The sequence below is a fragment of the Rhododendron vialii genome, chromosome 6a (assembly GCF_030253575.1).
Source record: "Rhododendron vialii isolate Sample 1 chromosome 6a, ASM3025357v1".
Classification (NCBI taxonomy): Eukaryota; Viridiplantae; Streptophyta; class Magnoliopsida; order Ericales; family Ericaceae; genus Rhododendron; species Rhododendron vialii.
Window position 1 is genome coordinate 30,938,766 of NC_080562.1, and position 60,948 is coordinate 30,999,713.

Below are 60,948 nucleotides of genomic sequence, written 5' to 3' on the forward strand. Positions count from 1 at the left end.
GTGCGAAAAAAGAAAGAAAATGCATTGAATTAAAAGAGAAGGTAAAAAAACTAGTAGTAATTAATTGGCACAGTTCTTCCACCTCTAGATAGGATAGGAATGATACTAACTGAAAAAACAAAAGCCATAAGAGCCTTGAACTAAATTCTTAGATATTATAGCTGCTGTAAGCTTTTGGTGCGTGCGTCAATAAGTTGAGTTTTGTTCACATTCCACTTAGAAATGTAAATATTATCTTCCTTCTTATTGGATGAAATTGTGTGGATCCACCACCAAGTGATGTCATGCTTACCAAAAAGTGTATATACAGGTGAGAATTACACCATTCAACCAAGAAGAAAGAAGGTAATGTTCACCCTCTTTTAAGGAGGGTGAACAAAATTGCACTCGTGCATGAACCCGTTCCAAAATCAACTAAATCTTGTATTTATTGACACCATTCACCTCGGAGTGGCCGTGGAGAAATTGGATCCCGTGATGCACATCTCCTGCCCACTTTCTCCTAAGTTGCCATGTGTCATTTTTGTAAGAAATATTTTAAAGGGCCCACTTGGTCATATTGTGATTAATGAAAGTGCTCACTTACATTATAGATATAGTGGTGGTTTAAAGAAGCTTTTGGCTTTCCCACTTTCATTATTGTACTTGTTTATTAGTTTCTTTGATGGAAGGAAACTTGAAGGTCTTAAGGAGATATAGGATCTCTAACCTAGCATCTATATAAGCCTATGATCTCCATCAAATCTAGGCGCTCAAGTCATGCATATGTTAGAAGACACCTAAATCTAGAGTGTGTGTTACACTTGAACAACAATGGCTAGAGGTTAGTACGATCCTAGTTTCCGCTACGTATACCGATGTGTGTGTAATTTATCTTACAATTTTAACCAAGTCCACCCTATTTATTTGCTAAAACAAATTGAATAACAGTACGATCACCACATGAGGTGTGGTGGACAGTCCCCCGCACGGGGGCCCCACCTTTAAAAAAAAAAAATAGAAAACATGCCAACAAAAAACCCCAAACCCCAAACGCGTTGTTCTGGTTTCAAGAGAGGTGATGGAATCGTGATGACCACCACCAATGCCGAAGACCCATCACCACCTCCAACCACCACGTTAGTGGCTCCACCTCCGGCGAACACCCCCATCACCTCGCGAGAATCGGGAAAACCTGCCTATTTGCCCTAGATTCAAATTATAGGCTGCTGTGTCGCACTCCAATGTAACTTCCCCAAGTGCTCCAACATGTTAAAAAAGGTGAGTCCACTATAAAACTGCAACATCACAACCGCTTAAGACAACCGCTTTTCTTAAGCCCCTTAATTATCTAAAATGGAAAATTCTAAAATCAGTCTAATGAACTGACAATAGTAAGTGTGTGAATGTATATTTAAAGGTGTATAAAATACACAGAAATATGTGTTTTTCTTGCTTTTTAGTGTGTTTATCGTCAGCCTAGTGGACTGACAATAGCAAGACCAAACTAAAATCACGTCTTCTCTCTTCTTTTTCCTGCTAATTGATTCATAGTCAAAACAAATCCACGCAGAAACAGAACTACCTTAGGGCATACAGGGCCAAAGCCCTCGTGTCGTTTTTTTATTTTATTTTTAATTTCAATATTATTATAAAGTAACTGTTTTTGATTTATCAAGAGCACTTAGATGTTGTGTTTTATATTAGGTGTTATTTAGACATTTAAATACTTTAAGAATGTATTTGTTTTAGGTCCAAAAACCCAACCCGCGTCTCTGCGCTTGGTTTCCCAAAAGTTTTCCCTGTAATTAATAATTTCTTTTCTTTTTCTATCTCTCCATCTATTACCCAAAAAACTTTTCTCAAAATCTAAACCAAACAAGTTATAAAGATTTCATAATCTTGAATTTCTACATGTTGTTCACAGTTCGGCCCCCACATTTACAAAATTCTGATTCCGTCCCTAAATCCACCCTCATCTTTCGAGGGCTGCTATTCCCCCCCCCCCCCCCCCCCCCCAACACACACCCCCCGGCCCCACCTTTGTTTTCCCGAACTTCCCCCCCCCCTCTCTCTCCCTTTTCTTTCTTTCTTTCCTTACAGTTTCTTTTTTTTTTTCCCTTTTCTTTTCAGTTTGGTTTTTTTTTTTTCATTTTATTTCCTTTTCTTTCTTTCCGGTTTGATTTTTCTCTCTCTTTAATAATAGGTTCAAGTTTAATTCTAGGTTTTGTAAAGTAATTAAGAGAAAAAAGTGTTTCAATTGATCATGTTTATACGACTGTTTTATTTTTCTTTTTTTTGTCCTTTATAGATTAAAAAATATAATTACGAAAATAAGTGTTTCAATTTTCAATCCGTTTGAACCAGTGCAAAGATGTTATTTTTCTGATTATTTCATCCTAAATGGTCGTAATAAATTTTTGGCTCCAAGGCCTTTCAATGAACACCCTAACCCTAAGAGAGTCCTGAAACTAAATAATGAGTCTTAGGGTGCTCGTTGAAAGGCTGTGAAGCAAAAAATTCATTAAGATTACAATTAGTATTCGGGAACTAATTACGAAATGTATTTTGCAAACGACGTACTAATCCAGAATACAAATGTTATATTTAGGATTACTTTTTTTAAACTATAGTACAATTTAATAAATTTGTTAACCATTATTTAGCATAGATCCTCTTAACTGATTCTGTAGTATGTTGCTTCAAATCACGTTTCTACTCTATAGGATTGCAAATGGCTGGTTTCTATTTTTTTAAAAACTAAAACGGAAACGTTTCAGGGGTTTCGTAGGAGCTACTGTGTCAATGGGAACAGCAGAGCCCTCGGGTCCCCCCTAATTTTTAATTTATTTTTTATTTAATTACTTATATCTTATTCATTTAATTTCTATAAATACACCCTTTGTATATTTAAAAATATAATTCAAGAATTAAGTGCTTTAATTTTCAATTCAGTTAAATCAGAGCAAAGATCGGTTTTTTTATTATTTTATTTTAAATGGTCATAATAAATTTTTTGGTTTAAGGCATTTCAACAAACACCCTAAGACTCATTATTTAGTTTCAAGACTCTCTTAGGGTGTCCATTGAAAGGTCTTGAAGCCAAAAATTTATTACAACTATTTAGGATGAAATGATCAGAAAAATAACATCTTTACACTGGTTCAAACGAATTGAAAATTGAAACACTTATTTTCGTAACTATATTTTTTAATCTATAAATGACAAAAAAAGAAAAATAAAACAGTCGTATAAACATGATCAATTGAAACACTTTTTTTCTCGTAATTACTTTACAAAGCCTAGAATTAGACTTGAACCTATTATTAAAGAGAAAAAAAATCAAACCGGAAAGAAAGAAAAGGAAATAAAATGAAAAAAAAATCAAACTGAAAAGAAAAGGGCAAAAAAAAAAAGAAACTGTAAGGAAAGAAAGAAAAAAAAGGGGGAGAGAGAGAGAGAAGGGGGGGAGGGTAGTTCGGGAAAACAGGTGGGGCCGGGAGGGGGGGGGGGGGGGGAGTAGCAATTTTCTCATCTTTCTCTCCCCGCTTGTCTGCCAGTGCCAGGTACTTGTGTGCTAAGTTGTGCAGTAAATTTCATCGGAAAAAAATTGGGACGCTTTGATCTCAAAATCCATATAACAAGGGAGGGATTTTTCCAATATAATATTGAGTACTGCTATATACACCGACCATTTTGGACCGAAACCGTACCGACGGCCGCGCGCGGCCGTCTCCGGCCACCGGACGGCCGATCCGAGCCGTCCAAAAATTTAAAAAAAAAAAACCGAGGGGCCCAACGCGGGAATCAACGTCATCCGATGTGTGTAGGGTGCTTGATCTAAACACCCTATTTTTCGTGTATATATTGATTCCCGCGTTGGGCCCCTCGGTTTTTTTTTTAAAAATTTTTGGACGGCTCGGATCGGCCGTCCGGTGGCCGGAGACGGCTCGGTACGGTTTCGGTCCAAAAATGGTCGGTACACATAGGATTTTCCTATAATATTTGCTCCCCAAACAAATTTCAACCCTCCATTCTTAAAAATCCAATGGTCTAATTTTATCCCTCTCACAAACTAACTTTTGGATGGCATTTTCGTAAATAGTGTGTCATACTGGGGCTAAGAACAAAGATGGCATTTCAGTAAATATCAATTTGATTTAGGGCAATTCTATAAAAGTGGCAAATGGCATTTTGGTAAAAACTCTGATTTTGTTTTCAAAATTTGAAAAACACGTAAATGTTCCTAAAATTGCTTTTACTTTCCCCTTTCTACCTTATCTCTCTCTCTCTCACCGAGGAACAACGTTCATGTAGAAGGTCTCCGGTCTGAACGAACGAACGAGGAGCTCACCGTGGTGGAGCGCAACCTCCTCTCCGTCGCCGACAAGAATATCATGGGCGCCCGCCGCGCCTCCTGGCGCATCATTTCCTCCATTGACCAGAAGGAGGAGTTCTGCGGCAACGCCGTCCATGTTGCCACCTCTAGCTCTCCTTGATCTATGAACTGCTCGATTCCAAGCTCATCCCGTTCGCCACCTCCGGAGACTCCGGAAATCACTCTTGGTAAGTTCTACGAAATTATTTTCTCAAGTTTTGTGATTTTTATTGTTACTCAGGCTTTGGAGCAGTGTAGTTTGTGGTTGTGCTAAAGTGCATGGTTGAAATTTTTGGCTTCGGAGCTGTGTAGTTCGTGGTTGTGCTAAAGTGCATGGTCGAAATTTTTATTGTTACTTGCTCACCACATGTTCGGTAAAAGTCCACAATGGAAGCAATTCCTGAAATTGACCACATGGTGGTTATATTTTCTTTCACTCGAAATTTTTGAAATCGAAGGCAATCTGGATTGTGGCTTTCAGTCAAGGGCCAATTTGAACCCATACATATACTCTTAGAAAACTACCGATTAAATAAAAAGTTCCTTAGAAAATCCATAACTGTACCAATACTCTCATGTAGGCACAAGCAGGGTAGAATGTTACTTGGAGCCTAAGTAGGACTGGCTGTGAGAAGCTATAGTCATTCTATTTTGCTTTCTACAATTTACTGTGATTAGTAAGCTGTAAACTAGAGTATTGTCCTTGAGTATTAATATTAGTTCGTTGGCTACAAGTTTCTTCGTTTGTGTATTTTGGTTAGGTTATTCTAACCAGTTTGTGCACACAGTTTTCTTCTCTTAGCAAGGACAATGGGAATTTGAATCCTCACGCTTTAGGAAATGGAGAAAGAAATGGTGTGGACACCATTGAATAGGTAAGTCAGTTGGTTCATTTGTTTGAGAGATTTTAGATGTGAAGTTCACTTTTAATTTTTCTTAGTTTGCTTTGGTTTCTTTTATCATTGGCCTTATTACTCAAAAGTACAGATTGACACCATTGAATGTAATTCCCGAAGCTGTGGATGGAAAATCGAGTGCCACATTGACTTTCATATACAATCAATCATTACTTCAATTTTTTTTATACTTTGAGTGCAGAGTGCATCTGGTCCATTTCCCCTTCTCCTTTGTCTCCCATCGGCATGGGAGCGAGGTCAAGGAAGGACTAGCAGAACACTCTTCTATCTCCTCTTTTTCTCCATATCTACTTCTTCTCCTAATCTTTTACGGACACCACCATACCTACACTGCCCAAACTGCAACATTGACTGTTGAGTTCGTTTTACAGATTTTGGGATTTGGAATTAATTGGATGTATGAATTGGGTGTATGGAAAATTTTCTTTTGTGTTGTATCGTGTCTGTCTTGGCTCTGCGTTTGTTTGCCAAATTCACATGATTTTCTCTTTTTCATGTTCATCATTATATATTTTTTTCCCGGTTAAACGGAAATTCATGTTCATCATTATATGCACGTTAGATGTCTGATATAATATCCTCATGTATGACTTTCGCTTCGTGCTTTGTATTTCTATTCCAACACACTGGTATGAAGGGTAAACAATTGAAAACCCCCGTCACTATTTGATCTATTGGACCCGATTTCATGTTTATTCATAATAAATTAACACGTTTTTCAACATTAGCAATGGAATTCAGTTATAGGTTGCAAAATATGTTACAAGCAACTCTTTTTTTCATCTATTCCTCCTCCATCTTTCCTTCGCACACACACGGTGAAGAAATTGTATTTATTACATGAAACGAGACTTTAGGAGGATTACAAAAGACTTTATATCTCTCTGCATATCAATATCATTGGGTTTTTTTATATAGGAGAATTAAATGAGGCGTCCGCGTTTAGCGGGGAAGATGAGATGCTGATGTTCCGATCTTTGCAACTTCAGGTAGTATTTTTGGGCTTCTTTTCCACATTTACTTATTCGTATCATTTCTCTGTTCATCTTTTATATCTCTTGATCATGCATAAAATGGTTTTTGCTTAGTCAATTGTGATACTTTATTTAGTTTGTTAAAAAGAAAGGATGCTATTTTTCTCCATTGGTGTTGACATGTTGCTTACATGAGATTGGGTGACCCTTTTGTGTTTGGATGTTATCATCTGTGAAATAAAGAACAAGGATTAAACACACACAAAAAAAAAAAGTGAATTGCGATCTCTACTTTTAAGAGAGATCGCCCCTCGCTCTTCTATTTCAATTTCGAGTAAGTTTCTCCTCTATTTTCTCAAGTTCCAACAGCGAGAATACAACCCATGGCCATTTTTGTAGGGTCTTGGTATTTGTGAAATTTTATTTGGTAAAAAGAAATGAGTCGAAATCCCTTGGGCAAATATGAATTTTGTTAGTACTTTTGTTGGCTATTTTTTCATTTCTTTTTCAGATCTTTTTGTCCCCTCCAAGAGTTGATTCTTTTGTGCATTTGTGGCCTTCTTGAAGTTGCATTAGACATAAACAGTTCTAAGGGAGAGAATGCGTAGTATATATCCAAAAGAAAATTCCTTTTCTTTCAATCTTGACTCTCCAATTCTACACATCCAAGGGTCCAAAATGTCCCTCTCACAAATTAACTTTTGAATGGCAGTTTGGTAAATAATCTGTATTTTTTAAATGTCAAAAGAAGGAAGTGGTTAAGGGCTGAGATTGAAACCAGGAGGCTTCATGGTTGAGGTTTCGAAGCCCTAGCTATAGTTTTTGTGAGGTTTGAATTCTTCTCCTTATTTTTTCTGTCTCTTTTTTCAGTTAAAGGAGTTTTATCATTCACATCCAGCATGGCATGATCTTTTTTTTTATCAGAAATTGGTGGTTAACAGGGTGTTTGGTGAACCATCAATCCCGCCAAAAGTCGACCACTTCTGTTGCTCTCAGAGGAAATCGTTGGGTGGCCAAACCCATGCATTTCAGGAGAATCTAACAGGTATAACTTTCCTATTAATCAGATGATTTTGTTTTACATCTAATGGCTCATTTGCTATTCCATTATTGTAGACTTTACATTGCTACTTTTGAATCATTGGGTATCAGCTTGATTTCCTTGCCATGGCCCGTTAATGTACAGAAACACTTTCGCAATTTTTGTATAGTGATTTGTGCTATACTTTGTAGCAATTTTCATGTTCGGATTTGAAAATAAAAAATCATCATTGGGTACACGTTAGACAATGCAGACCAGAATGGTGGTTATGCACTGCACATTCTTCTAAACAAAATTCATCAAGTTTCTTTAAAATGTTGATAATAGCGGCCATTATACGAGCTAATTTTTGTTTGTCCCTATGAAATGTACTGCATAAGACCTTAAGCAAAGAGGAAGAAACGGCTTAAGAAAGACACAACTTCAAAGATAAAGTCATTGGTCGAGGAGGTAAAGTGAGGTTGCACTGGCCTTTATGTCCATGTTCTTCTGGTCTGTTCTTTTGCTATGGGAATATTGACCTAGCAGATCTTTGCCACATATTGTATATTGTTAGTCTTACCTCTTAAGAAAGGTTTCCTCTCTTGAGCAATTTTGTGACTTTGTGGAGGTTTTTTATGTGGGAGGAAGTGCATAGGTGGGGTTTTTCTTTGTGTTCTTTCTCTCCTTTAGATGGCAGTCTACAGCTATCGCAATTATCTAAGATTCTGAATTGTTAGAGTGCCTATTTGTTCTGTCTATTAGCACTAGCATAGATTACTATGGTTTCGGTTTTTAATACAAAAGTTTTTTATTTGGACATGTATGTAGTCGCTCTTGAAACAAGATTTCTAAATAGTTAACCATCCATTGTTATTCATTTATAGCACGTCTAAGCTCCACCAAGTAATACTTCACAAAACTTCAACCTTTTGTATGTTCGAAGTGCCTGACAAAATGTAGAGCATTCTATGCTTTAGTTGTAGTGGATTCAAAAGGGGGTGTTGTATGATCTCTTTAGTCCATTCAGGGAGGGCCGACGAGAAATCCAACACTGTGGTCCTTTTTAATAAAAAATTCAACATTCTTTTAAATTTAATGGGCACGCCCATATGTGTCGTCAACATGGTGCACGTCTCCGTAGTGTCCAACACGTGACATTTGTTAGTTTAGCATTTTTTTTGTTAACATGGAAAGCATACCTATGCTAAGACTTGATCATCCGGACCGCTACAGATTGTATGATTTTTCTGTAAAACACACGAGCATTAGCCTCAAAAGTATAATGGCCCCATTGGCTTTCTATAATACACATCAAATACACAAGATTGATTTGCATTCTTTGACTTTGGCAATTCTTCGATGAAGTAAAGTATAAAAAAAAATCATATTTTGCCTCGCATCTTAAGCTGGTAACCCTTCTTACTGACATAAGTATGATTTTTATTTTATTTTTTCAGTTGTTAATGATTTTGGAGATGGAGCTATTAGGTCCTTTGTTAGACAGATGAGGTCAATAGTAAAATAGAGTAGTTGGTTTAGATTAGTACGAGGCATAGCACATACAATTGTACAGTTTATTTGATTTGTATTCCCTAACTTAAAAAAAAATTTGCTTGATTGAATTGGAATTCAATGCACTAAATTTTGATGATCCTATGTAGAATTTTTGAGAATTGAATGAGCCAGGGTTGTTGGTCGATGCATTTGAATTAGTGTCTTCAGGCATAGGCCCATTTGCTATTAGAATTATATCTTAGTTAGCATTCTCTGGAGAGGTTTGATGAATGTGCAAGTTTTTTGTATCTAACTTAATTGATGAAATGTTCGAACTGCTCTATGCATATTTCGCGGAGATTAGGGAGGTTGAAAGAACAGATCGTTATGCAGTGATTTAATTTGGTTAGGTTATGATCATTTTTTTTTTTTTTGTGAAACTTAGACAGCTCTTTTTTTGTTGTTGACATCTTTGAAATTCACTTATTTGAAATTGATTAGATGTACTCTGTTTGAAACATATTTAAAAAAATAATTCTTGAAAAAGACAGGTTCGTTATTGAGTTGGTTAGAAGCATATAATGGTAATTCAATTTAATTGTTTTCAAAACGTGTTGCGCCGTGCCTTCAGGCACGGGCTCATCCACTAGTATTTGACTGTTGCGTCATATTGAGTTCGACACATAGATAAAAAAGTCTTGAAGTGAGAGAACACTTCAGACTTGTGACGCATAAAATATACCCATGTATAACGAGTACAATCATCAATAAACAAGACAAAATATCTATACCCTAGTCTAGACAGAACGGGAGAGGGACCCCATACATCACTATGAATCAAATCAAAGGGTGAAGTTTTAACATCAGAATGCACAGGAAAAGGCAAATGGACACTTTTACTTAAAGAGCAACTAATGCAAGATTTATTAATACTGCCCAATGAGGAAAGATTATATTTCAAAAAACCGGAACTAAACAAATTATCTAGCTTTTTGGCATTAGGATGCCATAGCCTACGGTGCCACATATGCCAAATTTTATTGGAAACAGAAACATCAGAATCAAAATGAGTAAATAAGCAAGTGCCACTGATTGGCCTCTCAAACTCCAAAGCAAACGGGCGACCAATCCTACGACCCTTCCCTTTCACTGTCCCAGTGCGACGGTTCTGTATAAGACATCCATCACGAGAAAAAGAAACAATGTGATCATCATCAACAAGTTGGCCCACAGAAACAAGATTAGTTGTAAGCTTAGGAACTAGAAAAACATTGGGTAAACAAAAAGAGGATTTAGGTGTAATAGACAAAGATAGGTTGTTTATTCCTACGATTTCCAACTTGTCACAATTTGCTGTAAGGATCTGGTTATGTCCTGAATAAGGTTTGGCGGACGTGTGACTCACATGTCTTCCAGTCATGTGATTGGATGCACCCGAGTCAATTATCCAAAGAGGATTGATTACCGGAGATAGATGAGAATTTTTACCAGACAAGCCAATAGCGGAGAAAGCCGAGGAAATAGCCGAGGATACAGAGCTTTGTACCAACTGTCGAATATCATCAGAAATCGGTGTTGGTTGACATCCCACTGTGTCGGAGCTACTAGAAGAGGATGCAGTTAACTTTGCATCATTACCCGACCCATCCAATGAAACGCTCGCGGCATGGTAAACACGATGATTTGATTTCTTTCGGTTGAAATTTTTGCTCCCTTTTTGTTGAAGATCTGGACAATCAGTCACAATGTGGCCAGTCTCTTTGCAATAGACACAAGTGTTCTTCTTTTTACAGTGTGATACGACATGCCCAAACTCCTTGCATTCGAAACATTGTGTCTTTGAAAAATCCTTTGGAAGAGGTTTTCCATAGCCCTGTTTGGCAATGAAAACTGACTCTACAGTCCTTTTCCCTTCCAGAGTAGCTTGTGTTGCAATCCTTGTCTCTTCACGAAGGACATCTCCCAAAACCATATCCATTGTTGGAAGCGTCCCACGATTTAAAATGTTCCCCCGAATATTCTCGTAATCAGATCGCAGTTTCATCAAAAACTGCATCACTTTCCTCTCATCGTACACGTTCTTGAGGCTTTGTATACAACAAGCATTGGTCATATTTGCCAGGTTCACAAACTCATATTCAGCCCATAAATCCATAAAACCAGCATAATATTCCTGGATACTTTTCTCACCATGGTCATAGTAAAAAATATCATTCTCAATCTGGAATTTTCGTGCGAGGTTGGATTGTTGGTACACCTTCTCAAGGTAATCCCACATCTCTTTCGCTGTACGAAGTCCTCTCATGGGAAGTCCAATGTTTGTATCCACCGACCCCAAAATCCATGAAACAACTTTAGCATTATTCACCTTCCATTCATTTGTCTTTTTAACATCAGTTGCATTAGGTATTGCTTCAGTTCCGTCAACATAACCCCACAACCCTTTTCCCTCAACAAAGAACTGAAAGTGGAATCGCCAGATTGAATAATTTTTCCCATCTAACTTTACAGCCAAGGTTTCCCCTCTATCAGAAGCCATTCGAAAATACTGAAAAAATCTGAGATCGAAACTCGAACAAAGAAAACCTAAACCTTTGAAGAGGTTCTGGAAACAGATCAAGACTACGACAAGAAACTAGAATACTCCTACCTGAGATCGAAACTCGAACAAAACTTAATCCTTTGAAGAGGTTTGGATCGGAGTATGCTCTGATACCATGTAAATGCCAGTATACAGCAGCAGCAGCAGCGAGAAGAAGTTTGCAGAAAATATGTTCAATTATCATTAGCCACCAAATAACGTCAAACTTATATCTAGGGTACAAGAGTTCTATATTTACATAAGAGCCCCTAAACTATTACAAGAAATACAATAAGAGTACACTAGTTTCCACACAAAAAAGGTTGTTAATTAAACCGTTATTGAAAACTGTTTCGTGAAATGTTTGTGGAACATGCATGCTCTAGCTAGGAAGCACTTGCCATTCCGCTTTCTTTTTAAACCTTCTTTTTCAAAAAGAAGGTAATTTCAAGCTCAAATATAATGAAAATGAAAAATAATTTTCTATCAAACAAGATCCATATTGGTAGGAAATTATTTGCGTAAACACATGATTTTTGAACTTGAAATTATCTTCCTTTGCTAAAAGTTCCTTTTTAAAGAAACTAGAATGGGGTTAAAGGATGTTTTCTGGAATTTTAATACTTATTGGATAGTAATCTCTCATCTAATCATATGTTTTTTTTTCCAAATTCTTTCTAGAGCAATTTTTTAAAGGGCAGTAATCCATGAACTAGATAAACTCAGAACGAGATAAACAATGTTTGATGCCTTTTAAGTTGGTGGGTGAGGTGTCACAACCAACCTCACTTTCCTGCCTACTCATGTCGACTTATTATTTTTAGCACTGAAAGTGACATGTTCAATTTATACCAATAGTGCCTTGAGTTATATAAATAATTGATATCTTGGTCCTAGATTCCATTTATCTTTCTTGAGTTTTGTTCAATGGCTGCCGTAAGATCCCTAGAAGCCTCTTCTTCAACTTCACCTTGTATCTATGATGTCTTCTTGAACTTCCGAGGGGAAGACACTCGAAAGTCTTTCACTGATCACCTCTACACAGCATTGGACTATGCCGGATTTCGCACCTTCAGAGATGATGATGGAATTGAAAGGGGAGAAAAGATCAAGTCTGAACTGCAAAAAGCAATTAGAGAGTCGAGGATGTCAATAGTTATCTTGTCAAAGAACTATGCATCTTCAAGTTGGTGCCTTGATGAGCTTGTGATGATCCTCAAATGCAAGAGTACCTCTGGACATGAAGTTCTTCCTCTTTTCTATGACGTGGATCCATCCCTAGTGAGGAAGCAAATGGGAAGTTTCGAAGAAGCATTTGCACGACATGAAGGGAAAATTGAAGCAGAAAGTGCTGGAAGGAGAAAGGAATGGATGAGCAAGGTGGAAGAATGGAGGGCAGCGCTAAGAGAAGTTGCTGATTTTGCTGGGATGGACTTACAAAATAGAGCTGATGGGTAATTTCCTTCCAAGTCCTTTTTCCTAATTACTAGTCTAGCATATGTTTTGTGAGTTTCGGATGATATTGACTCATGCCTGAACCTTTTTTTTTAATTGTAGTTCTCGTTTTCTGAGATGGAGATTTCATAAGCAAATGATATCCAAGAGATTTTCTGGATGAAATTGTTTCATGCCAGGGCCTCTTGGATGTATTTGTATCATACCCAGGACCTTCTGGATAGAAGTTTACCGTTTTTGAGATGGAGGTTTTATAAGCAAATTATATTCCTACACAACCTTTTTTGTCCTTTTGATGTGAAACTATCTGTACATTATATAATTATATAATTTATGCTACGCAATTCGTAGTTTCAAAGCTACGATTAACTCAGCTAGAAAGTCTGTTAAAGGTTTTCCCATCTCTCTTAACAAACTGGACTGCGTTGGAAAAATTGTGAAAGCTCGAGTGTTGTGGGGGTCATGTTGGAATCTGAGAGCTAAGTTGGAGAAGCTATCGTTTCGTTTATGTTTAAGATTCTCTGTTTGAAGCTATTTGAAATTGTTATGCCTAGTAAATTCATTTCCAATCACAGTAGTCTTACCAGAAACTTGGTCTTTGTTGACAAATAGCAAGAGTAGGAAAGCAGATTAATAGGAAAAAGAATTCTGCTTTTTGAACAAATCATTGTCAAAACACATTTATTCGAATATGTTGAACTCATTTGGTTTTCAACAATGACAATAACAGAATAGTTTTATTTCGTACTGCTTGAGAATTTGCAATTTACTTCAAGTCTGAGTTATCATTTATTGTGCTAATTTTTTCATCTTGATCGCAATCATTAGGCATGAATCGAGGTTTATAAAGAAAATTATCAAAGTAGTTGGAGACAAACTAAGTCGCACAATCATGGACATTGGCCCCTATGCGATTGGAATATGTTCTCGTGCAAGAGAAATTCAGTTTTGGTTAGAAGATGAATCAGCTGATGTTGGTGTAGCTGCAATTTGTGGGATGGGTGGAATAGGGAAGACTACCATTGCCAAGTTCCTATATAATTTAAACTTCTCAAGATTTGAAAGTAGCAGTTTCTTGGCAAATGTTAGAGAAATTTCAAAACAACAGGATGGTTTACTTTGTTTACAAAGACAGCTTGTTTCAGATATTTTAAAGGGAAGGAAGGAGAAGATATCCAACGTTGATGAAGGTATTGTCAAGATTAAAGAAGCCTTGCGTTTCAAAAGGGTTCTTGTGATTCTTGACGATGTTGATGAACCAGACGAGTTGTATGCAGTGCTTGGAATGTGTGATTGGCTATTTTTAGGGAGTAAAATCATCATAACCACTCGGCATGAGCGCTTGCTTAGACCTCATGAAGTCTGCAAGGTGTACAGGATTGAAAAATTGGATTATGACGAGTCCCTTGAGCTTTTCAGTTTGCATGCCTTTGGACAAAGCCATCCTGTTGATGATTTTGCGGACACCTCAAAGTTGGTGGTTGAACATTGTGAAGGGCTTCCGTTGGCAATTAAAGTTTTGGGATCTTCTCTATCTGGACAAAGCATTGGAGTATGGAGAAGTCAGTTAGAAAAATTGAAAGCAATCCCTGATAGGAAAATCCTTGCAAAACTCAAAATAAGTTATGATTCTTTACAAGACGAGCACGATAGAAGTTTATTCCTCCATCTTGCTTGTTTCTTTGTTGGGAGCGATAAGGACTTTACAATTACAATCATGGATGAATGTGAATTTTATACAGTGGTTGGGATTCAAAATCTCATTGACAGATGTCTGGTAACAGTTGATGGATACAACAAGCTGGTGATTCATCATTTGCTTCAAGAAATGGGAAGAGAAATAGTCCGTCAAGAATCACCCAATGAGCCAGGAGAACGTAGCAGATTGTGTAATCATAAAGATTCCTTTAATGTTCTAAGACATAATACTGTAAGAATTTTTCTCCTCATGTACATATAGGAGTTGCTATGCTATTTACTTATCAATGTTCTCAACCCCCTCGCCCCCTTTTTTTGCCAGGGCACGAGAAAAATTGAAGGCCTCATTCTTGATACGAGTTTATTGAAGGCAAATATGTCTGCCAGGACAGTGTTTGGTGTCAATAGAAAATGCAGTTTGGAAGAATTCTTGGACAACTCATTATTGTCAAATATGTGGAATTCGCTTAAGAGATATCGTTTGGGCGTCTTCTCCCAGAACTCACTTGGCAATCCTCTGGCAGATTCAAATGAAATAGCTTTGGAAACTAATGCATTTGCAAAAATGGAGAATCGAAAATTTCTGAAGCTCAGTCATGTACAAATAAGCGGAAGTTATGAAAACTTTCCGAAAAAAATAAGATGGATGTGTTGGCATGGCTTCCCATTTGAATCCATACCAAAGTATTTCCCCTTGGAGGCCCTGGTAGCTCTTGAGATGCCTTATAGCAGCTTGAAGCATTTTTCGGCCGGAACTAAGGTTGCATTGCATTGTCATTTTTCTCGTCTTATTGTGCAGGGAAATTGACAGAAGCATTACAATCTGACATTTTCTTTTCGTGTTTGTCAGTTTCTTGAGTTACTGAAAATCCTTAATCTCAGTCACTCCCATAGCCTTGCAAGAACTCCCGACTTCATAGTACTTCCCAATCTTGAGAAACTGATACTTGAAGATTGTACAAGGCTGGTCGAGATTCACGAATCCATAGGAGACTTGGCGAGACTTGTTTTGTTAAATTTAAAAGATTGCAGCAGTCTGAGGAAGCTTCCAAGAAGTATTGGTTTGCTAAAATCTTTGGAAACACTTGACATTTCTGGTTGCTCAAATCTTGAGAATTGGCCAACTGAGATGGTGAATATGGATTCTCTAACAGTGCTACGAGCGGAAAATGTTACTGGCATAACTCAATCACCCATTACAATTCAGAATGTCAAAGCCTGGTATTCGTTCATTTGGCTTTCGCCATTGAAGCCGAAAAGAAATCCTGCAACCTCATGGGCATCTTCTTTACCTCGGTCCTTAGTTAAACTACATCTTCGGGGCTGCAATCTATCAGACGATGCTTTCCCTAAAGATCTGAGCAACCTATCCTTGTTGCGGGAATTAGACCTGAGCAATAATCCTATTATTAGCCTCCCAGATTGCATCAGAAGTCTTACTGGGCTCGAAATCCTTTGCGTATGCTCGTGCACAAGGCTCCGGTCACTTGTAGTGCTGCAGGATTTAAAAAATTTGCAATTCATGAGTTGCTGGTCGTTGGAGAAGATAATACTCCCAGAATACGAAATAGCAGGCTTTTTCTGTGGTTTCAGGAAATTGACATCGCCCGGAGAATACGGGATACTGGGTTCTTCCTCTGGTTCGACTCCCATGCTGGTAGAGTTTTCCGGCAGATACAAGTTGGAACCCCTAGGAGATGTTGATAAAGAGATAATAGATAATTTGGGCTTGTTCGACTTGGGATCCATGCGAAACCTAAAAGTTAGACTTGCATTCCCCTTCTCTTACCGAAAGAGGTTTTCTCTACAGGTTCTCTCTCTCTCTCTCTCTCTCTCTCTCTCTCTCTCTGTAATTCCTTAACTTTTGCCTTTTTGTGGCACAGGGATGTCATGAAGAACATGTATTCTCCACTTATCTTCCGGGGAGCAAGGTTCCAGGGTGGTTCAATCTTATTGATAAAGGAAGTTCATTATCTTTTACTGCACAACATCGTAATTCCAGAATCCGATGCTTGAGTTTGTGCGTTGTGTATGCATTTTCTTGTGATTATGATCGGTTACATCCATATGATCGACTTTTCCTTAATAACGTTATCACTAATACCACCAAGAGATTGATTTGGAGCCATTGCCCACACGTAATTGGCATTCCGGAAGCTAATGAGGATATGATTTGGTTAAGCTATTGGAAGTTTGAAAATCAGGTGGAAGGTGGTGATGAAATGAATATATCCGTGTTTGCAAGAAAAGGATTTCAGGTGAAGGAGGTAGGAGTCCGCCTTTTGTATGACGTGGAGAAAGTAGAGAAGATTACACAAGAAATTCCATCAACAAGTGAAGAAGTATCAGAACAAATCTTCCGCTACGGAGTTGCTGTACCTGGAAATTCGTCTTCATATCAAGAAAATACACAAGTCTATGCCGTTGGTCGTGATATCGTTGACATAGCCAAAACTCTTCGCTGTGGGTTTTTAGTAGATTCGCTTCCCTCTTCAATCATTCCTTTGGTCATTCGGACCCTTTCATCAATTGCCAAGTCAGCTCCTCCTGATGATGACGAGCAGCGAGTAGGGATCAGGGGCTCCTGCTTTACGACGATGGCAGAATAGGGACACGGGCCCCACTTAGGGGGTGTTTCTGTGAAAAATTTGTAGATTTTTATGTGGTTGAGAAGTTGTTACGTGTTTTCGATAGTGAATAAGTTAAGAAATTTCAAGTTGTTTCCGATAGTGAACAAGTTGATGTGTTCGTGAGTAGAGTTATTGTAGTAAAAAAAATTTATGTGGATAATTTTTTGTTAGTGGAAACGAGATCGTAAAATATTGAAATTTTTTTTGTTAGTGAAAATGAGATGGTAAAATACGTTAAATTTTTAGTGTTTTGTGTTAATGGAAACACCCAATAAATTTTTTTTCCAGATTTTGTATGTTTTCTTATAATTTGGTTTCTTTAAGTGTTATTTGTTTAATCACTTTAATACATTTTGTATAAAAAAGTCTATGGTCACCGAACCAAAAAGTGGTAGCCGGCCACTGTTAGTTGTGTGGGGCTCACTCTGGACTCCGTACGAATGATCTAATCCGTTCAATAATTTTAAAAAAAAGGAGTGGATATCGTTGAAAATCAGCTCAATCCGATATGTGTAGGTGCTTGGATCCAATCTTTCTTTTTTGAAAAATAGGAAGACCAATGCTTCCATTTTTTTCGATTTTCCAAGGATGAGAAGATTGATCCGAGCACTTACACATATCGAATCGAGCTGATTTTTCTTGAGGCCCACTCGATTTTTTTAAAAGAAATTATTGAACGGCTCGGATCATCCGTGCGGAGCCCGAAGTGGGCCCCACACGGCAGGCCACCGCTTTTTGGTTCGGTGATTGTAGCACTATTGTTTTGTATATTATTTCACTCTCAATTATTTATTTCATATATTACAACAATGTTACTACACTGGCGAATTAAGTGAGATGCCTAATACAAAAAATGGCCACCACTTACCATTTCAAAGCCTCTAATGCATAATGTCTGAATTCATTAAGTGACTAAACTATGAGTTATATGCATTATACTTTATTAATTATTTATAATTTTAAAAGTAGTATTGTTTTTGCCGGTAAAACCCACAACGCAAGACTAAGTTAGGCTTAAGGATGGAATTCGAAAAGAAAGTATATTTTTTCCTAATTGGAATAAGATTGTTGAATATTGACATTTTAGTTTTTGTGTATCTAACTGTTCTTAGAGTTGATCCGTTGAGACAATTCAAACAATTAATTTGTTTTGATAGTTTATGAAATTCCTACCTTTCTAAGGGGAGAATTTTTCATAAGTCTACTATACCACTTTCCAAACCCACTAAGTCCATTTCTAAATTCTATAACCTCCTAAGTCCACTAACCTATTAATAAGGATATAATAATCTTGATTAGTCTAATATACCCCCTGTTTTGAAAAAAAAAATTGCCCCATTATTTCCTCAATTTCAAACATATCCATTTATCCATTTAATCCCCTTATAAAGCCCCGGCCCATTCCCCCCTGCCCCCCTCCCCCTTTCCAGATGATCCAGCCCATTCCCCGTCCCTGCCGATTACTCACTGCCGCTGGTTCACTCCTCGCCTGCTCGCCGCGGTGCACTCCTCCTCCTCCTCCTCCTCTCCGCCCTTCGTCGCCATCCATGGTCGTTACCACCATGGCCGAGTTCCCGCCCTCCATCACCGCTACCACCGTCGCCGACACCTTCATCATCATATATCTGTTCAAAACATCAGGTGCCCTTCCAAATCATAACAAATAACTCGATCTTCATCACCTTGTGTCCCTCGGTATGGTTCTTTACATTTGAAGGGTTTATACACCAGTAAAAGCATAAGAATCATTCTCTACCTTTCTTTATCCTTTTCTGTGAAGGGTTATATATTCAGATCTGTTAAGGTTTTGTTTTTTTATACGTTTGTTTAGCTGTTATTGGGTACCATATATGGTTATATGTTCAGATATGTTAGGGTTTTGTTTTTTGTACTTTTGATTAGCTGCTGTTGGGTAACATATATGGTTATATATATAGTTATACATGGTTATGGTTGTATATTTATGCATATATAAATATATGGTTATATATTCAAGTCTATAAACGGTAGTCCAATTGCACTAAAACTGTTTTTTTGGATGCTTTTGAATGTTTTTTGTACTTTTTTTTGTTGCTGTTAAGAAACATATATGGTTATATATTCAGGCCTATATGGTTAACATATATGGTTAATTTAGTGTTTTAATTGCGAGTATATATGGTTATATCAAACTCTGATCACTATATGTTCTACTTTATTGAATTGGTCCGCGCAGCGGCCTTACTGACTTATTATTTGTACAGTTGTTCAAAGGGTGAAGAGTATTAAGTTACATGTGAAGTCGACTGTGAAGAAGGCAACGGTGACAAAGGGAAGTTACGAGATCTCTTCTTCTTTTTCCCATTTTTTTTAGAGTTAAAAAGGACAGAATCTCATGTATAACGTTATAGGTTATATGTTTATTTTTTGTCACACTTATTACGTTTTTTTGTGTGTATTTATTTATATGGCAAAATAATACATATAAGGTTCTTTGTTTGTTTTTGCATTGTAAACATATATAAAATTATTTATATACGGTTATCAGAAGCAAGTCAATGAAGCCGCTGCGCGGACCAATTCAATAAAGTAGATATATGTGAGTTTCGGTGCTGTGAAACTTCAAAAAAATAGAACATATAACATTATATGAAAGCTGCTGACTTGTGTACCTCCCAACAAAAAAAGAACATATATTGTTACTCGAAGCAAGTCATTGAGGCCGCTGCGCAGACTAATTCAATAAAGTAAAAATATAATGTTATATGGGAGTTTATGTGCAGCGAAACTCCAAAACAAATATAGAACATATACCATTTTATGTTAATATATGTACGTTCAGATGTAAACGTGGAATGTTATATATTCTTGTATTATAATTAAAAAGAGATTTCAAAAACTCATATAACGTTAAATGTGAGCCGATGAATGAGTATATAACGTAAAATGTAAGTATCACACGTTAAATGAGAACTGATGAACGAGTATATAACGTTATATATGTACAATTACGTTATATACAGTATATCAGAAAAGGAGAATCTTTTGTTGCTTTATTCCAACGTAACTGTTGGGATTTCAAACGTAGAACGTATAATGGGCTAAAAATATGGGATTTGAATGGAAAGGGTAATCTTCTCTCTCTCTCTCTCTCTCTCTCTCTCTCTCTCTCTCTCGCGTTTGAACTCTGTTTCCCTTCTGGATATGGGAACAACGTGAATATGAGAGATTTTATAGGAGTGAGATATGGGAGATTTTATAGGAGTGAGATATATCAGATTAACAGTTTTTAAAGGTAAGGGTATTTTGGTCCTGAATTAATTCCTTTTTTAATTGAATTGGACTTAAGGCCTCACCAAAACCTAATTAGTGGACTAGAGGGGTTATGAAATTTAGAAGTGGATTTATTGGGTTACAAATATGCTATAGTGGACTTCCCAACAATTTTTTATTAAGGTATTGCGCTGAAGGTGCGTCTGTTTGTAAAAAGTTATATGTAGACTAGTCAAACCTTAGGCTACGTCTTGCAAACTTATACATTTGAAACTTATTTTGGAATTTTTATTTTTCGTAACTTTTTATTTAGCTTTTCGACATAATTTTTGGAGTTAATTGTTCGTCTCGACAAGACAAATCGAAAAAGTACTAAAAAAATAGGGGCAGATGTTGAAAAAATTCAAATAATACGGCACTTTAGACAAGTAAGACGTACAGCTATTTTCATCTTTAGTGAACTTTTTTTTGCTTTTGGTCATAATTTTGTACTTTTTAGATGGCACTCATCAAGACGGTTGATTAATCCAAAAAATATCACGAAATCTAACAAAAATGAATAAAACAGATAAAATGAAGAAATAAGTTAAATTTATAAGAATGCAACCTAGTTTTGTTGATACCCCCAACAACTGCGTGTACATAATTCTTTGATCTTTCAATGTTAAAATTTGCATAGAGAATTGGTGCATCGGTAGTTACTTGCCAATCAGGGTCTTAGGCCGGCCCTGTTCTGTTAAGGTTCTCGACCCTGTTCAGTTTAAGTTTTTGAGAGTAATGTGTGAAAGGAGATAGATGGAGAAAATTTATTGGACACTGTGTCTAGGGGTTTTGACTTTGAGACCCCAAAACGAACAATGCCAAGTTTTAAGTACTTATTTTTTGCTTTACGAGACAAGTAATTCTTTCATAATAAATCACCTTTAATTAAAAAAATAAGTACTTATTTGAAAAATTAATAATTATTTTCCTTAACGGAACGGGGCCTTAGTAAGATTTTAGTTTAGGGAATTGCGCTAGAGGAAAATTTATTGAGTTGGACATGCAAATTCGGTTAATTTATCTGTGTAGTGGTTTGGTCTGGAATCTAATGAATTTGAGAACAGTTTGGCAATCATGAGGCACAGAAACAAAATTGGCAAAAAAAAACTTGGAACAATAACCAGTTTTAAATCAAAAGAATGCCTACACGATAACGCATTAGAGTCTAAAAAGAAAAAAAGAACTACATGCCAATATGCCATGATCCTAAAAATATGGCTTCTCTTATTTCCTATGCCAAGTGGTATGAAGCTTAGAGTGGTAAAAGGTATTCCAATAACGCTTCCCAAAAAAAAAAAAACAGCAAGAGAAAATAATCAATTAGCAGCAAATTACCATCTGTGTGTCGCTATGTAGTTGCCACCGGTTCAGAGTCTGTAACTCCCCCCAGCTGCAGCAAGAACCTCTGGTTCGGTTGTAACCGGGACACCATTGGTATCATTAGCATCTTTAACGAGCGAAACAGGTTTCCTGAAAACAACAGGTGAAACAGGCTTACCGGCAGAAACATCACCACTAGCAGCCGCTGCTATGGCCACATCTTTCCCATCCTTGGCATCATCCTTTCCTTCCTTGGCTTCTGCTCTAGGGGCAGCCTCATTTTTTTCATCCTTCGCATCTTTCCCTTTTTCTTTTCCTTCTTCCGTATCCTGCCCTGTTTCTTTTCCTTCTTTCTTCCCTGTTTATTTTCCTTCTTTCGCATCCTTACCATCCTTAGCAGGTGGAGGAGGAGGTAACATGTGAGGTGGAGAGTTTTGTTTAAGCTTCCCAATAAGCTGTCGCATTCGAGTAAGATCCGTGGGTTTCCCGGGCTTTGGGCCTTGGATGACCATAACCGAAGGCTTATTTTCATTGTCCTTTCTCCGCCCCCCTCTTCTCAATCTTGGAAACCTCTCGAGGAATGATCTCTGCTATTGCCTTCCAATACTGTTTGTTGGCTTCTTTGTGAAGTTTCTCTTGGTTTGCCAAATACAGCTGACCCGGAAGACAATGCTAAAGAGTTAAGAAACACTAACTACGCAAGAGAGGAGAGTAGGAAAACAGATTTCTGTCAGTTATACCTTTTCTTTTTCTCTGTTATGAGCCTTGTTTGGTCTCGCAGTTGAGCTTCCTTTTCTCATAGAAAGCTCGTTTATACTCCTCGGCTTCATTAATGATCTGGATCCTCATCTCCTTTTCCCTCTGCTCCTTTTCCTCAAGATAAATGGCATTTTGCCTGCAAAAATTAATTCTGGTGAGAAGAAATTAACTATATAAAGCAAGCAACAACGCAGCCAATAACTTCTTATTGAGGAAAATTTATGATAATAACGGGAAGACAAATTTATCAATTTGTCCTTCAAGTTTTGTTCAAGATTCATCTTTAATGTGAAGTATCAGTTATACTTGAAATTTTGAAGCATCTAAAATCACGACACTCCCATATTATCACCTTTACGTCACCAGATTTAAACTAATTTCAACTCAGGTAAAATTAGCTCAAATGAAAGTTCAAGGGCATGCAATGACTTGCTTATGAAAATTCAAGGGCTCAAATAGAAGCACAAAAATTGGGAACGACATTGAAAAATTAAGCCATGTTCTAGGGACGACACAAACAACATCCACTACATAACAGCACGCACAAAGAAAACCATGCATCACCACCAATAAAACTACAAGAACAAAGAGACCATCCGGTCAGAAAATGGTGGAGGCAGTGAAAATAGGTCATTCTCCGTAGAATCTTAAGAATTTGAAACAAACTCGGTGCTTTTATAATGAAGACCAGCATCCACTAGCAAAACGAATAGCAGATTTACCTAATTTACAATTTCTTAGACTGTGGAATGATACAGCATGGTACACCAAAAAGAAGTTCGACAACTCACATAACAATAGTTTTGAAGCTGTACAAATACAAATAGAAGTCTACCAATGCAGGGGCAGTCATATTTCCTACAAAGCATGCCAGTGACTCAGTGGGACTAACACACGCGTTTCATGTAGCCACCATCAATACCCAAGCTTCTGATCCTTTCTTGCATGGAAGAAATGCATGGTAATTAACATTGCACCTTCAAAGAAATGTATGCTGCGTCAATGTTCCTAATTGTCTTCTGTTGACAAGGAATTCCATAGAGGGAATCCATGTGTGATGAAACCTTTGGAGAGTTCTGTTCATCAATAATGGTTAGCCATTAAGCTGTGTGACATAAAATTCTAAGAAAAATTGCTTGGCTTTATGAATTGACATGTGTATCAACTCAGTTAAAGCTACATTTAAGCAGGCCCCTTTGCTCATATATCTTTGCTTCTTGACTTCTATGACAGCCCATTATCTCTTTTTTCTTTTATAGTAACTACGACAGCACATTACAAAAGTTCAATTCTAAAACATTAACTTCCGTCCTTTGAATTGAGCCACTGACCCTTAGTTGCAAGGAGCTTCTAAAGTGGTGCAACTCCCACCTTGGGAGCCCGTTTGTGTGCTCTCAATTAAGGAGCTTGATAGGAGCCCGCTCCCATTGAGATGGGAACTCGCTTCTAAAGAAGATGGGAGCTTTTGTATGATCTTTTGGTGTAGAAAAACAAGGGTTTATCACTTGGCTTTCTTAATTAGTCTTGGATGAATTCTTATATCCAGCCCAAGTCATGATATCTTAAGCATTTGCTAAACGAACTTAAACTTGAGTAGATTTGTTCGTTTAGCAGCCCTATCAAGGTTTTGAATTCCATATCCCGTGCCATATTGACCGGTATGTACCAGTATTGTATATCTAAATCCAGTATCCTACACCGCTAATTTCGTTTCGGCTCAAATACCGTTCGGTAGCTGCGATACTTGTCAATACTGGTCAATACAAGATAGTGCGGTATTGAAAACCTGAAGCCCTATAGTACACAACATCTGTCGATACAAGCCATACAACCCAAAGAAGCCAAAAAGAATCTCATCTCAGATACAATATTAAAACAAAAAGTCCAGATACACAATAATTCAAACACAACACCACCCCTCATATAAATAGGACCAGCCATGAGAATTAAGAGGCCTAAAGTGAATTTTAGAATGAGGCCTCGGTTCTTTTAACCAAAAAAAATTCAATATTGGTGACCAATATGAAGTAAAAAAAATTAAACATGATATTTTGGCATTAGAAAAATATAACTCAAACATAGCGAAGTACCGCTTAACATTTTTTCTAACTGATCATATTGTTAACTTTAATTGTACTTTTTTTCAACAACATTATAAATATTTTTTTCTACCTTAAGCCTTATTCTCCTAAGCTTTTTAGGGCTTTTTTTGTTTTGTTCTTATTTGAATTTTCTTTCACGTTTGTTAGTTTTGTGCCAAATTTTTACCGAATAGGTATAATCCACAAAAGTTTGACATAAAACTAACAAACGTGAAAAAATTTGAATAACAACATAAGAAAAAGCCCCAAAAAGCTTAGGAGAACAAGGCCTGAATTTTGGTTTATTTTTATTCAATAGTATTTTTGTTTTGTGAATTTGAAATTAAATAAAAACTTATCAAAACATTTATGGTGTGCAAAATTTTTTACCTTGGTCGGAGTAACATCTACAACCCACTACTAAAGCATAACTTATTTTTAACACAAGAGGTCGAAGAGTCATTATCTATCCAACATGGAAATGAGGAAAAATTAGTTTGCCCAAAGAAAACTGCTTGGAGTCGAACCAGTGACGCACGAGACAAACCAACATGCACGCACCAATGCTGCCAAAGCTGAACATGGTGTTATATGAATAATGAGGCCCTAATTTTTGCTTAAATTTTGGAAGCCTAAAGCGTCTGTATCTCGGGTTTCACTTCAGGGCCGGTCTTGCACATACATGTGGGGTCCACACGTGCTAGTTAGTGGTGATATTAAAATCTCACCGACACGACTCGGGAAAAGCGAAACCTTCCTCCCACATCTCGACGGGGTCCGGAAGCAACGGACCATCCGAAGGGTCGCGACGTGGCATGGATTTCGTCTCCTTTTGTGTATGTATATCATCATCTCGAAGGAGTCCATTTTCATAACCACGCCCTTTACATTTTCAATGTCAATGACAATAAAGGGTGTGAATTTCCGACGTACCCAAAAAAAAAAGGTGGCCGCTATTCGCAGCCCAGTTCTTGCTACTCGCAGTCAATTGCTATCTACAAACTACCACCTTATAAGGAATTGCTACTTACAACCAAGAAATTATCCTTGAACTCCCCTTTTTACCCTTCTGTACAAAAAAACATACAGCCCTGAAGAAGGAACAAAAACATACAGCCCAGATCCGTTCCTTCTTCTCAATACGACGTTCCCTTTTCAAACCTAGGTTTTATTTCTCCTGTCCACAGCTCCATAGTCTGTTCTGTTCCTTCTCTCCAGTCCACAGCTCCAACTCCAACTCCCACCCCATTACCGCCACCACCAACTCCCACCCCACAGCCCCGTCTCTCTCTCTCTCTCGCGCGCTCTCTCTCCCTCCTCCTCCCCCCCTTGCGTTTCTTCTTCTCCTTTTGCCCCGTTTCTTCTTCTCCTCCACAGCCACCAACACCACTCTCACCACACCACAATAACAGTACAACTTTGAGGCGAAGGAGGTGTGAGAAGAAAGCACAACACGCCGGCATCACCAACTATTTCGAAGTTAAACATCGGTAAAATTTTGAATTTTGTTATTACGCGGGTTTTTTTTTCCCTGATTTTTGTTTGAATTTTTTTTGAGAAACCCACAGTGAGTACGCTACTATTTCGTATATTTCAGATTTGATCGAACATTAGAGTCCGATTGTTTTCCACAGTTTCGGGTATTAAAGTCTGATTGTTTGCCCCTTATTCGGATTTTAATATCTGAAATTCATTGTATTTAAAATTCATTCGGATTTTAATTTCCGAATAGCCCCCTAGTTGAATATTATAAAAGTTGAATTGTTAGGTCATTTAGAATTTAATATCCAAAATTTATTGTCTCATTCGGATTTTAATATCCACATCTTTATACCCCATTCGGACATTACAGTTCGATTAGTCCCTTCTATTTCGATTAGCACCCCTTGGTTGTAGACAGAGCTGTAGCTTTTCTTTCAACCAATTTTTGAAGGCATCTTATTGTAAAAGCAAGCCAAATCGATGAGCTATGTGGTCTGTACACGTGTTAATAAATTTGTAAGATGCAATATGCATGAATAATGCTCAACACACCAATTGTAGCTCTTTTATTATGCTTATAGAGATGCAATATGGCTTCACAACTATAACTCAATATCATGACACGTAGAAACACTTCCAATTTGTAACACAATAACCTAGTGAAAAGTCTGTTTTGATTACACTCCTACAAATAGTGTCATTAACACAAATGCGAAGAAAACCCGTTTCTGAAATAATTAATTACTTTCGATTTTGTTACCAAAGTCCAATTGGCTATGTTTTTTTGAAACGAGTCACCAAAGGTTGTTAATGTAGTCAATTGGTAACTTGGTATACAAACCATTGACATTGTCCAGGAATGATTGACAAAATTTTTGGATTTTAATATTTAGCTGAATTTGTAAGGTAAGGTCATTCGGAATTTAATATCTGAAATGTTTTGCCTCATTTGGATTTTAATATCCAAAGTATTTTACCCCATTCGGACATTAGAGTCTGATTTGTTCCCTCTATTTCAGTCATTAGAATCCGATTGTGAGAACCCATAAACATTCATAACATTACCCCACTCGGAGTTCTTTCTTCCCCATTGAAAAAGAATAGGAAAACCCTAGTTTGGCATGAAGAACTTGAAGTAATCTCTTGGAGTTTGACATGTAATCTGAAAATTTCTCTTCTTGTGGTAAGAAATCTTTCTTAAACTACGAGTATTGATGAATATGTGCATATAGAATCAACTTACATGGAAGAGATTTAAGAATTATGGTTCTATAGTGCTTACATGGTGAATTTATACCTAATTCATCTTAAATTCTCAAATATTGTTAATTTGTGGATAATATGATTTTGATCATGGAAACCCAAGATTGATGTATGTTAGTTGGTATATAGATGGATTATGACCATGAACTTGTAGAATTTTGAAGTTGCTTATTGCTATTGATGTGAAGATATTTTAGAAAATTTGGGCAGCATCCAAAGCTGCATTTTTCATCAAATTTGTTATACTTAGACAAGTTTATTGGTTATGGGTCCTTTCGAGTCTTAAAGATTGTTAAGTTGGTGTTGTTTTGGCAATGGAATCATCGAAAAATATGACATACACGATTTGTAATGAATATTCGATCACAGACTGCTCTGCTGAAAAACTGTGTTTCCTGCACAGAATTTCTGACTTTGAGATTGAATTTGACTTGGTTTTCTTGCTTATAAAATTCTGGAAAAAATCAAGAATGAACTTTGATGTGTTATTATGAGTTATACCAAATCCTAGGTCATTTGGATGTATACTTTGATCTTAGCAGATTTTACAAGTTGGTGTGACACTGTTGGAAATACTTTGACCGCAGCATGTGATTTGAGTTTGTGGAATTAATTGAGCGACCTAAAGAGGTCGTATTATTCTAATTTTTTGAGTAGTTGCTGTTCTATATGTCTAATCTGATCTTATAAATTCGCAGTTCTTAACTTTGTACGGATTAGTCTTTAAAAATACAACTTTTAGTCTTCTATTTGGGAGGGACATGCATTTTATGCATTCATATGTTGGTTTGTGCAAGTAAACTTGAATTTTTTTTTTCGTAAAGGTGATTTGGTGATATCAATTGTGTTCTAGGTGTTAACGGGGTTTTCTTGACACTTGGCTCATATTTTATTACATGTGCAAGTCTTATGCCAATTTAATGCTTCTCTTATGAGCTTGAAAGTAAAAGTTTATTGATGGAAAGTTTTTGTCATGTTACCATTGATGGATTCTGATATAATTCTATAGCCAAGGTTTATGTGGTATGTCGTTGGTATTACCTGACACGGTAGTTTATTCTTTGTTAAACTTCGTTTTGGGTGTTTCTAGACGCGGGGTGTGACACCGATTTATGTATCTTTATTCAGAGATTAGTATCCGATTCACCTACCTTTAATTTAAGCGTTAGACTAATGTATTGTTTGCAATGTACAGGAAATACAATGACACGAGTTCCTCCTACTGTTTCTACAAGGAAGAGGAAGGCTGAGCAAACTTTAACTTTGGAAAGTAAACGAGGCAAAACACGAGGGCGAGGCCAGAGGCAAGAGGTTGGGGGTGAGGAGGATGTGGTGGTTGAGCAACATCGTGAGGTAGAATCTAGTACCTAGTAGAAAAATAAATACTATAGTTTTGCATGTGGTTTCATATTAGTCAAATGCAATAATGTGATAAACCATGATTCATTTATAGATTTGTATCGTTTTTGCATAAATCGTACGATTTTGACAACTATGATTCTAACATATTGTTTACAATGTACAGCAAATGAAACGAGTTCCTCCTACCGTTTCTGCAAGGAAGAGGAATGCTGACCAAACTTTAACTTTGGAAAGGAAACGAGGAAAAAGTCGAGGATAAGGACAGAGGCAAGAGGTTGAGGTACATCCGGAGGTAGAGGAGGATGTCGAGGTTGAGCAACATGCTCAGGTAGAGAACGATGTAGAGGTTGAGATACATTCGGAGGTACAGGAGGATGAGCCACATGCTGTTCTACGGGAGGATGAGCCACATGATAATGTAGGGGAAGATGAGCCACATGTTGAAATTTGTGAGGATGAGCCACATGTTGATGTATGGGAGAATGAGCATGAGTCCGTTCAACAAGAGGACGAGGTACACGAAAGTTAGAATACGATTTTGTGTTTCTATCTTTGAATTGGATAGATATATTTCACTCAACTACTAGTACTACTACTACTCTAGAATTTTTCGTCTATGATTCATTTATAATTCATTTATTAGACTAAACTATTGTTTGCAATATACAGGAAACGACACAAGCCAGAGGACGGGGGAGAGGACGAGAGAGAGGGCGTCAGGCGAGGCAAGAGGAGGTAAGGTCTTATTGTTTAGTCTAATAAATCATTTATTAGACTAAACATCGTCTTTCATGAAGCCCGACACTGCTCGAAACCCACAATTCCCATCATCTTCAACATCCTTGACCGATTCTATGTAAGGTCTTATTGCTTCTTGGAACTGATTGATGAAGGGGCATATAAAAAGTTGTGCTGGAACTTTTGCTTTCCCTTTCAGATTACGCCGCGGTTTCTCTTTGACGGGCTTAGGGGTTTGAAGGGATGCCATAACATGCTCAAATTTTGAAGGATCCCTACGCGTCGAATTTTGTTCTTTGGCTGCATTTTTTTCTTTCGTTGACTTCCGACCGCGTGGTTGTGCATTCATTTTGGGTTCAAGGAGAGTACTGGTTTTCGGATGAGCAAGCTCTTGCATTTTCTTAACATAATTTAGCTTTACATCAAATTGATCTTCTTTCAAGAACTTGTTGTAAAAACAATCAAAGTGAGCCAAAAGCGTCTCCTCCATCGAACCCTCATTCTGGGGTGCAAGCAAAGAAAGTCTCTTCCAATGGTCGTAGATTAACTCAATCGGTAGAGGGATATTTTCCATCTTGTAAGGAGCAATCTCATGAGCGCAAGGTAAACCATGGGTGTGCCTCAAAGAACACTCGCATTGACGCTTCGATTCCACAAACCATTCGACTTGATGGGATGCCGCTAAAACAAGTGTCATGGCATTTGACAAAACAACTCCCCTTAGCCTATCAAATAGAGTTGTTCTAAAATCATGTTGCACAGAATTAAGGCTCTTCTCAAACGAAGCTTTGATTTCAGTAACTTGTAACAACATCAATCTGTGAATCTTCTCCTATATAGTATCAAAATTGTATTTCGAGTTTTCAAGATGATTTTTTAGCTTTGAATGTGAACTCTCCGCCCTATGCATAAATATGGCAAGATATTAACCATAGCAAATAACATGAATAAATGAAAATTTTCCAAAAACGCGTGAATAACATGAATATTAAGGAAAATGCCAGAGTTATGAATGAAGCGTTTACCTGTTACTTGTTAGGTTTCCGAAATGCATGACTTTGTCCGTCCAAGCTCCTACAAATCTCTCTTTGTAGGGTACCAACCAATTTTTCTCGACGTACTCAAGTGCTGCAGGAACCATTTCAAAATTACGCTTTAAAACACAAAGGCGCTCCTCATACTGTGCAACACTCGATGAAAGGACGACTAGGCCCCAACTACAAATAAACTCCTCCCACATCTTGTCATCAAATATCTTTCTACACTTGGCTAATACGTTCTTGCCAATATGCCACCTACATAGGAGGTTGGTAGCTTGAGGGAAAACATGTTCGATGGCATTCATAAGCGCCAACTCTCTATCTGTGACAATAACGGACGGAAGCGCGTTGGGATCCATCATGCCTTTTAGATTCTCCAAGACCCAAGTGTAGTTTTCCGTTTTTTCACACTCCATGAAAGCAAATGCTGCACAAAAAGTCATCTCCGTCGATGTTACACCAACAATTTGAAGCAAAGGAAACTTGTACTTATTCGTCTTGTATGTGCAATCCATCATTAAAACGTGGGGAAAAGCACGTAACATCTCCCCGGCAGATGGAGGAGACCAAAACAACTCCGTGACATTCTCAGTCTCGTTCTCATGGGCCCAATGAACGTAGTGGTACTTTTCTAGCCGATCCAACAAATGTTGCATTTGAGATTTTCCAGCTTTCTCGATCACTCGATACTTGTGTCGTACATTGTACACGGTTTTGATAGACGTTACGTTCTCAGGATCTTGAACCTTCAAATGGGTTAAGATTTCTTTGGGTTTCACCAAAGCGACTGACAAATCAACCACCGTGCTAGTCTGCTCTGCCGACAACCTCCCGGCATGCGAATGGCCCTCCAAGTACACCGCTGGAGGATGGTTATGGGTGCCATTGTGGACAGAGACAGTCCAACCATCATTGCCCTTTACAGCTTTCAATTCAAATGGGCATTCACATTTTTTGGTGCCCGTGGACCGTACTCTCTTCTTCACAGCTACCTCCTTCCCATCAACTTTCTTCACAAACGGCCTATACTTACCACTCCTTTCACATGAAAATCTCATCCTAGGTGTGCGATTCTTAATACATTTCTCAGAACCCTTAATCACAATGATAAACCCGTGTTGTTTACCAGTACATCTTATCCAATCTACCAACGCTTCATCGGATAGAAAAACCTACACACACATAACAAAAAATTATAGCCCGTAATATAAGATTGCACAAGATAAATACTTTATCAAAAAAACACTTACCATCTCCGTTGTAAAATGCTCCGTATAATCGTATGAAGGACAAGTTGAAATAGGTATAGTCGATGGCCCTACAAAACTACCAAGTGTTGAAGTGTCAACCTGTAACACCCAAAGACCAACCAGGTAAGTGTAGGATTTTCTGCAGTTTTATTCAGATATTAATATCTGAAAACTGGCACTCAATTCGGATATAAGAGTCCAAAAATGTTGACAATATTTGGATATTAATATCCGAAAAGTTGTACATAATTCAGACATTAGAGTCCGAAAAGTTAGTAAATTTTTGGCACTATGTATCCAACTGTAAATACAGGATTCTCTGCAGTTTCATTCAGAGATTAATATCTAAAAACTGACACTAAATTCGGATATAAGAGTCCAACAATGTTGACAATATTCGGATATTAATATCCGAATAGGTGTACATAATTCAGATATTAGAGTCCGAAAAGTTAGTAAAGTTTTGGCACTGCGTGTCAACTGTGTCGGGCCAGAACTGAAATTGAAAATGGAGGGCGGGCTTACCTCTTGCTTCGATTTTTGCTCCGTCACTACAACACCTGTGACATGTTTCTCAACATCCATTGTGTGATCTTCCGACTCCAAATTGTGGTGTATTAATGGGTCAACTTTTTCTTGGTTATCAATGGAGGGAGAAGAAGCAATCGAGGTTTCCATTGACAAAGTTGGAGGAAGAGGAGAGGAGGAAGATAGGCAGACTTGGCTGCTGGTAGGAGGGGCCTTGTGGTAGATGATGGCAGCTGGGTAGGGATGAAAATGGAGGAGTTTGAATGGGGGAGGGAGGAGACGTTTCGGGAGGGAGGGATGGACGGGGAGATTTTTTGAGGTTGTATGTTCTGGGAGGGAGGGAAGGACAGGAGATGATTTTTGTGGTTGTATGTAATGAATTATAAGAGGATAAAATGGTCAAATAACATGAGATTTTAGGGGTATAATGGTCAAACTGAATAAGGGCATTTTTGTCCATAATTGATAAAAATTTTAATCGGCTGCGAGTAGCAAGAAGTGCGTTGCAAATAGCGGCCACCTTACCATTTTCTTCCTTACTGCTTCCTTAGTCACTACCACCACCAGATGATACTCTCTTGTTTTCTTGAAATCGTGCAGCGATTGACCTGGATGGCGTTGAAATCAGCGGGTGCACCGAATAGAAAATGCTCTAAAGTTCCCAAACTAACTACACAAACTTCATTGGGATATCGACGGCCTAACATGGAAAACTACAAGGACTGGATCAACACACTGTTGTTGGTGGCAACACTAGTAGCCACCGTGACTTACGCAGCAGGTTTAACAATGCCCAGTGGCTACAACAATTCCGATCCAAACCAAGGCATGGCAACTATGAATAAAAGCAAGTTCCAAATTGCGATTTGCGACACCATAGCAATGTACAGCTCAATGATAGTCGTAGTGTCTCTCATTTGGGCACAATTAGGTGATCTCAATGTAAGCCTGTCAAGTTAACGATGTACCATATTTGGCTATCCTGTGTGAGCATGCGCCGCAACGCACGGGGGGAGGTTGGGGTTGGTGGTGGGGGTGTTCACCATGAGAAGACCCCAACTTCACTTCTATCCCATTCTTCATTCACATCTTCCACTTCTCGCTCTATTTTGTTCTTCAAGATGGTGCCTTGATGAACTAATGACGATTTCTGAATGCATGAGGACATCTGGGCATGCAATTTTACCTCTTAAATACCATGTGTTCTGAAGAAGCATTTGGTAGACATGAAGAGGGATCCAAAGACGAAACTGGCGAAAGGAAAAAGGACCATTGAGGAACAAGATGGAAGGGCAGAGGGCGGCACTTCAAAAACACACTGATGGTTAAACCCTTATAATTTCTTTACTTTGACATGCATTCTTAATTTCTTTTGTGAGTCTATAGAAACTGTATTATGTATATTCAACAATTTCCTGCTGAGATATTGAATCTTAAAATTTGGGTAGAATTCTTATTCAGCAAAAATTCAAACTGGGACATCTTTGGCCTTTCCACTAAAGAAACAAGCAATATAAAGGAAATTTTCAAGTACAACAACCAGGAAAAAGGGAGGAGCCTAGTAGTTATTAGTCTCTCTTTTACGCAAGATAAAATGTACACCAGGGAACTGTATGTATGAAGCTTATAAGCATTTTTTTTTTAACGGCAAAACAAGAATTTATTAATCTTTAGAAACACATTACAAATGATTAAAAGGACCCTAAGTACGAGACATCTCATCTGTGCAAAGAGCATACCAAAAAAAGGCAACCCTGCACCAGCGACGAGTATATGCTGCCAGGACCCAAAGAGGAAAATTACCCCCGAGATTGGCAAGAAGCCAACCAAGACATACAAAGAACTCCAAACCTCACCCGCTGAAGATAACTCCTAACCACCTTCAAGATAAAACACCAGACCCAAAACCCACAAAAAGCTTATAAGCTTCTTGGTGTATGACACCGCACACATGACTTCTCTAGCGTTAAGTCTAAATATCGGTTCATTAGATTAAGCCTCACCCGCTGAAGATAACTCCTAACCACCTTCAAGATAAAACACCAAACCCAAAACCCACAAAAAGCTTATAAGCTTCTTGGTGTATGGCACCGCACATAACTTCTCTAGCATTAAGCCTAAATATCGGTTCATTAGATTAAGCCAGTTCATTGAGCAAAACATTTAATAAAGAACAATAAAGGCAACTTCAAATATCATTCTGTGAACTTCTCTAGTAGTTTTTTGACCTTGTTTACTGTTAGTAGTAAGTACCTTTTGCTTGTTATTGAACTCAACCGGTAAAGTACCATTTTTTTTATTTTGATCTACAACCTGTGGAGTACCTGATACTGAACATAACATGATACAAATTTAGAGCCTCGAAATTTCGATAGCCCTGCTTATATTTGGGTTGTTGGCTTTTTGCTTCATTTCTCTTAATAATGGTTCATCCATATTTGTTTTCAGAAGAAAAATATGAAGTCTATGTGGAAAAAAATGAATCAAAATGAAGTCAACTGATTGGTTGACTTGACTCTGCTCTTCTTAGCAGCTGCAGTCCTTTCATGTTGTATATTGTCTTGTGGTACTACAGACTTTCTTACCTCTTTTTTCTTTCCTTTTCTCTTGTGCTTTTTACACGGTTTTACTTTTCATCTACTCGTTTTTTTTTAGATCAATTCATCTACGTACTCATGTTGACTTAATATTTTTACCACTGCAGGGGGCATGTATTATATCTTGGTCCTAGAATCCAGTTATCTCTCTTGAGTTTTTTCAATGGCTGCCATAAGATCACAAGAAGCCTCTTCTTCAACTTCACCTTGTAGTTATCATGTATTTTTGAGCTTCCGAGGGGAAGACACTCGGAATTCTTTCACTGACCACCTCTACACCGCGTTGGGCTATGCCGGATTTCACACTTTCAAAGATGATGATGGGATTGAAAGAGAAGAAAAGATCAAGTCAGAACTGCAAAAAGCAATAAAAGAGTCAAGGATATCAATAGTTGTCTTGTCAAAGAACTATGCATCTTCAAGTTGGTGCCCTGATGAGCTTGTGATGATCCTCAAATGCAGGAGTACCTCTGGACATGTAGTTCTTCCTGTTTTCTATGACATGGATCCATCCCAATTGAGGAAGCAAATGGGGAGTTTCGAAGAAGCATTTGTGCGACATGAACGGAAAATTGAAGCAAAAAGTGGTGAAAGGAGAAAGGAATGGATGAGCAAGGTGGAAGAATGGAGGGCTGCGCTCAGAGAAGTTGCTGATTTAGCTGGGATGAACTGACAAAATAGAGCTGATGGGTAATTTCCTCCCAAGTCCTTTCTGCTAATTACTTGTCTAACTTCTGTTTTTGTGAGTTTTGGATGAAATTAATTCATGCTAGGACCTTTTCTTAATTGAAGTTTCCCGTTTTCTGAGATGGAGATTTCATAAGCAATGAGATTTTCTGGATGATCCAAATTGCTTCATGCCAGGGCCTTTTATTTGAAGTTTTCAGTTTTGAGACGGAGGTTTTATATGAAAATGATATCCATGGGATTGGCTGGGTTATTGGTTTCATTCCAGGACCTTTTCAGTTGGAGTTTACCTTCTTCTTTTTTTAAATCTCCTGTTTGCCATTGTTGAGTTGGAGGTTTTCCCGGATGACCTTTTTATTCCTTTTGATGTGAAGCTATGTGATTATCTCCCTCCGTCTTCTGTATTGATTATATCATATATGCTACCATTTGTAGTTTCAAAACTACACTTAGAAAGTCTGTTAGAGGTTTTCCCATATCTCTTAACAAACTGGATTACATTGCAAAAAGTGTGAAAGCTCGAGCGTTGTGAGGATCACGTTAGAATCTGAGAGCAAAGCTGGAGAAGCTATCTTTTCGTTTATGTTTACGATTCTCCCATTTCAAGCTATTTGAAATTGTTTTGCCAAGTAGATTCATTCCCAATCACAGTAATTGTACAGAAACTTGGTCTTTCTTGACAAATAGCAAGAATAGGAAAGCAGATTAATAGGAGAAAGAGTTTTGTTTTGTGAACCAATTATTGTCAAAGACGTTTTATTTGAATGTAGAACTCGTTAGTTTTTCAACAATGACAATAACATAATTGTTTTATCCCGTATTGTTTGATAATTTGCAATCTACTTCAAGTCTGGATTATCCTTCTTATTGTGCTAATTTTTTCCTCTCGATCGTAAACATTAGGCATGAGTCGAGGTTTATCCAGAAAATCATCAAAGTCGTTGGAGACAAACTAAGTCGCACAATCTTGGACATCGGCCCCTATGCAATCGGATTACTTTCTCGTGCAAGAGAAATTCAGTTTTGGTTAGAAGATGAATTAGCTGATGTTGGTGTAGCTGCAATTTGAAGGATGGGTGGAATAGGGAAGACTACCATCGCCAAGTTCCTATATAATTTAAACTTCTCAAGATTTCAAGGTAGCAGTTTCCTGGCAAATGTGAGAGAGATTTCAAAACAACAGGATGGTTCACTTTGTTTACAAAGACAGCTTGTTTCAGATATTTTAAAGGGAAGGAAGGAGAAGACATCCAACGTTGATGAAGGTATTGTCAAGATTAAAGACGCCTTGCGTTTCAAAAGGGTTCTTGTGATTCTTGACGATGTTAATAAGCTAAAACAGTTATATGCAGTGCTTGGAATGCGTGATTGGCTTTTTCCAAGGAGTAAAATCATCATAACCACTCGGAATGAGCACTTGCTAAGAGCTCGTGAAGGCTGCAAGGTGCACAGGATAATAAAGTTGATTTATGATGAGTCCCTTGAGCTATTCAGTTTGCATGCCTTTGGACAAAGCCATCCCATTGATGACTATGCGGACACCTCAAAGTTGGTGGTTGAACATTGTGAAGGGCTTCTGTTGGCAATTAAAGTTTTGGGGTCTTCTCTATTTGGAAAAAGCATCGGAGTATGGAAAAGTCAGTTAGAAAAATTGAAAGCAATCCCTGATAACGAAATCCTTGAAAAACTCAAAATAAGCTATGATTCCTTACAACTCGATCACGACAAAAGTTTATTCCTCCATCTTGCTTGTTTCTTTGTTGGGAGCGATCACGACTGTAGAATTACAATCATGGATGGATGTGAATTTTACACAGTGGCAGGGATTCAAAATCTCACTCACAGATGTCTATTAACTGCTGTTGATTCCAACAAGGTAGTGATGCATCATTTGCTTCAACAAATGGGAAGAGAAATAGTCCGTCAAGAATCACCCAATGAGCCTGGAGAACGTAGCAGATTGTGTAATCATAAAGATTCCTTTAATGTTTTTAGCCATAATACTGTAAGAAGTTTGGGTGCTCCTCATGTACATTTGTAGTTGTACATATAAGTGTTGCTATGCTATTTACTTATCAATGTTCGCAAACCCCTCACCCCATTTTTTCCTAGGGCACGAGAAAAATTGAAGGCCTCGTTCTTGATATGAGTTTATTGAAGGAAGATAAATCTATCAGGCCCAGGACTGTGTTTGGTGTCAATGGAAAACACAGTTTGGAAACTAATGCATTTGCAAAAATGGTGAATCTAAACTTCTGCAGCTCGGTCATGTACAAATAAGTGGGAGTTATGAAAACTTTCCTGAAAAAATAAGATGGCTATGTTGGCAAGGCTTCCCATTTAAATCCATGCCGAGGTACTTTCCCTTGGAGGCCCTGGTAGCTCTTGAGATGCCTTATAGCAGCTTGAAGCATTTTCCGGCCAGAACTAAGGTACGTTGCATTGTCATTTTTCTCTCATCTTATTGTGCAGGGAAATTGGTTGAATTAGCATTACAATCTGACATTTTCTTTACTTGTTGTCAGTTTCTCAAGTTTCTGAAAATCCTTAACCTGAGTCACTCCCGTAGCTTTGCCAAAACTCCTGACTTCATAGTACTCCCCAATCTTGAAAGACTGATACTTGAAGATTGTACAAGGTTGGTCGAGATTCATGAATCCGTTGGACACTTGGGGAGACTTATTTTGTTAAATTTAAAAGATTGCAGCAATCTGAGAAAGCTTCCAAGAAGCATTGGTAGGCTTAAATCTTTAGAAACACTTGACATCTCTGGTTGCTCAAATCTTGAAAATTTGCCAACTGAGATGGGGTATATGGATTCTCTAACAGTGCTACGAGCCAAAAATGTTACTGGCATAACTCTATCACCCGCCATAATTCGGAATGTCAAAGCCTGGTATTCATTCCTTTGGGTTTTGCCATTGAAGGCGAAAAGCAATCCTGAAACTTCATGGGCATCTTCTTTACCTCGGTCCTTAGTTAAACTAAGTCTTGTGTTCTGCAATCTATCAGACAGTGCTTTCCCTAGAGATATGGGCAACCTATCTTCATTGCGGGAATTAAACCTGAGCAATAATCCTATTACTTCCCTCCCAGATTGGATCAGAGGTATTACTGGGCTGGAAATCCTTTGCGTAAACTGGTGCGCAAGGCTCCGGTCACTTGTTGTGCTGGTAGGATGTATTAGATTTGTCACTCTGGCATTGCAGTTCGTTGGAGAAGATAACACTTCTATCACCTACATTCAAAAAATTGTGGCCACCCCGAGTACACGGATTGTTGACATTTCTATCTCCCTTAACGAGGACGGATTTCTATGGTGGGAGTGGCAACCTGCTAGAGTTTTCCGGTAGATTCAAGTTGGAACCCATAGGAGATGTTGATAAAGAGATAATAGATAATTTGGGCTTGTTCGAGTTGGGATCAATGCAAAACCTAAATGGGAAGCTTTCTCTACAGGTCCCCTCGACCTCTCTCTCTCTCTCTCTCTGGAAACTTAGGCCTTTTTCTGACACAGGGATGTCATGAAGAACATGTGTTCTCCACTTATCTTCCGGGGTGCAAGGTTCCAGGGCGGTTCAATCTATAATAAAGGAACTTCATTTTGTTTTACTGCGCCACATCATAATTTCAGAATGCGATGCTTGAGTTTGTGCATTCTGTCTGCACTTTCTTGTGATTATAATCGAATACATGAGCGTTGTCTTTACTTGAATACTATAATCACTTTCTTGTGATTATAATCAATATGATTCAGTTAAGCTTTTGGAAGTTTGAAAATCAGGTGGAAGGTGGTGATGTAATGGATATTTCCGTCTTTAAAATAGAAGGATTTCAGGCGAAGGAGGTAGGAGTCTGCCTTGTGTATGACGTGGAGAAAATAGTTTTACTGGTCTCTACTTTTTTTCCATTCTGTTGTGTAGCACAATTAGTATAAATCTTGCCATGCATCTTGTTTCGTACATACATATATGGGGGTTACTCAATGATTTTGTTGGATGTTTGCCTGTCACCGGGCCAAGCAAGGCAATGCATGGCAGGACTCTATCGAGCAAAAACTAGGTTTCCGTTTGCCTTCAATTGCTCGTGCTTTCACGTCCCGTTGGTAATGCTCGAAAAAAAGACTGAAAATGGCATGCTCTTTTAACTGGTCTAGCCAAGGCATGGCAAACCGATTGTGTCTTCTGAGCTAAACTTTTGTACTGTGTAAGATATTTGTTTGTATAAAGGGAATCTCTTGAAAGAATGCTTATTTGGTGGGTGGGGTGTCACAACCAACCTCACTTTCCTGCCTGCTCATGTTGACTTAATATTTTTAGCACTGAAAGTGACATGTTCAATTTATACCAATGGTGCCTTGAGTTATACAAATAATTGATATCTTGGTCCTAGAATCCATTTCTCTCTCTTGAGTTTCGTTCAATGGCTGCCATAACATCCCAAGAAGCCTCTTCTTCAACTTCACCTTGTAGTTATGATGTGTTTTTGAGCTTCCGAGGGGAAGACACTCGGAAGTCTTTCACTGACCACCTCTACACGGCATTGGACCATGCTGGATTTCGCACCTTCAGAGATGATGATGGGATTGAGAGGGGAGAAAAGATCAAGTCAGAACTGCAAAAAGCAATTAGAGAGTCGAGGATGTCAATAGTTGTCTTGTCAAAGAACTATGCATCTTCAAGTTGGTGCCTTGATGAGCTTGTGATGATCCTCAAATGCAGGAGTACCTCTGGACATGTAGTTCTTCCTGTTTTCTATGACGTGGATCCATCCCAAGTGAGGAAGCAAATGGGAAGTTTCGAAGAAGCATTTACACGACATGAAGGGAAAGTTGAAGCAGAAAGTGGTGAAAGGAGCAAGGAATGGATGAACAAGGTAGAAGAATGGAGGGCCGCGCTAAGAGAAGTTGCTGATTTAGCTGGGATGAACTTACAAAATAGAGCTGACGGGTAATTTCCTTCCAAGTCCTTTTTCCTAATTACTAGTCCAGGATATGTTTTGTGAGTTTTGGATGATATTGAATCATGCCAGGACCTTTTTTTTAATTGAAGTTTCCCATTTTTTGAGAGGGAGATTGTTAGACTTGTACCACATGCCTCATATATTTAAGCAACTCAACCTTGGTTAATATATTCATAGTGGTCAAATCGAGAATCGAAATGGTTATTTTTTGAATTGTGAATCTAATCGAACCGTGAATCGCTCTAATTCGGTCATGACTTCTGTAATGCATAGAAACCTATGCTTATTGATTATGGTAAGTTGGTAACAACAATATATTCTACAAATGAAAGATTTGGGCCTAAATCAATAAAAACCTTCTTCTAAATGATGATTTGATAATAACGTGGAGTATTAGATAAGCTGCTTCTATTGCAACTACCAAGAGATGATGATTCGTAAATCCTACTTATGGTTCTTTTTGTGCAAAAGAGTTATAAGCACAAAACAAACCCTTAGAAGGTCTATAAGGCTATTATATCCCCTATATCTTCTTCATTTTCGATTCACTCTCGTAATAAATCTCCTTTTTTTATTATCTATCCATATAACATAGACAAAAGATGACATATAACAATACTAAAGACCTTAAAAAATAGTTTGAAACCTTTTCAAACAACAAAAGGATCAAAACAAGGGTAAAAAATAAATTTCGAAAATTTTAAGTGAATCGAACGATTCACCAATTCACTGACGATTCAGAGCTATTTTCGATTCAGGCAACCTATTCGTATCGATTACCCACCGAATCGTATGATTCTGACAACTATGAATATATTCTAGAGGTTATTCCACCTATTGCCAATTAGTTTTAGGTTGAAACCCTCCAAGAAATCTAACTTGAAATTAGAGTTAGGTCTTGGGTGGCCACACCTCTCGTGCGAAAGTCTTTGTCATCTCTGTTGCCCGAGTCAATCGTTAGCACCTAGTCTCCTGGTCTGTGACCTCCACGTGGGCCTGCACATGAGGAGGAGTGTTAGACTTTGTCACACATGTCTCGTTTAAGCCACTCAAGCTTGGTTAATATATTTTAGGGTTTACTCCACCTATTGCTAATTGGTTTTAAGTTGAAACACTTTAAGAAATCTAACAGAGATTTCATAAGCAAATGATATCCACAAGATTTTCTGGATGAAATTGTTTCATGCCAGTGCCTTTTGGGTTGAAGTTTTTCATTTTTGAGACGGAGGTTTTATATGAATATGATATCCATGGGATTTGCTTGGTGTATTGGTTTCATGCCAGGACCTTTTCAGTTGGAGTAAACTTTTTTTTTTTTTATAAATCTCCATTTTATCATTGTTGAGATGGAGGTTTTATAAGCAAACAAAATTCCCCGACGACATTTTTATTCCTTTTGATGTGAAGCTATGTGATTATCGCCCTCCGTCTTTTGTACTAATTAGATCATATATGCTACCATTTGTAGTTTCAAAACTACACTTAGAAAGTCTGCTAGAGGTTTTCTCATCTCTTAACAAACTGGACTACATTGGAAAAATTGTGAAAGCTCGAGCATTGTGAGGATCACGTTGGAGTCTGAGAGCAAAGCTGCAGAAGCTATCTTTTCGTTTATGTTTAAGATTCTCCCATTTCAAGCTATTTGAAATTGTTATGCTTAGTAGATTAATTTCCAATCACAGGAATTGTACAGAAACTTGGTCTTTCTTGACAAATAACAAAAATAGGAAAGCAGATTAATAGGAGAAAGAGTTTTGTTTTGTGAACCAATTACTGTCTAACACATTTGTTCGAATGTAGAACTCTTAGTTTTTCAACAATGACGATAACAGAATAGTTTTATTCTGTATTGTTTGAGAATTTGCGATCTACTTCAAGTCTGGGTTACCGTTCTTATTGTGCTAATTTTTTCATCTCGATCGCAATCATTAGGCATGAGTCGAGGTTTATCCAGAAAGTTATCAAAGAAGTTGGAGACAAAATAAGTCACAAAATCTTGGACATCGGCCCCTATGCGATCGGAATACATTCTCGTGCAAGAGAGATTCAGTTTTGGTTAGAAGATGAATCAGCTGATGTTGGTATAGCTGCAATTTGTGGGATGGGTGGAATAGGGAAGACTACTATCGCCAAGTTCCTGTATAATTTGAATTTCTCAAGATTTCAAGGTAGTAGTTTCCTGGCGAATGTGAGAGAAATTTCGAAACAACAAGATGGTTTACTTTGTTTACAAAGACAGCTTGTTTCAGATATTTTAAAGGGAAGGAAGGAGAAGATATCCAACGTGGATGAAGGTATTGTCAAGATTAAAGATGCCTTGCATTTCAAAAGGGTTCTTGTGATTCTTGACGATGTTGACAAGTTAGAACAGTTATATGCAGTGCTTGGAATGCGTGATTGGCTTTTTCCAGGGAGTAAAATTATCATAACCATTCGGAATGAGCACTTGGTAAGAGCTCATGAAGGCTGCAAGGTGCACAGGATAATAGAATTGGATTATGATGAGTCCCTTGAGCTCTTCAGTTTGCATGCCTTTGGACAAAACCATCCCATTGATGACTATGCGGACACCTCAAAGTTGGTGGTCCAACATTGTGGAGGGCTTCCATTGGCTATTAAAGTTTTGGGGTCTTCTCTATTTGGAAAAAGCATCGGAGTATGGAAAAGCCAGTTAGAAAAGTTGAAAGCAATCCCTGATAGCGAAATCTTTGAAAAACTCAAAATAAGCTATGATTCCTTACAAGACGATCACGACAAAAGTTTATTCCTCCATCTTGCTTGTTTCTTTATTGGGAGCGATAAGGACTGTACAATTACAATCATGGATGGATGTGAATTTTACACAGTGGTAGGGATTCAAAATCTCACTGACAGATGTCTAGTAACAATTGATGGATCCAACAAGGTGGTGATGCATCATTTGCTTCAAGAAATGGGAAGAGAAATAGTCCGGCAAGAATCACCCAATGAGCCAGGAGAACGTAGCAGATTGTGTAGTCATAAAGATTCATTTGATGTTTTAAGACATAATACTGTAAGAATTTTGGGTGCTTCTCATGTACTTTTGTAGTTGTAATTATAAGTGTTGCTATGCTATTTACTTATCAATGTTTGCAAACCCCTCACCCCATTTTTTTGCCAGGGCACGAGAAAAATTGAAGGCCTCATTCTTGATATGAGTTTATTGAAGGAAGATAAATCTGCCAAGACAGTGTTTGGTGTCAATAGAAAACGCAGTTTGGAAGAATTCTTGGACAAGTCATTATTGTCAAATGTAGGGAAGTCGCTTAAGAGATATCGTTTGGGCATCTTCTCCCAGAACTCGCTTGGCATTGCTCCGGCAAATTCAAATCAAATAGCTTTGGAAACTAAAGCATTTGCAAAAATGGAGAATCTAAAACTTCTGAAGCTCGGTCATGTACAAATAAGCGGAAGTTATGAAAACTTTCCAAAAAAAATAAGATGGCTGTGTTGGCATGGCTTCCCATTTGAATCCATAACGAAGTATTTCCCCTTGGAGGCCCTGGTAGCTCTTGAGATGCCTTATAGCAACTTGAAGCATTTTTTGGCCGGAACTAAGGTACATTGCATTGTCATTTTTCTCTCGTCTTATTGTGCCAGGGAAATGGACAGAAGCATTAAAATCTGATATTTTCTTTTCGTGTTTGTCAGTTTCTCGATTTACTAAAAATCCTTAATCTCAATCACTCCCATAGCCTTGCAAGAACTCCCGACTTCATAGTTCTTCCCAATCTTGAAAAACTGATACTTAAAGATTGTACAAGGTTGGTCGAGATTCACGAATTCATTGGACGCTTGGCCAGACTTCTATAATGCATAGAAACTGTCACGACCCAAAACGGACCCTAGAAGTCGTGACCGGCCAAGCGGGTGTTAAGCCGCCGAAGGCCGGTCACGACTTCTAGGGTCGGCTTTGGGTCGTGACAGAAGTGGTATCAGAGCATTAGTTTGCGGATTTTCTTAAAACCCAGAGCTATAGGAGTCGTCTACACAATAGTTTCACTAACTTATGTGTCATTTGTGCTTTATTTGCTCTACCTTTAAGTTAATCTCATGTTTAGAGAATTTTATGGTCAGTGAACGTTATTAAGTGAAATGACCCTTAAGGGATGTCACGCCCTCGATTTTCAACATAAATTAACAATACCATTTGAAATACAAAGTCCTCACAATTGTACGTACAATACCCCAAAATACAATACAGTTTCTGATTCCATAAATTGGTCTACAAATACAATCTTTCAAAGTAGGAATTTCATAACAAAGTCGTTTGTTATACAAGAAAATAATAAGGTACTCTCCGAAATAGCTTTAATCGATAATGTCAGCATGCACTCCAAGTACTCCATGACCATGACCATGACCTGCAATGAACCTGAAATGGTAGGTTGAGCAAACACGTGCCCAGTAGAGAAATCTACACAACTATTATATACGAATGGGATGACAGGTGGAATGAATAATAGAAGTAAGGTACGGTATCTCAAATGATGAAACGAAACACAACTAGTAATTTTCCCAAGGTCGAAGACATAAATGGAGTACCGTGACTACACACCAAAACTCTAATTCAACCACGAGGACTTACTATCTATATGATTTTCTCATGATTGCCACTGTCCCTCATACTACTTCGAATCACCAATCCGATATCTTGACTTATGAAACTATCGTAATCAAAGAATCGCAACACCAATGTCTTTCGTATCACTTACACTTTCACAATGATAGCCCATTTCCATTCACATCGTGTCACAATTTTCTCATCATTCTGTATCATGAGCAAAGCTCCTGCCGGGCCAATTAAGAAATCCCGATACTCCCCACTAGTTCCGTCGTCACTGATGGAGCTAATTCAAGTCACACATCAAAGGTCACCATACCACAATTCCTTTGATACACTTTACAATTTAGCCATTCATCTCAGTCACATATAATGAATTCACAACGAAAACTTATTCACACAGAAGTAGTACAGATAATTTCATCTCAATCAACTCGCAATCGTTACGTTAGTAGTTTCTCATCACCATACAAGCATTCACACATCAAAAGATAAACTCTCACAACGAGTTCATAGATTTCCACCTTGCAACTCGCAAAATCGTATAAGTTACACAAGAGGTGTACCACATATCAAACACAAGAAAATGTCTCATGTATCCATGCCTAGCATTGTTTAACTCAAAGAAGTGTTCTAAGTGTTCGTTTTTCACTTCGCATGTCATCACATTCAACCTTCGGCCACCTATACTCCTTATATTCTCTAAACCCTCGTTTCGGTGTCAAACGACTCATACGGAACCCAATGACCACTACCAAGCGTTAAGTATACCACTAATCTCGTCAAACCATTCAACTAGTACTCAGGGGAACCTAAGAACAACCATGTTTCACCCAAACGATTCTAAGGAAAAAGGATTTCCCAACGTATACGAACATATCTATCTTATTTTGGCTGCCAAATCTTATCGGTTAAGAATTGGAAGATGAGACCACCACCATTGGAAAGTACATTTCCGGTACATGAATTTCGATATAAAATTTGCCCAAAACAGAGTTCGGATGAAAAAGTTATGCCCGTTCGAAGTTTTGCCAAAATGCTGAATTTTTCATTTCCTACCGGTAAGGCACAATTTCCTACCGGTAGGAGACCACGATTTCACGAAAAAGACATTACTGGACAGCTTTTCTACCGGTAGGACCTGGGTTTTCAGTGCACAATTTTCAGACTCCACTAGAACATTTCTAACAACGAAAACAACGATCTAAGGCACGATTCAAACACCAAATCAACACATACACACATAATAGAAATGAGAAATCCCTACCTCAAGGGTTTTGAGTAAAACCCAACCCTTTGACCCAGTCAACCGTAGCTCCACAAGGTCCGATCATGATTTTTCTTGGATATTCGGAAAGCCCGTACTCCCAATAGCAACTTTAATACTCGGGCTTTGTCCGGAATCTCACCCTAGGTGAATGAAATCGAAGAGAGAAGAGAGGAGAGAAAGTTTCGGAGGAGAGGAGAGAGTTTGGCCGAGAGAGTGAGAAAAAGAGAAATGGGAGAAAGTAGTCTCCTGGGGAAATTATTGGCATGGGGAGTGATCCCATGCTCCCACCCCACACACACACACGTGCACCTCTCGCACAATTACTCTTATATCCTCCCACGAACACGTCACACCGAATATCCGAACCGTCTATTTCAACGGGCCGTACATTAACAAAGGAGAAAAAAAAATACAGCCTAAAATAAAATAAAATAAATCACGGGTCTCTACAAGGGAGGTGTTGCATATGATTCACTCGATAATGGCAAATTCTGACTGATCTTTGGAAATGTAAGTTACTCTATGATGCTAACTAACTTGTAGATGGAGAGCCGACCAAAATAAAAAAACCTAGAATCCTTTTGACACTATGCCTTGATTCGCCAATGATCCCAGACTTGGCTACATATGCTGAAGAAGGCTCTTGTGAATATGGATGATGTGAACCATTAAAAAGTAATCATAACTTACATAGAAAGGAAGGAATAGACTGCGGATAATTATAAGGCGTGGGTCTTAGAAAACAGTCAGAGTTAAGATGTTATTTTATATCCAACACAAGATATGAGATAGAACACTAAACTATTACGTGGGCCGAAGTTTGAAACTAATTAGAGTGCGCAACAGAAGCGTAGCTATTGAGTGTACCTCTCCCAAGAATCTAGAGCTGCAAGATCACACTCATTATAGATGAAGCCTATTCGCTTTGCTCATTGTGTCAACTGTCAACATTATTAGTAATTCCTCTTGACATAAGATATTGTTGTTCAATCTTTTTGATGACATACAATATTTATCTCGATTGATGAGTCTCATTTGTTTCATTGGCTTCACCTCCTCCTTTGAGTCCTTGTGATCAAACATGAATTTGGTGGGCACATTTTGAATTAGCATTGCCTATTTCTTAGCATCATTTTCTCTGTCGATTATTTATTTATTTATTATTATTGAACAGGGACCAAATGACTCTGGATCGTATTCTTTGCCTCTACCTTTTTGAAAATAATTGTCTCTAATATTGTCCTTCCTTCCGAAATGAAATAAGAGCATTGTCCCATCAATCCTTTGAACTCTAATAATTGTTCGTAGCTCTCACATTGCAAGATGAAAGCTATTACTCTCTGATTGTCCTATACAGTCCTTGAGCACTGTTTATGTTCTTCATATTATAGGTATGCCTTTATCAGATGACTAATTTTAGATATTTGGTTTGAAAGGCGTTCGGCCGACGCAATTTCATGAAAAATATCTAGACTGGTCACTGAATTCTCTACAATACTATTTCCGATTTCCTTTGGGACTCTATTGTGAAACTTTGAATCTATTGCTTCATGCGATATTCTTTTGAAGTCTATATATGGTGAAATTTTTATTCTATTAGTCCTTGTGGTCTTCTTTTGAGCCTTTGTACAATTTTGTTTCGTTAGCTTCTTATGAATTCTAATGGTGAAATCTCAGAAATTCTTTTGTTCTGCCCTCATCATATATTCTAAGATGTGCATATGAGTACCTTGATTAATTCCTAGACTCTTTGCAATTCTCTTTTCAGCTCCTTTCAAGCTCTTTTGTGAACCTAATTTCTTTTGGCTTATGTGGGTTCAATGTATGTACAAAATCAGAAATTGATCATGCTTTTCTTCCATGTCCCTCGCTTCTGAACCCTATTCGTGTTCTAACAAAGTCCAAGTGCAAATCCAAAGTAAGAAATTTCAAATATCTTCTCTGTTGTCATTGAACTCCCTTTAACTTACCCATGTCCGCCATGAATACCCTCTTTCTCCTTGAATTCTCAACTTTTATGAAAATCAATGCTTGATTCATCGATTTCTTAAACGTTCCAAATGAGTGATAGAGGGGAAAATTGGTAGAATGCAGGAAAGGCTGAGGCTCTTGTTAACAATGGCGATAGGAGTCCTGTATTTTTCTCTACTCGCTAGATACAAATAGAAGTTCCAAGACTTCTCTCAAAGGACAAGTTGCTATGGAAGATGAAAAAGAAAAGGGGAAAGCTTTGGATGCACACATATGAAAAGGACTCTTAAAGCTAAAGCAAGGAGATGCGACGGCGCCAATTCTTACTCTTCCAGATGGGACAGAAGCACAATGATGACAAGCCATGACAAAGCATAGGAAAAACACTGATGGAGAATAAGAAAGTGATGACCTAGATGTGATGATAGTTCAAGCCACAATAGAAAAAAAATAAAAATTCCTCGCATTAAGTATTAGAAGTAACTATTTGCTTAAAAGACTAACTACCATCTACATCAACTTTTTGAACTCTATGTCCAAGAAATTGTACGAATATTGATATCTAAAATTTGAGTTTAGATACGAAATTTTTTTTTTCATCACTTTTGAGTAAATGATTCTACTTCTAGAAGACATGATCGATGCAAGTTCATTCGAGAATTTTCAAGTCAAGGCAACATCTAATATCAGCGGAATTTGTCTACATCATATAAGCCACACGTCCTTCACAGGTTTATACGTAGAGTGTTGCAGGGATCTTGATAGGCCTCATGAAGAGCAATGATAGGAAGGGGTAGCGTACAAGGAACAAGTCGAGTGAATTTCAGAACGATGTGTACCAAACGTGACAAAAGTGTTTAACTAGCCGCTGCATAAGATACAAGAGAGCTGATTAAGCAAAACACAACTGAGGAAAAAAAAGACGCTACTCAAGCTTTGCAAAGACGCATTGTTTTTCACTTATTATCAGCCATATTCAAGTTTGGAGGACCAAACTTTTTAAGGTGGGTAGAAATGTAAAATCCTGACTTTTGTAATTTTAGTCGTGTGGTCCGAATAGTAACTGACACTTTAATTTAATTCGAATAGTAAGGCAGGCTAAGTGAAGTGTATCGTGGTATAAAAAAAATGTGTGAATTTCAATTTATTTCATAAAAACTATGGGACAATTGAGTTACATCTGATACACGGTACGAGTTATTCTATGTTAGGATTTTTCCTTGAAAATCGAACACCGCTACGATGATCCTCATATTTTTATTTGTTTATGTTGAAATTATGAGAATTTTTGGAGACCGGAATTTGTATGCGAACGGACCAGAATAGCGACGATCGGACGCGAAGCGCGATGTGGTGCGACGTGGTGCTTTGTGGTGACATGTGGCCTGCGTGGGTGAAATGGGTCCTTGTTCAACTTTTGAATCCACCGAATTATATATACTCATGTATAAGGATATTATATTAGTTAATTACTCTTAGCAAAGTTACAAGTTTGACCATAGAAATATACTCACGTACCCCTGCTTTCTTCCACCGTTTACAGAGAGAGAGAGAGAGCGCGCAAAGGAGAAGGAGGCGGCCATATATTTTTTCTCCTTAAAGGTCTGGTCCAGCCATGGTCGTCGCTGTTCAACATCAATTTCTTTTCGGAAGTCAAGGAAACTTTATCGGTAAATTTGAATCCTTCTATCCTTCATCGTTCTTGATCCCTACTCCTAATTTTTGAGCCCTACACCATAAAACCCATTTTATAATCTCAAAGGATACTTATTTTGACAAAGGATCAGATTGCTTGTTGAGTCCTAGGTCCCATTCCCTCAATTTATCCCTACATATTCCAGAATTTTCAGACGAACTCACAGGAGTAACTATTTTTGACGATTTCTTCATTGTTAGAGTATTAAATGGATAAATATTTCATTAGGGTCCATTTGGAATTTCAATCTGTGAAAAATGTTGAGAATTGGGTTTTTGTGGGAAATTTGAAAACTAATTGTTATTGGTCCTACAAGGGTGTCCTAATTTAGACTAATTACTTAGCCATATTTTCGGGTTAGTGATAATCAGTGTGCTTCTACTTAGGTATCAATTCAATGGAGTAGTTTGCACGCGTGATGAGCTAGACGCTACTTTTTGGTGAGTTGCGCATACCTTAGTTACATGTATTTTCTAAAATTTTGGAATGAGATGACATTGCTTGATTTTGCTGGAAAATATGGAATTTGAACTTCCTACTTGGTTTAATTGATGTTAATGCATGCGATGACTGGTTTATAAATCTTTTGAGTTTAAGTAAAATTAGACCATGGCAATATGTTTTGGAAACTTGAATTTTACTGGTTGCTAGTACATGCTTGTGATAATATGATTCATTCGAACGGTGTCCGGAGCGCTAAGGGACGGGTGCTTAGCCTCCGAACCTCGCCTTCCAATAAGGTTGAAACACCCCAAGCGTAGGGCTAGGTCGTCGATAGCATAATATCCGGAAGTCCGGGATCGTACCCACAGAGAATCGAAATATAGCTAGTTTGGATTGTAGGTTTATATGGTAGAGTGCGGCGTTCAAGACAGCCAACTTGATTTTGCTTAGAAACGGTGAAAATTAAGGAAAAGACTAGAAATGAGCTTAATTAACTTAAAAGAGGCAAGTCTAGGGATCGTCCATCCCTTGACAAAGGCCACTACCGGTTCTCGATTATAACTCAAGCGAGAGTCACGACCGCGTGCTCACGCCCGGAAGATTTAACTTTAATGACTACGTTTATCAAAAGATGTGATTAAACGGAACTAACAAACCTATTTTTGCTAATGTATCTAACACGTAGGAGGCCACGAGCCCTCAAAATGTCGCTTGCCAAGACCGCTTGACTAAACTTCATACCAAGGAGTTAACACCCCTCGCTTAGACCAAAATGGCTAGGTTAACCTAATTCCGAAAATCATAATTTTAAGCCCGAATGTTCGAGAACCAAATAACAACCTAAGTCATTGGGAAAGATTAGCCCAAGACTTAGCCAAAAGACTACTCAAACATATTGAAAAGACTAGAAAACATGCTTAAGAAAGGAAACATGATTAACCGATAAAAACGGAAATAAACTTGATTTATGCAAAGATCCGAAGCGTAGCTACAACATTAATAAACGAGAAATTAACATAAGACAAATACTTACTTGAGTTCTTGAAGGAAATTACTAGAAAAGCTTGAAGAACATTAATGGAGTCCTCTAGGAAAAAATAAAGACTTAGGCCTAAATCTAACTAAAATGGCCCTCCTTCCATATATGGCATATAAGCCTATTTATAGGGCCCTAAAGTTAAGTTACAAAGGACTAAAAAGTCCCCAAAATATCCCAAAAACATTCCATAAGTGGAAACTTTCCATAAATGAAAGGTTGAAAAAGTAGCAAAAACGTGGATATTTCTCCAGTATGAACCGGTACTGGGATTTGCCCAGTACCGGTACAAGGCCTTCAATAATGCTGAAAAACACCAACTCTGGACTTTATGAACCGGTACTGGGAATTGGCCAGTACCGGTTCATGCTTGACAGATTTTTTGAGCAACTTCGCGGACTCGCTCCGGACACTCCCGAACTCGGATTTAGGCGTTCTTTGAACCGTTGGAAAGCTCGTTGAGTCTACTTTCTAACCCAAGTGGTTTGGATCAAAAGTAATTTGTACATCAAAAGTTATGACAATTCTACCCTCAGCACGTCGGAAGATGAGTAGCTTTAGTAAAATCCTCACTTCTTCTTCAATTCCCTTGACTCTTGGGCGACCCGAGCAACCTCCAAACCATCTCTCGAGCACCACAATGGGGTGGCACATAGCCTTGAGTACTTGGTTGCACCCGGAGCATTCCTTGGCGATTAAACGCACCTTATTTATACGAATTACCTGAAAAACACAAAAACCTACCTTACGTGCAATATCACTATAAAAGCTAAATAAACGCAAAATAAAACAAAGCAAAACGAGACTAGTCGCACCAAATATCTACAATATTGGGTGCTCATCAACGGGTAAAGATACTAGTGGCATGAAGTAATAAGGTAGGAGATGCAACCAGGCATCACCGGGTAATGATATCTTACCACTCTTCAATGGGGTCGCTCCCCAACCGACTGGCAAAAATACCGTTGAATGCTATTATCGCTTAAAAGTGCAAATGTTGATAGAGAGATGAAATGAAAAGGGTCCATCTCTTGGACCGAAGAAATGAGCTTACAGACAAAATTGTATTTACTGGATGGTCAACGAAATATTTGAATTATTGCTTGAACTGTTTTATGATGTGGGGTATTTCCATGGTCAAACTTGTAACTTTGTTATACGTTTCTCACCCGAGCTTCGGCATATGAAAACCTTTTTCCAATTTTTCAGGTTAAGGTAGATAGCAAGTTGTGGCTGAAGGAAGTGTTAGAATAACCGTGGATAATTGTGTATTGTCTAATGGTTTGTAACTATTATACTTGTACACTTAGAAGCTCTGAATTATCTTATTTATTTTACGCTTCCGCATACTTGAATTCTATTGTTTAAACTGATGCTGATGTTAGAAATCCCTAAACTAGAATATGAGCAGGCCTTCGGCGGCTTGACACCCGCTTGGCCGGTCACGACTTCTAGGGTCGGTTTTGGGTCGTGACCACTTCTGTCACGACCCAAAACTGACCCTAGAAGTCGTGACCGGCCAAGCGGGTGTTAAGCCGCTTCTAACATCAGCATCAGTTTAAATAGTAGAATTCAAGTATGCGGAAGCGTAGAATACATAAGATAATCCAGAGCTTCTAAGTGTACAAGTATAATAGTTACAAACCATTAGACAATACACAATTCTCCACGGTTATTCTAACACTTCCTTCAGCCACAACTTGCTATCTACCTTAACCTGAAAAATTGGAAAAAGGTTTTCATGTCATGCCCTCGATTTTTAACATAAATAAATAATTCATTTCAATAAAAGATCCTTGCTTAACATAAATATTACCCAAAAGAGTTCCCAAGTTTAAGTAATTACAACTTTGGTACTACGGCCCAAATCAACTTAAATACAAGTACGAACCTATTTAAGATAGTACATACTTTATAATCAAGAGGAATTTAAGTATAATTAGTTACAAATCCATCTTTGTCAAAAAAAAGCTCATGCAAGATGTTTAGTAACTGAAACGAAATTAGCTCCCGAAAGTCTTCATACCCAAGCACACGAATGCATACAGTCTATTGTCCAGCATTTTGTCCTGAAAGAAAGATTAGGTTGAGCTACACTAGCCCAATAGAAAAATCTTTACCGATTCTATATGTAAATATGATGAAATGTGTAGGTGAAAAGAAGACATGAAGTACGGGTCAAACGTTAGATAACAATTGATTTAAGGGCATTCCAACATTCGATATATTCATCATAACGCATGCCTATAGCTCAATGTACCACCAAGTTCACACGATGTTAAATAACTCGAGTAACCGCGACACAACTCACTATCGCCAATCACCTCCATTGGTATTTCCATCCCTTGCATTACCGTATAACACCACGAGGATTTTCGTGTTACCACCCCTTGCGTCACGGTGATCCCTAACAACTCGGGTCACCGCATTACCACCCCTTGCATTACGAGACCGTCTAAGTCGTCATATTACCACCCCTTGCGTTACGAGACTTTCTAAATCAACTCCTGACACAAACAACCATTTCGTTACTCTATATACGAGCTATAACCTTCCCAAGACCACAATCACACATGAAATATGCTACGAGATGCCAACCATATCACAAATATGTCACAAACGTTCATAAACATTCGACCAATCAATAATATGCGAAATAACAAAGTTTTAATCAATTAGACTCTTATCATCTCCTACTAACGGAAGGCCTAAGGATCACGAATAACATCAATTAATCATAGGACATCAATTAGATAAGTAAAAGATGGACTAGAAGGTATCCGAAAGAGTTTAGAAGCGATTGAGAGTTGAAACGATTGAAGGAACACAAAACATCGAAGCTGTCCAGAACAACACGGGGTATTGATACCCCGGAATTAGGTATCAATACCTGGCAAGCTGGAAATTCAGAGAAGGATGGGGTATCGATACCCCATATTTGGGTATCAATACCCCGCTGTTTCGAGGTGATTTTCTGCAGTTTGACAGACATTTAAAGCACCAAAGGGGGACGATCAAAGCACGATTTCTACACCATATCAACATATATACACATAAAAGAGGTAAAGAAGTCCCTACCTTGAGTGAAGAAGAGAAACCCAAGAGATTCGAATGAGCCCTAGCTCCAAACTCCTTAAAATCAACCGAAATCTTCTCCCCGAGCTTCACCCAATACGATACGAGCCCGGGGTTGTGTTCTAGAGGTGAAAGCAAGATGGATCCTTGAGGTTTTGTGTGAGGGAGCTAGAGAGAGAGACACACATGGTAGAGAAAGAGAGAGGTCGGCGTGAGAGAGGGGGAGAGATAAAGATCAAAATGATCTCCTACATCACACACACCCCTTTTTATACTCCTATATCTATATATTACACTCACACTCCTTCAATCACCTATTCTTTCACTTTAATCCTTGATTTAAATAACCACCAAACAAGCCACATTTTCCCAACTTGACATTTAATAAATATTTCAATAATTATAATTATCTAGGTCTGTACATTTCATAAGCCGAAGCTCGGGTGAGAAACATATGCCAAAGTTACAAGTTTGACCATAGAAATACCCCACATCATAAAACAGTTCAAGCAATAATTCAAATATTTCGTTGACCATCCAGTAAATGCAATTTTGTCTGTAAGCTCATTTCTTTGGTCTAAGAGATGGACCCTTTTCATTTCATTTCTCTATCAATTTTTGCACTTTTAAGCGATAATAGCATTCAACGGTATTTTTGCCAGTCGGTTGGGGAGCGACCCCATTGAAGAGTGGTAAGATATCAATAACCCGGTGATGCCTGGCTGCATCTCCTACCTTATTACTTCACGCCACTAGTATCTTTACCAGTCCCCTAGCGCTCGGGACACCATTCGAATGAATCATATTATCACAAGCATGTACTAGCAACCAGTAAAATTCAAGTTTCCAAAACATATTGCCATGGTCTAATTTTACTTAAACTCAAAAGATTTATAAACCAGTCATCGCATGCATTAACATCAATTAAACCAAGTAGGAAGTTCAAATTCTATATTTTCCAGCAAAATCAAGCAATGTCATCTCATTCCAAAATTTCAGAAAATACATGTAACTAAGGTATACGCAACTCACCAAAAAGTAGCGTCTAGCTCATCACGCATGCGAACTACTCCATTGAATTGATACCTAAGTAGAAGCGCACTGATTATCACTAACCCGAAAATATGGCTTAGTAATTAGTCTAAATTAGGACACCCTTGTAGGACCAATAACAATTAGTTTCCAAATTTCCCACAAAAAACCAATTCTCAACATTTTTCACAGATTGAAATTCCAAATGGACCCTAATGAAATATTTATCCATTTAATACTCTAACTATGAAGAAATTGTCAAAAATAGTTACTCCTGTGAGTTTGTGAGTTCGTCTGAAAATTCTAGAATATGTAGGGATAAATTGAGGGAATGGGACCTAGGACTCAACAAGCAATCTAATCCTTTGTCAAAAATAAGTATCCTCTGAGATTATAAAATGGATTTTATGGTGTAGGGCTCAAAAATTAAGAGTAGGGATCAAGAACGATGAAGGATAGGAGGATTCAAATTTACCGATAAAGTTTCCTTGACTTCCGAAAAGAAATTGATGTTGAACAGTGACGGCCATGGCTGGACCAGACCTTAAAGGAGAAAAATATATGGCCGCCTCCTTCTCCTTTGCGCTCTCTCTCTCTCTGTAAACGGTGGAAGAAAACAGGGGTACGTGGGGTGGATATCCTAATTGCTAAGAGTAATTAACTAATATAATATCCTTATACATGAGTATATATAATTCGGTGGATTCAAAAGTTGAGCAAGGACCCATTTCACCCATGCAGGCCACATGTCACCACAAAGCACCACGTCGCGCTTCGCGCCCGATCGTCGCTATTTTGGTCCGTTCGCGTATAAATTCCGGTCTCCAAAAATTCTCATAATTTCAACTTAAACAAATAAAAATTTGAGGATCATCGTAGCGGTGCTCGATTTTCAAGGAAAAATCCTAACATAGAATAACTCGTACCGTCAGATGTAACTCAATTGTCCCATAGTTTTTATGAAATAAATTGAAATTCACACCTTTTTTTTTTATACCACGATACACTTCACTTAGCCTGCCTTACTATTCGAATTAAATTAAAGTGTCAGTTACTATTCGGACCACACGACTAAAATTACAAAAGTCAGGATTTTACAGAAACCTAAGCTTATTGATTATGGTAAGTTGGTAACAACAATATATTCTACAAATGAAAGATTTAGGTCTAAATCAATAAAAACCTTCTTCTAAATGATGATTTGATAATAATGTGGAGGATTAGATAAGCTGCTTCTATTGCAACTACCAAGAGTTGATGATTCATAAATCCTACTTATGGTTCTTTTTGTGCAAAAGAGTTATAAGCACAAAACAAACCCTTAGAAGGTCCATAGGTCTGTTATATTCCTCTATCTTCATCATTTTCATTTCACTCTCGTAATAAATCTCCTTTTCATATTACCAATCCATATCACGTAGACAAAAGATGACATAATACTAAAGACCTTAAAAAAATAGTTTGAAACCTTTTCAAACAACAAAAGAAGCAAAACAAGAGAAAAAAATGAATTTAGGAAATTTCAAGTGAATCGAACAACTCACCGATTCACTTACGATTCACAGCTATTTTGGATTCAGTCAACCTATTTGTATTGATTACCCACCGAATCGTACGATTCTGACAACTATGAATATATTCTAGAGGTTACTCCACCTATTGCCAATTAGTTTTAGATTGGAACCCTCAAGTAAATCTAACATAGAATTAGAGCTAGATCTTGGATGGCCTCACCTCTCGTGGGAAAGTCTTTGTCATATCTGTTACCTGAGTCAATCGTCAACACCTAGTCTCCTAGTCTGTGACCTCAACGTGGGCGCATGAGGGGAGTGTTAAACTTGTCCCACGTGTCTTATTTAAGCCACTCAAGCTTGGATAATATATTCTAGGGGTTACACCACCTATTGCCAATTAGTTTTAGGTTAGAACCTTCCCAAAAATCTAACAGAGATTTCATAAGCAAATGATATCCACAAGATTTTCTGGATGAAATTGTTTAATGCCAGTGCCTTTTGGGTTCAAGTTTTTCATTTTTTAGACCGAGGTTTTATATGAATATCATATCCATGGGATTTGTTGAGTGTAGTGGTTTCATGCCAGGACCTTTTCAGTTGGAGTTAACTGTTTTATTTATTTATTTATAAATCTCAATTTTTTCATTGTTGAGATGGAGGTTTTATAAGCAAACGATATTACATTTTCATTTTTCCCTCGTCTTGCTTTGTAGCTAGGGAAATTGATAGAAGCATTCCAATCTGACATTTTCTTTTCTTGTTTGTCAGTTTCTCGAGTTACTGAAAATCCTTAATCTCAGTCACTCTCATAGTCTTGCTAAAACCCCTAACTTCATAGTACTTCCTAATCTTGAAAGACTGATACTTGAAGATTGTACAAGTTTGGTCGAGATTCATGAATCCGTTGGAGACTTGGCGAGGCTTGTTTTGTTAAATTTAAAAGATTGTTGCAATCTAAGGAAGCTTCCGAGAAGCATTGGTATGCTAGAATCTTTGGGAACACTTGACATCTCTGGTTGCTCAAATCTTGAGAGTTTGCCAAAAGAGATGGGGATTCTGGATTCTCTAACAGTGCTACGGGCCGAAAATGTTACTGGCATAACTCGATCACCCGCTTCAATTCAGAATCTCAAAGCCTGGTATTCATTCATTTGGCTTTCGCCATTGAAGTTGAAAAGAAATCCTGAAATTTCTTGGGCATCTTCTTTACCTCGGTCCTTAGTTAAACTGAATCTTGAGTACTGCAATCTATCAGACGATGCTTTCCCTACAGATCTGGGCAACCTATCCTCGCTGCGGGAATTAAACTTGAGCAATAACCCTATTACTATTCTACCAGATTGCATCAAAGATCTTTCTGCGCTCGAAATCCTTAAAGTAAACTCGTGCACAAGGCTCCGGTCACTTGAAGTGCCACAAGATCTATTAGATTTGCGGTTCTGGAGTTGCAATTCGTTGGAGAAGACAACGCTTCTATCACCTGCATTAAAAAAATTGCCGTTGCTCGGATATTTGGAATTTTTGGATTTTCTATCTCACATAACGAGCACGATACAACGGGGCTATAGCAATGGTTTGAGTCGCAACCTGGTACAGTTTTACAGTCGATACAAGTTGCAACCCATAGCAGATGTTGGTAAAGAGATAATAGATAATTTGGGCTTGTTCCACTTGGGATACATGCGAAACCTAAAAGTTAGACTTGCAGTCCCCTACGCAAACTGGCCGAAGCTTTCTCTACAGGTTCCCCAGCACACAAAGCCCCCACCACCACCGCGCCCCCCTTCTCTCTCTCTCTGTGGATAATTGACTAACTAAATGCCTCTTTTTTTGGCACAGGGATGCCATGAAGAACGTGTTTTGTCCACTTATCTTCCGTGGAGCAAGGTTCCAGGGTGGTTCAATCTTACTAATAAAGGAACTTCATTATCTTTTGCTGCGCCATCTCATGATTCCAGAATCCGAGGCTTGAGTTTTTGCATTGTGTATGCACATTCTTGTGTTCATAATCAAATGGGTGGGTTTTTTTACTTGAATACTGTTATCACTAATACCACCAAGAGATTGATTTGGAGCCAATGCCCACACATATCGGGCATTCCAGAAGCTGATGAGGATATGATTTGGTTAAGCTATTGGAATTTCGAAAATCAGGTGGAAGGTGGTGATGAAATGAATATATCCGTGTTTGCAAGAAAAGGATTTCAGGTGAAAGAGGTAGGAGTCCGCCTTTAGTATAACGCGGAGAAAGCAGAGAAGATTACACAAGAAATTCCATCAGCAAGTGAAGAAGTATCAGAAGAAATCTAAGGTGAAAGTGTTGTTACAGAACTACAAACCTTGATTGTCCTAAGATATTGAGTGGAAGGTGCATGTGTTTGTAAAAAGTTATCGGTAGACTGGTCAAACCTTAGTCTTGTTGATACCCCAACAACTGCGTGTACATAATTCTTTCATCTCTCACATGTCATTGAGAGTGTAACTAGAATAGTGTCAACATTTGCTTAGGCACTTGGTGCATTGGTAGTTACTTGTCAATCAGGGTCTTAGTAAGATTTTAGTTCAGGGAATTGCGTTAGAAGAAAATTTATTGAGTTGGATTTGCGAATTCGGTTAATTTATCTGTGTGGTGGTTTGGTCTGAAATCTAATGAATTTGATAACAGTTTGGCAATCAAACCTTGTGCGTAAGAATCATCACCATCACATGAGGCACAGAACAAAATTGGCAAAAAAGTTGTGCCAATAACCAGTTTAAAATTAAAAGAATGCTTACACGATACCACATTTGAGTCTGATAAGAGAAAAAAAAACTCCATGCCAATATGTCATGATCGCTAAAAATAGGGCTTCTCTTATTTCCTATGCCGAGTGGAATGAAGCTTAGAGTGGTAAAAGGGTATTCCAATAACGCTTCCCAAAAATAAATAACAGCAAGAGGAAATAGTCAATTAACAGCAAGAGGAAATAGTCAGTTAAAGCTACATTTAAGCATGCCCCTTTGCTTATATATCTTTCCTACTGGACTACGACAGCCCGATGCCCATTACCTTTATGTTTTGATAAGAACTACGACAGCGCATTACAAAAGTTCAATTCCTAAACATTTAAGTTACGTCCTTTGAATTGAGCCACTGGCCCTTAGTTTCAAGGCGCTCCTAAAGTGGTACCACTCCCACCTTGGGAACCCCGCTCTTGCGCCCTCTACTAAGGAGCTTGACGGGAGCCCTCTTCCATTGAGATGGGAGCTCGCTCCTAGAGGTGCTGAACTTCGTAGTGCTCAAGCTCGGCTCGTTTACTAAACAAGCCTAAACTTTGTTTACTAAACGAGCAGAGCCAAGCCTTAACAAGCCAAGGCATGAGCTGCTCGCGAGCCTTTATTGGCAGTAGAAATCGCAAGGAGCCTTGAGGCAACTGGTTCACCGTTCATGGTTGGGTCATTTACCGATGAGCTAAATAATTAAGTCATACAAACCATACCTTATATGTTACCCACGGGCCAAAAACAGACTTAAAACTACATTTTGTTTGGTCCGGTAGAAAGGGAGGAGGGAAGCATCAAGAAAAATGTATTTTCAAAATGTAGCACGGAAAGCGATGTTTTGCCTTCTTATGACTGAAAATACAGTTCTATTTGTGCTAGTCTAAACAGAGAGCAACTCCAATTAGCTCAGATAACCTGTAAAGTATAATTTTCTTTTTTTTTATCTACAACCTATGAAGTACGTACCTGATACTGAACATGACATGATACAAATTTAGAGCCTCGAAATTTTGGTAGCCCAGCTTATACGTGGGTTGTTGCCTCATTTTTCTCAATAATGGTTCAGCAT

The 60,948-nt window shown here is 38.1% G+C and overlaps 6 protein-coding genes, 2 long non-coding RNA genes and 1 pseudogene across 8 annotated transcripts; 6 read left to right on the forward strand and 3 right to left on the reverse strand.

Moving 5' to 3' along the window:
- Nucleotides 1–4,292: 4,292 nt before the first annotated feature.
- LOC131328983 (uncharacterized) lies at nucleotides 4,293–6,864 on the forward strand. The gene is made up of 3 exons (XR_009200589.1): nucleotides 4,293–4,545; nucleotides 4,939–5,232; nucleotides 6,193–6,864. It is a non-coding gene; the product is annotated as an uncharacterized LOC131328983 (long non-coding RNA).
- Nucleotides 6,865–9,598: 2,734 nt separating this feature from the next.
- LOC131328986 (uncharacterized) lies at nucleotides 9,599–11,314 on the reverse strand. Its single transcript, XM_058361990.1, has 2 exons — nucleotides 10,255–11,314; nucleotides 9,599–9,934 (listed from the first exon to the last, which is right to left on the reverse strand). The coding sequence occupies exons 1-2, from the start codon at nucleotides 11,303–11,305 to the stop codon at nucleotides 9,897–9,899; spliced, it is 1,089 nt and encodes a 362-aa protein (XP_058217973.1). The 5' UTR covers nucleotides 11,306–11,314; the 3' UTR covers nucleotides 9,599–9,896.
- A 722-nt stretch (nucleotides 11,315–12,036) lies between these two features.
- Nucleotides 12,037–17,369, forward strand: LOC131328984 (disease resistance protein RPV1-like). Its single transcript, XM_058361989.1, has 5 exons — nucleotides 12,037–12,801; nucleotides 13,631–14,732; nucleotides 14,823–15,260; nucleotides 15,351–16,310; nucleotides 16,384–17,369. Exons 1-5 carry the CDS (start codon nucleotides 12,275–12,277, stop codon nucleotides 17,107–17,109), a joined length of 3,753 nt encoding a protein of 1,250 aa, XP_058217972.1. The 5' UTR covers nucleotides 12,037–12,274; the 3' UTR covers nucleotides 17,110–17,369.
- Nucleotides 17,370–21,761: 4,392 nt separating this feature from the next.
- LOC131328624 (clathrin light chain 1-like) lies at nucleotides 21,762–25,833 on the reverse strand (annotated as a pseudogene).
- Nucleotides 25,834–28,522: 2,689 nt separating this feature from the next.
- Nucleotides 28,523–29,428, forward strand: LOC131328987 (uncharacterized). Its single transcript, XR_009200590.1, has 3 exons — nucleotides 28,523–28,682; nucleotides 28,855–29,205; nucleotides 29,361–29,428. It is a non-coding gene; the product is annotated as an uncharacterized LOC131328987 (long non-coding RNA).
- Nucleotides 29,429–29,466: 38 nt separating this feature from the next.
- LOC131328625 (putative protein FAR1-RELATED SEQUENCE 10) lies at nucleotides 29,467–32,304 on the reverse strand. Its single transcript, XM_058361543.1, has 4 exons — nucleotides 32,245–32,304; nucleotides 31,720–31,818; nucleotides 30,529–31,641; nucleotides 29,467–30,261 (listed from the first exon to the last, which is right to left on the reverse strand). Exons 1-4 carry the CDS (start codon nucleotides 32,302–32,304, stop codon nucleotides 29,467–29,469), a joined length of 2,067 nt encoding a protein of 688 aa, XP_058217526.1.
- A 2,599-nt stretch (nucleotides 32,305–34,903) lies between these two features.
- LOC131328989 (disease resistance protein RPV1-like) lies at nucleotides 34,904–36,599 on the forward strand. The gene is made up of 2 exons (XM_058361993.1): nucleotides 34,904–35,534; nucleotides 36,435–36,599. The coding sequence occupies exon 1, from the start codon at nucleotides 35,008–35,010 to the stop codon at nucleotides 35,515–35,517; it is 510 nt and encodes a 169-aa protein (XP_058217976.1). The 5' UTR covers nucleotides 34,904–35,007; the 3' UTR covers nucleotides 35,518–35,534; nucleotides 36,435–36,599.
- A 4-nt stretch (nucleotides 36,600–36,603) lies between these two features.
- On the forward strand, nucleotides 36,604–37,387 carry LOC131328626 (disease resistance protein RUN1-like). Its single transcript, XM_058361544.1, has 2 exons — nucleotides 36,604–37,309; nucleotides 37,377–37,387. Exons 1-2 carry the CDS (start codon nucleotides 36,604–36,606, stop codon nucleotides 37,385–37,387), a joined length of 717 nt encoding a protein of 238 aa, XP_058217527.1.
- A 425-nt stretch (nucleotides 37,388–37,812) lies between these two features.
- On the forward strand, nucleotides 37,813–59,757 carry LOC131328988 (disease resistance protein RPV1-like). Its single transcript, XM_058361991.1, has 6 exons — nucleotides 37,813–37,963; nucleotides 38,057–40,480; nucleotides 42,426–43,527; nucleotides 43,636–44,073; nucleotides 57,885–58,859; nucleotides 58,956–59,757. Exons 2-6 carry the CDS (start codon nucleotides 39,954–39,956, stop codon nucleotides 59,349–59,351), a joined length of 3,438 nt encoding a protein of 1,145 aa, XP_058217974.1. The 5' UTR covers nucleotides 37,813–37,963; nucleotides 38,057–39,953; the 3' UTR covers nucleotides 59,352–59,757.
- The last annotated feature ends 1,191 nt before the right edge of the window (nucleotides 59,758–60,948 follow it).

Bases quoted from the DNA above. Each gene is read 5' to 3' on its own strand.
- LOC131328986 (XM_058361990.1), bottom strand. From the start codon at position 11,305: ATGGCTTCTGATAGAGGGGAAACCTTGGCTGTAAAGTTAGATGGGAAA. The intron at 9,935-10,254 runs GTAAAAATTCTC...TGTCTTATACAG, and splicing joins CTCCGCTATTGGCTTGTCTG to AACCGTCGCACTGGGACAGT.
- LOC131328984 (XM_058361989.1), top strand. From the start codon at position 12,275: ATGGCTGCCGTAAGATCCCTAGAAGCCTCTTCTTCAACTTCACCTTGT. The intron at 14,733-14,822 runs GTAAGAATTTTT...TTTTTTTGCCAG, and splicing joins ATGTTCTAAGACATAATACT to GGCACGAGAAAAATTGAAGG. The intron at 15,261-15,350 runs GTTGCATTGCAT...CGTGTTTGTCAG, and splicing joins ATTTTTCGGCCGGAACTAAG to TTTCTTGAGTTACTGAAAAT.
- LOC131328988 (XM_058361991.1), top strand. From the start codon at position 39,954: ATGGCTGCCATAACATCCCAAGAAGCCTCTTCTTCAACTTCACCTTGT. The intron at 40,481-42,425 runs GTAATTTCCTTC...CGCAATCATTAG, and splicing joins TTACAAAATAGAGCTGACGG to GCATGAGTCGAGGTTTATCC. The intron at 44,074-57,884 runs GTACATTGCATT...CTTGTTTGTCAG, and splicing joins ATTTTTTGGCCGGAACTAAG to TTTCTCGAGTTACTGAAAAT.
- LOC131328626 (XM_058361544.1), top strand. From the start codon at position 36,604: ATGGGTGGAATAGGGAAGACTACCATCGCCAAGTTCCTATATAATTTA.
- LOC131328989 (XM_058361993.1), top strand. From the start codon at position 35,008: ATGGCTGCCATAAGATCACAAGAAGCCTCTTCTTCAACTTCACCTTGT.
- LOC131328625 (XM_058361543.1), bottom strand. From the start codon at position 32,304: ATGGATGTTGAGAAACATGTCACAGGTGTTGTAGTGACGGAGCAAAAA. The intron at 31,819-32,244 runs GTAAGCCCGCCC...TGGGTGTTACAG, and splicing joins AGCAAAAATCGAAGCAAGAG to GTTGACACTTCAACACTTGG. The intron at 31,642-31,719 runs GTAAGTGTTTTT...ATGTGTGTGTAG, and splicing joins AGCATTTTACAACGGAGATG to GTTTTTCTATCCGATGAAGC.